This window comes from Rhododendron vialii, chromosome 6a (genome assembly GCF_030253575.1).
Source record: "Rhododendron vialii isolate Sample 1 chromosome 6a, ASM3025357v1".
NCBI lineage: Eukaryota > Viridiplantae > Streptophyta > Magnoliopsida > Ericales > Ericaceae > Rhododendron > Rhododendron vialii.
Window position 1 is genome coordinate 3,585,303 of NC_080562.1, and position 70,686 is coordinate 3,655,988.

A 70,686-nucleotide genomic window follows, 5' to 3' on the forward strand; every position below is an offset into this window, starting at 1 on the left:
ACAAAAAAAAGACCCAAACCCTAATACTAAATGTTACTAACAAATTGAAAACTGCAAAAAAACACCTCAATAAATCTCGGAATATGTCAAAAGACTTGTAGCCTAATGGTATTTCTTGATCCTTCCTACGTAGGAGGTCAGGGTTCGAGAGCCTTATGAACTAACTTACTAATATCCCATAACTTCTGTTGAAGTATACCGCTTGAGAAAAAAATCTCGAAATTTATGCAGTAGGACAGCCAAAAAAAATGAAAATGAAAAATGGATCGGAACACCTGATGAGTGTGAAGGGATGTGTGGGCATGCGGGAAGGGTTAAAAGGAAACAAAAAAGGGCTGAAAAGCAAAGGCAAGTTTGGCCCATACTCTGGATCTCACATTCTCCCATCCAGCTTTTCATCTGATGTGAAGTTTTTTGTGGGCCTCATCCAAATTATTACTATTATGTTTAACTTCCTTTGATGGAATGAATGAATGACAGCTTAACTATGCTCAACTTAATATCATTGTAATTATTATATTAACTAAAACTCTCTCTCTCTCTCTCTCTCTCTCTCTCTCTCTCATTGTAATTATTATATTAACTAAAACTCTCTCTCTCTCTCTCTCTCTCTCTCTCTCTCTCTCTCTCTCTCTTAATATCATTGTAATTCTCTCTCTCTCTCTCTCTCTCTCTCTCTCTCTCTCTCTCTCTCCCTTAATATCATTGTAATTATACTAACTAAAAAACTCTCTCTCTCTCTCTCTCTCTCTGGTATTGAATTACTAATAAAAGCACAAACAAACAAAAGCATAGGAAAGGGATAGAGGGATCTGGCCCCTCAGCTTTTTTCATGTTCGATCTTTTAAAAGAGTTGGTTAGCCTTAATTCTCACTCCACCAAGAACCGTAATAGCATCTACTAATTATTTCACTTTTCTACTCAATTACCGACGTGCATATGATATATTAATATATTCACATATTGTTTTTCGAAAAAATCCCCACTGATCTTTTCTACTATATATCATGGAGAACTGATCAGGATGGCAATTTGCAAGTAGGATTTTGAAACCTCACCAAATAAAATGTCCATTGGTTGGGTGTGCCCTTTTGGATTTTGCTTTGGGCTTTAGGTGTTCTTTTGTTGATTTCTTGCCAACTTGGTTATCTTTTTCCTTAGGGTCCATGTTGGTTTATGATTACTGGAGCAGTTGTTTCCTCTCATGGATTTTCCCTCTTTCAGCTTGAAGCTGTCTTGGTTCCTTTTAATCTTTGTAATTTGTTTTCAAAGATTAATAAATTTTTCGGCTTTCAAAAATAAAATAAAATGCCCATTACCCAACCGATCAACTGGGATCAGAGACTACTTCAATTATCAATGTATATAAGTTGAGAGAAACTTATTCACGGAGCTCTGTGAATAAAGTTAGAAATGGAACCCGTACGATCTCCCATGTCCGTTTCAACATCAACGGTCCAGATTTTAAACAAACTTTTTTCAGGAAAATTCTTCCCTAGAAAAGTTTTTTTTCCAGAAAAATTTGGACTGTCCATAACACTTTTGGATGCATGCGATTCACCTTTGTAAAACCTTATTCACGGAGCTCCGTGAATAAGTTTTTCTCCTATAAATTTCAAAGACTGCCAAGTGGTTTTTTGTGCAATATGCTAAGCTATTTGAGCATGTTGCACAAGGAATATAGGCAACACATGTCAAAAGAAACATGCACACATATATGTAAATGAATAGTTGCATGCATGTATTAAATTTTTGCAATGTGCTAGCTACTTACCAGAAAAAAAAAGAAATCGCCACGATCGGAAAGAGATTATAGCTAGCTAGCTAGGGGAAGCACATGACCAATAGCCCTTACATGATCATGACGTCATGTAGAGGGTTAATGACATCACTGTGGTAAAAATTCAAGGGGTGTCCTCATATAGGCATTGGGTGTCATATATGGTTTGTCCTGGGGTTCAATAACCACATAAGTACATCTGAGAAGAAGCATGCTCATATGGCTTTTTCATTCACTGGTCCCCCATGTGTACGTGTTTATTGATCATCTTCTCTCACCACTCCAGGATTTTTCAATAATTTGGGGTCTGAGCCAATTTACGCACAGCTCGATTAATGATAATTATCTCCCCTATGATTCTTTTTTATGTTTCGAGATAAGACCAGACACACGCTAGTGGTAACTCCATTTATTGGGTTAGTGATAATCTTAGGCTAGTATTTTTCTTGTGAACATTTTTTTTTTTGGGTAGGTTTATTTTCAAGAAAAGCAAAATTGAGATCTTTTTTGTTACTTACCGGACCACAAGGACTTCTTTTTTATCGGTACATCCTACAAGGAGCCAACCGATACTGTACATGGAAATTAAGGCCCACAAGTTGGGGGTATGAGAGAGAGCGTGGGAGTTATCATTTCTGTTCTGTGACTGACCCTTGTTAAAAGCCTTGGGATCGAAGGCAGGGAAATGAATCATGGCGGAGGGGAAGTATAATCATCTCCCTGTAATTGCAGTGAGTGCGAAAAAAGCACACTTCATAAGAGAGAGAGAGAGAGAAAGGAGATGAAAAAAAAAAAACTTTACATGTAGGTCGAGAATTAATGATGATTTTTAATCTTATTTTATGAAGGTGCAGAAGGTATATGACTACCGAAAATATAAGAGCCTGATCTCTTCTATTCCGAAAATCTTGTATTTCTATGGAAAGATATTTTTTGGGCATTGAATTGTGTGATTTTTTTTTTTTTTGTTTTAAATTCAATAGCCAAAAAATCTATCAGCACAAATGCACATAAATTTTCGGCACGAAAGATATTACAGCCTCAAAAGATAGAGTACTCCTATAAAAAAAACATAAAGTTAGAGAGAGAGAGAGAGTGTGTGTGAGGAACTTGGGGATGATTGAAGCTCTTATATTTCTTTCTTTCTTTTGATCAGAAGGCTGCTTTGAGAAGAGACTTTGAAAGAGTAAAGAGCAAACCATGAAAAAAGTACCACTGAAAGGCTAAAAGCAAACAAGGTATGTATGTGGGTGTCACCTGAACAACTGTTTTTCCTTTGGAGAGAGAGAGAGAGAGAGGGGTTTAGTTGGGATTTTCAAGCCCTTTTGCCAAAAAAATAATCTTCCTCTTATTATTAGTGTTATGGAATCTGCAAACCTCCATCACCACCACCAACATCATCAGCTCCAAGTTCAAGATCAGCTTGTTATTGGGTCTTCTCCTTTATCCACTTCCAACCCTTGTTTCTTTGGAGTTGGAATTGGAAACACCACTCATTCTTGGCCTCCAAACACCCTTCTGTAAGCTCCCTCTCTCTCTCTCTCTCTCTCTCTCTCTAGTATATGCTTTACCCACAACTGGACTGACTTTGGTTTCTTACTTGGGATTTAGCAATAACACTTTGTATAGCTCCTTGCGAAAAAAAATCATGATGTTTGTTCTTTCTTTATGGCTAATTCGGAATCTCTTTTCCTCTCCTCCTTTCTCCTTGTTGATTTGATGTACATCAAAAACATCAAAAGTTACAAACAACACTACAATATGCATCATGCATGCTTGTCTCCTTCTTATTGGCTATCTAATTCTATGACCGTGAGTCACTCAAGCTTTTGAAATTTTTTTTTTTTGGTCTTGGATTAAAAATCCTCCCTTTGTCAAAGCAAACCAAACTTAGATACTGAATATTCAGTTCGATAACATGCTACCGACACTACAAGAAATTTTACATCTATCAACAGTTAGAAGCGTCGCTGAAGAACGAAAATGGTAATCAAGCGATTACAATGCGTATATACCTATCCGAGAATAATAATCATCCTCATTCTTTTGGTAAGGGAAGAAAATATAGAAAGTTGTAATCATCTACCGAGGTAGGTTATCTCTGTTAGCCTAGGGTTTTCATTTACACAAGTTTCTTGATTTCTAGCCTGATTCAATTTGCAGGAGCCCTAGTAGTCAATTCAGTTCAAGTACTATTGTGAATGGATCAGTAATACTAAACTCAAGGGATATTTCAAGGCAGCAAAATGACTTCCTTGCCCCTTCACTCAACACCAGTTCCATGATTCAAGACATGGGATTTCAATGGGCTAGTAGTAACACTAATAGTAATACTAATGGAGAGCTCTCCTACCCTTATCATCAAAAGTTCACTGAGATGATGATTAACCACAGCTCACCATCACCATCATCTTCATCACACACACAAGATTTCCAGTTACAGCAACCGCCCGCAATCGGCTACACGAAGAATGAGGAGAGAGAATTGAGGGAGATGAGTGAGAAGCTCTTGCTCAGGAGCTTCTCCTCTGGTTGCCAAATCAAAGGGCTTCACTTCCAAGCTGGAAACTCAAGTAGAGGGAGCTTCAGCCAGATTCTTCCTACCATCAATATCTCGAACTTGAATCGATCTAATTCTAATTCAGGGATCTCGAGTTCCTTGGACATGAACATGCAGCCATTGGAACTCTTCACTAATTCTGATTGTAGGTTTTCAGCTGGATGTCTAAGCCCCGCTTCGAACGATATTCATGGTTTTTACAAAGACAACTTATACTATGGTGTTGATGATCATATGCAACAATCCAGGCCATCTAATAGCACTAGTAAAGTGAGTAACTCTATTCTTCTTCCTCTCCTCCTTGCGCGAACAAATTTGAGCCAAAGTTATTTTTTGATCGGTGAAAAATAAATTTTATTAATCTTTGAAATTGAGCTAAAGTTATTACTGTTGTTAGTAGTAGTACTTGTGACTTGCGTTGGTCGCAGTTTTACGTTCAAACTATTTATAAATTCTAATTTAAGTTACTTTGTAGTATTAACAAAAACAGATTTGACACTATAGTATCATTTTTCACTAGATATAGGTAGGTTATATTTTCGCGATCAATATAATGAAGCTTCTAAGAATTGAAATGACTTCGCGAAGAGACCTCTTTGGTTAAATACATGAATTGGGTCACACATGAATTGAGTACCACTACAACTGTTTATGTGGAGTGAATCTTAGTTGTGCAGCGTTAGGACTTTGTTTCTCTGGTTTCATGCTTTGTGCTTAGGGATTTTTTAATTTTTGTAATTTATTTTTAAAGATTAATAAAATCCTTTTTTTTTTTTTTGCTGTTCAAAAAAAAATTCTATCTTGCTGGAATGAGAAAAAACAAAAGAAAATAAAAGATGTATAACTTTTAATTTTCCTTTTTTTTTCCTCTGAAAAAATACACTAAAAGAGAGGGAAAGAAGACTTTATGAGTTTCCAGCTTTATACATCATAGGCTTTTTCGTCTTTTCCAGAAATTCAGCTTTCTTTTATCGAAAATGCTTTTTTTAGATTTGTAAAATCATTCAGCTGATCTTTACTCTTTTGGATTTTTTATTTTTATTTTTTTGTATTTGAAGATATCAGCCTTTACCAGTGGAGTTTCAGAAGCAAAGAGACCCAGCAGTTTGATGGAGCCAAAAGTGACGACTCATTCAGCCCAAAAGAAATCGAGGTCCGATTCACGTTCTTCCTGCCCTCCCATTAAGGTGAGGTTTTTTTTATGATCAATAGCGGTAAATGAGATTCATAAATCAAATTTTTATCTATAATTCAAATCCGCGATGAAAAACGGTCTTCATATTTCCATTTCCTATGATGGGCAAAGAAACTGTCAAACCACGAATCCAATACGAACCAGTCCAAACTGGTCAGTTTGGTTTGGTTTTCTGTTAGTGTGATTTGGTGTCGGTTTAGAAAATGATATGAAAACCCAAATTAATTGAATGCGTTGGTTTATGGATTTAGTACTCTCATGGTGTTGGTTCCAAACCGATCCAAACCGAAGTTTTTTTTTTTTGGATAAGCAATCCAAACCGAAGTTTATATAGTATTTAACTGATGTTATTTGATTGATATTATTTAGGAACATTAGATAATACTACACTCAACCATGATAATACTTTCATCCTTTATAATTAATAGATATTTTTTCGTGACTTACAGTGAGTTTGAATCTATTTTAGTGACATTTAGTGATCGTAACGAATTCAAACACAAGCTTTATTACTGTATATATTTTCATGCAAAAAATCATTGGTTGTTCAAAATAAATTATCTCCGCTTGAAGTTAAACAGTGGTTAGAAACCACGATCGAACCGTATTCCAAAGGTTGGATTGGTTCGGTTCTATGTGATCTGCGGTTTGGTTTGGTTCTCAAAATCTTCAAAATAAATTTCATAAAGGTAAAATCTTCAACTCATAGGAGTTGGTTTGGTTAGTGATTAACCACAAAATCATACCAATCTGGTCCGTGCTCAGTGCTCACCCATAACTTTTCCAATCTTTTAGAAAGCGTTTGTGATAACTAAGATTCTAATAAAATAACTTGCAGAGCTTGTAGTTGTAGATTCTACTATAGATTTTAGATTATAGCATCAGATTTCAAATTGTTTAGAATTTAGTTGTTGCTGAAAACTACCGCTTGCTCTCCAAAACTAAAATTTCAAAATCTTGTTCAAGAATTTCTCTAAATATGTACTTATATATGTATGGTTTATGGATTTAACCAGGTAAGAAAAGAGAAACTAGGAGATAGAATTGCAGCTCTTCAGCAGTTGGTAGCTCCTTTTGGCAAGGTAGCATCCTCAGTTCCTCATACTTGAATTGTAATTGGAGAACTTAACTACATATATAGATCTGGAAAGCTCACATTATAAACCAAAATAACAGTGCTATGGGGACAGTTTGTGAACGGAATCAGGTCCTTGTAGTGCACAATCTTGGTCGTCTATCTTAACAATCAAGAGTCCGTTACCGAGATGAAAAATCTAAATTATTAATAACCGATCGAGATAGACGACTCAAATCATGTACTATACCCCTGCATCCCGGTTCCTTTCAGGAAAGGCTACAATACACACCCCTTATTTAGGTGTGTATCATATGCACCCCCAAAATGTTATGATTCATAGAGAAAATGTTACAAATCATATTGCTAAAAAGTTACAATTTTAGTATAAAAGTTACAAATCCTAAATGTTACGAATTGTATTGCTAAAAAGTTACAATTTTTTAGTATAAAAGTTATGAGATGTACCAAATGTTATGAATTATAATAAAAATATTACGAATCGTACTGCTGAAAAGTTATGAGTTCTAGAACAAAAATTACGAAACATACTAAAATGTTATGAATGAATCATATAATATGTGCATATAATAAACACTTTTAAGTTGTGTGTATTACAGATTTTCCCTTTGATGTCGGACTTTATATGACCTAATCACGGGTTATGCAAGTCCACATGAAATTATACATAATCCAATGTGGTTTACAAATGTAGTCACCATTAATAAAAGACTTTTATTTGCAGAGAGAAAAGTGTGGGATGAACTAGAAAGGGCAAAATAGTCTTTTTGTTCATTCTGTTGACGGCGTTAGGGCTTAAAAAAACAACTTTAATGAGGGGGTCTCGCCGCAGCAAAAATTCATGGAGGGGGTGAATGTGAAAAACGGGTAAACGTGAAGGGGTGTCTAGGTAAATAACTCTTTAGTATATATGGGTATTATGGTAATTTTAGTATACAAGGATAATTTGGTCATTAAAATGTATAAGGGTAATATGGTCATTTTAGTGTATATGGGTATTTTAGTCATTTTAAATTTTAATATATATGTAATTGGCCGAATTAATGGGCCGGTCGGATTTGATTTCAAATAAATGGGTTGAGTTGGGTATGGGTAATTGGGCTTATAACTAATTAGGTCTAAATGGGTCAATAACCCATTAAAGACCCAACCCAATAATAACTTACCCAATTTAGCCTAAACCCGCCCATTTGACACACCTCTAATAAAAGCTAATCTGATGTCTTATAATTGGGACCAAGAAAGATGCTCAAAACCGAATCGTGCGGTCTAGATTTGCTTGAGTGAGTTGATCGAGCTCATACATTCAACAAATCATAACCATAATTTTAAATTTTGAGAAAATACTGGAATCCATTTGTAGAATCCTATAAATGTGGCTCTGACTTTGAATGGGACTCTACTAGTGGACAATGAGATTTGTCTTTTTGGATTAGTCGATGTGCGCTGAAGTTGATTTATGCACTTGATTATAAAAAAAAAAAATTGTCAAAAGGTGAGTATGATAACAAAGTATGATAACAAAGTCAGAAAAATCAAAGGGTTATAGTGATCCTACATATTTTTGGTCAGGTGTTAGAAAATCGATATTATCCTAACTACAAGAACTCATCACCAAGGTATAAATAAAGCCTTCTTTATACGAGCCGAAAAAGAATTATTCAGTATCATTAGAACACCATTCGAAAAATTACTATTCAGTATCACTGGGGCATCACGATCTCGTGGAGCTGAATCATAAGCTCATTGTACTGCATCTCCGTACTGTGTTTTTTTTTTTTTTTTGGATCGGCCTGCATCTATGTACTTGTTGAGTTAATTGAAAAAAAATATTCCAATTAACTATTACATGCAACATTTTGAAAGTTGTGCTTGCTCAAAAGTTTCGAGATTGAAGCATTAAATAATAAGTACTAAGTATTTGAAAATATTCTCAATATTAAAATAATGGGTCTATTTTTGCATGTGGGTTGGGAGAATATTGCAGACAGACACTGCATCGGTACTAATGGAGGCTATTGGGTATATCAAATTCCTTCAGAACCAGGTCGAGGTACTTTCACTTCCCAATAAACATTCTTCTTGGTTCTTAATATATATGTCCTATTCAAATTTTTTTTTTTTTTTTTACCAACCGAATGTTCAGAACAACTTACACGAATTCTGAAACTTCGACTAATTACGGAGTCTTGAAGTATGATATCCTATTCATTACCATATTTTTAAAAGGTCATTGCCACATTTTATCCTCACGCCTTGGCCACCTAGGCTACCACTTAACTGTGTCTTATTTTGTCTTACATCTAATTAACTGTGTCTTACATGTAATACTTGTTGGAATTTGATTTTTTTGTTTTTTCAGACACTGAGCGTGCCTTACATGAAGCCTTCACGCAACAGAAGCAGTAGAACCATCCGGGGGGTAAGATAGTCATTACTCTTTCTGTACGTATATGCAGTACTTCACAAACGTTGTTGCAAAAAGTCTCACATAGTTATTGAACAAACTCATCAATTAAACAATGGAAAAGGGAAAGAGGAAAACAACTTTATTTGTATTTTTCCTCTTTTCCTCCTCTCTTGGAGAATGTTTTCTTGAATGGATTATGGAATTAAAAACTACATACAAAAACAAGAACCCCGCCAATCGGATTCTCGAGTGAGAAGATTTGGCTTCAATTATGCCTTGTTCAAGCTACGCTTGAGTGTAACAAGACTAACCGCGCGAAAAGTACTGTTGTAGTGCAACAGTTAGCTTCATCTGCTGTTCCTATGGCCTCTAAGCCTAGCTGGCCGTAGGTCGTCTAAACCGAAAAATGTCCTGTGAGGTCTTATAAGTTCACTCTGCACATCGACTGATGCCAGCACTAAGAAAATCCTTTCCATAGGACATGCAAGTGAAGTTCCTAAGAACCATAAGCTAAATTATCTAGCTTTTATACTCTCATGTCAGGGTTCATCGGAAGACGGCAATGAAGAGTCGAAACCCGATCTCAGAAGCCGAGGGCTGTGTCTTGTGCCCTTGACATGCCTTTCATACGTCACCGATGGTGGCGGAGGTGTTTGGCCACCCCCGAACTTTGGCTGAGGTCCGGCTCTTGATGAATTGGTTCGCGCATGTCGAACAAAGAGACATGTATGTCATTGAAATCGGGCCACGATCGATGCAGTGCCGAAATCTATTTAGACCTCTAGCTACTGGCTAGTGAACCTGAGAATTCATCACCAGCCAGTCACTTGCTAGCTAGCTTCAAATGGAGCAAATTTGGTCATCCTGTAAAAGCAAAAATATCCCAGGATATTGGACCAAGTTTGATCCATTAATTCATGATTTGTCCCTGATTTGATCTCTCTGTTTAAAGACTCCCCTTTCAATTTATGATTTACATTGTTCTATTTATAGTTATAATATACTTTAGACAATTAATTAATATGCTGATTCTGTAGCTCCTGTAGTTTAATTGGATATATAGCCTTTCAGATGTATTTTTATTTCATGCCCCAGGCAAGGAGTGCAATTTAATTTTGTTCACCCTCATCCCCGAGATGGAATCATCAGTTTTGATTATCCATGGGTGAACAAAACGAGGGTGAAAAGATAACTCCCCCAAGTGAGTGATTAATAAAATTTAAAACACGAGGGAATTATTTTTCATCTTCAAATGTAAATCCTCTATAGTTTTTCGGCCTTCAAAAACAGTTCGTTGTGGAATGAAATACTACGAATTGATTTGCTATTAGTACTGTGTGTCAAGTGCTAAAAGTGTGAAAAATTGCAAAACCGGAAGCGGATTTTTTTTTTCCTCGAGAGAAATTAGTAATGTTAGAATAGTTAGATTAGCATCTTAGAGGAGTTGAACTCTTGAATTTCTTACTCCTAGCACCTAAATGCACCTTCTGATGCCTTTGGGCCAAAAACCTCTGGGCAATTGTATCCGAATGGTGAAAATATTGGGAAATAATATGAATTATATTCATATTATGGAGATTTAGTGACAAGTCTACTATAAGGAACTTGTAGAGTCTCTAGTCCATTTCAATAATTTGTAAAGTCCCTAATCCACTTGCTTAATAAGCCCCACCTCCACCACCTCCGCCACCCACCACCCCCGCCACATCACCACTGAAAAGTTTGCCGGGTGCCTAAACCACTAAAACCCTATGAAACTAAGTGCACCCTAAAATCTTATGAAAGTGTCTAAAATCCTAAACCCAATGAAAGTGCCTAAAATACTAAACCCAATGAAAGTGCCGAAACCACTAAAATTTTATGAAACTAAGTGCACCTTAGAATCATATGAAAGTGCTTAAATTTTCCGGCAAACTTTTCGGAACCGGCGAACTTCCTGGCAAACTTTCCTACGCCGGCGAACTTTCCGACACCAGTCAACTTCCCGGGGATGATGTGGCGGGAGGGTATAAGTATTAAATTAAAATGGAGTGGACTGGGCCTACTATAAAATGTTAAAAATGGACTAGAGACTTTATTAACTTGTGAGGTGGACTAGAGACTCTTCAAGTTCCTTATAGTGGACCTAAGTATGTTCAAAATTACTATTCACTCCTCTTGTAATATAATCAATATTATTTAATTTATAATATCTTTTATATACAATATGGATCTTGTTTAATAGATTTCATTTAGTTCTATTGAACAAAAAATTTACAATTATAAAAAATGGATAATTTTTTGAAAGGTATTAATAGTGATTTTGGACATTCTTTGCAGGACGGAGTGAGTATGAGATTTTATGGTGGAGATTTTATTTCTTATGGGCGTAATTTAGTGTTTAGAAATTATCAAAACACGTTCTGAACCGTCATTTCCTTTTGGAATTCGTTCAAGCATAGCCCATGAAATTATTCGATTAGGCCCAAACTGCTTCCCGTGTATATTGTGCTTCTATAACTTTGAGATGGGCCATCTCGCCCAATCTTGGTTTTCATATCCATCTCGGAGTGAGTTCTTGAACCAAATGGGGAAACATCACTTGGAAATTGGGATTCATAGACATCGTTGGATAAATTATTATTTTTAAACGGTAAAAAAAATCTCATTATCATAAAGATAAAAGAATGAAATCTTTACCATAGGAAAAACAAAAACATTGCCCTGTTTGATAACAGTGATAGATGAATAAGATTCGTAAAGAGATGGGATTAGATTGGGATTAGTATTGAGAAGGGATTGTTAATGAGAAGGGATTGATAATGAGTATGTTTGTTTAGGATGAGATTAGATGATAGGATTGGATTGATAGAATAAATTGGTAATGAGAAGAGATTAGTAATGAGAAGGGGTTGGGATTGGATTACGAATACCAAATCCCACAGGATATTGCTAATACCCCTTATGGGCCGGATTGTTCATCCCATAGGACTACCAATCCGGACCAATTTTAGAAACCAAACAAAGAATTACTAATACCATTACCTCAGTAATCCAATCCCAACCTTCAATCCGTTTATCAAATGGGGCCTCATGAGAGCTTCGAAGAGTGTAATACTCTCCTAGTGTTGTTACTCGCACCACTTAACTTACCCTTCAGCCTTACGATTTTTTATAATAAAATAGTTGACGAGAAGCCAACTAGACACCCAATGCTTGAACCCAACGTCGTAAGATTGATTAGCTAAGATAGTAGTTTCTATTATTAGAATCAATAAGAATTTCTCTCAGTCTAGTGTTTCTGAATTAATAAGAGTTTCTCTCTGTCTTGCGTTTCTGAATCAATAAGAGTTTCTATTTGTCTGATTGTGTTTCTTTTGATTGTTCTTTCCGCCTCTTTCCCCTCCCCTTCGGCTTTTCTCCGCTCATATGTGGCGACAAGAAAAAGGCTATGGTACCAGCTCTAGAGCTCTTCCTCTCCGTGGCGCCGCCGCCATGGGGGGTTTTCTAATCCCAATTGACAGGAATAGAACCCCTAAGAGCATTAGTAGCCACTGCATGGGCAAGCCCATTAGCTTCTCTCTTGATCCAAGCAAAATTGTTCTCAGAAACCAGCTGGAAGTAAGCCTGGAATTGCCCCAAACCACTGTCATGACTTCCCACAGAGGGACTAACTTAGACACCCTTTGCAAACCCAACACCTTGCCCATTCCAATGAAAATACTGCTTTATTATAGTATTTATATCAATGAAATACCGCTTCCCAAAAAAAAATTAAAAAAATCAAAAAATTACTAAAATACTACATTTGTAAATCCAATGAAAATACTGCTTTATTATAGTATTTACACCTTGCCCATTCCAATGAAAATACTACATTTGTAAATCCTCACATTCAATTTGTACATACACATACACATGTATTTGTGAGTATGCATTACACCAAAAAAATGAAAAAATTACTGAAATAATCACCAAATCAACTAGTCCTGCCCGTCGAATGTTGGCTTGCTAGCTCGTCAATTGGGCTAGCCCGTGGGCTGGGCTTAGACTTCAACTTAAAATACACAGTCCAACCCGCAAAAAGAAAAAAAAAAGCCTGTCCGGTGCAGTTCGTGGGCGGGCTTGGATAGTGACTTGACGGGCTGGGCCAGCTCGTCTCGACCCAATAACAGCCACATTAGTGTGTAATGAAGGAATATGAGACACCACGTGATAGTGTACTAGAAGAATAGAGATCTATGTAAAGTTTAAGTATTAAGAATGAATGAGGTTCCTTAAGAAAACAACCATGGTTGATGGTTGGTCGAATCAAAGCAAACTTAATTTTAATGCAGCTATGTGTGGAAATATTATACAAGTTGAAATTTTTTTGGGGAGGGCTTCTAAGTTAATAGCAGTCATTGATGACAACTTAGGGGTGAAATCTACACACCTGTATTTTATCACCTTATCCCCATCAACCAAAATTTTCCATTTCTTATGTTAAATTTATGATATATCTCGTGGGTTGTCATATTTCATCTTCTCGCGTATCTGCCTTTTATTAGGGTCAACAATTTCCAATGAACAGTGCCGCGTCACGATTATTAACCTAGAAAAATTTCAATGGCAAGGATCGAGTAATTTATCGGTTGAAAATATCGTATTGAAATGGATGGAGAAAATAACATTTACGGAAGGATTTATGTATTCAAAGTGACCTAACCAATAACCAATCGATCAAAAGAAATTCGAGCATAGTTGAAACCCAAGGATATTATAGAGCTTCTGAACACTAGAGCTGTAGAGTAGGGCGCCATGTTTTGGTGCCCCGGGAGCATTGAACAATCATTCATGCTGATAGACGGGATCGGATCTGGTCAAATTTTCCTCGACCAATTTCTTTTAGTTTTTTGCATCCGGTCTGTCTAAAAGTGTTTTGAACGATCCAAAATTGTTCGGAAGTGTTTTGGATATTTTGTAATAAAAAAATTATCCGAACAAATCTGAACTGTTCAAAACATTTTAAAACAGTCTTTGTTCAAAAACTTGACGAAACTGGCAGGGGGAAACTTGGCAGGATCCAACCCCTCAGGCCCTCACCTCGTAGGCGGCGCCTTATCCACTAGAACTGCTTGTCACTTAACACGTGTCACTCATCAGATACGTTTGGCATCATCGCACGGCAGCTATGCGGCTGAGTCTTGTCATGCCGAAGCAACAGATGAACAGACCAAGCGGTTCGGACTTGCCTATCTATCTACTGTCAAAAAGTCGCAACTGCCCTCCATGACAAAATTCACAATTCTCTTTAATTCAGTTTCATAAATTTCCGATCTCGACGATTAGTACTCTATCATTAGATGATTGTTGGAAGTGACAGAAAAGGAAAACAACGTGATATGAGAGCGTTAAAGAGGAACCCATAAAACATCTTCATTGGTTGGATAAAATTCTTTATTTTTTTTTTTGATCCGGATAAAATTCTTTATCATTACAAAATTTTAAAGCTATTGCTTTATGAATTAGGTAAAAGTCTAGTTGAATTTTGTCGAAACTATTTTCAGTGTCAAAATTGGCATCATATTTGGCTTGGAAAAACCTATTAAATCAATATCAACACTCGTGACACCAATTTTTTATACATCTTTATTCGTCGATCGAATGAGTAGCTATACAGAAATTAGCTGAAAGTGATAGAGTAACATAGCCAAACAATGATAAATAAATTGATACTATAACAAACTAAGTTTTAATGGCGGCATTGCCAAACGAATGGAGTACAACATAGAGGAGATGCTCACAGTAGAGGTTAGGGCTGCAAACGAGCCGAGCCGAGCCGAGTTTTAGAGTGTTCGAGCTCGGCTCGACAAAAATTTAGTTGGCTTGAGCTCGGCTCGAGCTCGTGACGAGCTGCATGACTCGAGCTCGAGCTCGGCTCGATATGTATTTACGGAGCTTGAGCTCGGCTCGTTCGGCTCGTTTATGAAACAAATATATATAAATAAATATAAATATGTAAAAATAAATATATATAATATAATCGAGCTCGCGAGCCAATTCGAGCCGAGTTTCGACTAGCTCGAGCTCGGCTCGTTTATGAAACGAGCCCAGGACTCGAGCTCGAGCTCGTTCGTTTTTGTCTTGAACCGAGCTGAACCGAGCCATTATCAAGCCGAGCTCCGAGCCGCTCGCGAGCGGCTCGGATCGTTTGCAACCCTAGTAGAGGTGCAAACAAGTGAATCTATGTAGTGTTTGAGGTTGTCTCTTTTACTAAACGAGCTGAAAACTCAAGCTCGAGCTTTGTTCATTTGTAAATGAGTCGAGTCCTAAACGAGTTGAGTCCGATTTCTTTACTCAAACAAGCCTTTATAAACGAGCTGAGCGTTAGAGTGTTGAGATTGACTCGTTTGCTTAATGAGTCTACAGCTCGGGCTCAAGCTCGATTATAACCGAGTTGAACTAAGCCCTTAACAAGCTGCTCGCGAGCAGCTCGGTTTGTTTGTAGACCTAGCTCACAACACACACCTGATACCTTGGCCTTATAACATTCATCCCAATGACTGGAATCCAAACAATCAAAATCCTGAAAACAATGAAACTATAATTTAAAAAAGGTTGACAAAGAAAAGAAAAGCAAGCAATCCCTTGTTGATCTGGTGGTTAAAACTTGAAATTATAACTTTTTTAAGATCTTAGACTTGATACATTCAAGTATTATCAACTCTTATGCGGCCGGCTAGTTTGTACAAGACTTTTGCTCTAGCGTCAATTGGCCGTCTTTGGTAGTGGATTGTGAGACTAGTCCCTTGATATTAGTCGTGGTGCACCTAAACTTTGACGGTACACCTAAGTTAGAAAAAAGATTCAAGGCAAATTACAAACAGAACTACTCCTATTACACCGGGGGCATGCTTGTCTTTTTCGGGTGAAAAGATTAACGATAAAATTTTGGCTCTCTGTGACTGTCAATTCTTTCTGCGTACACTCCTCAATACGAAAAAATTATTTAATACTCGGGAATCATCGCGTGGTGCCGCCACACTTTATTTCCATATTTTTGTGGGACTTATAAGTGTATAGACCTAACAAAATAGGTACTATCAACTCGTTGAGGTCTGAACTACGTAGAGTTTTGTTTTATGTTTAGTTGAGACTTCGCAAGAGAGTGATGTGAGTGGTTTTCATGATAAATTGAGTTACGCGTAAATTGACCCAAACACTTGATTATTAAAAAATAAACTTTATAAAAATGTTTGGTAGATAAGACGGCTGAAACACATTACGATTAAGTTGATATACGTATAAACTAACCCAAATTTTATAAAAATATGTAGTAGACAAGAGCGTCGGGAGTTGAGACACTGTGTAACAATGCCACCGGACCGCTGAATGAATAATTATACTCCCATCCGTCCTTCAATATCTTCTCTTCCCCTCTTTTCCAACGAGAATATCTCTTATCTTCTTCTTCTCACCGGTCACCACCATTTCTCTTCTTCCTTTATCCCTTATTATTATAAAAATCTTGTCGGTTCTTCTCGATCTGCTGCTATTCCTTTCTTCGCTCCAGTTCTATCTAGGGCTTGCTTGGCGTTGACCTACGGATTATCCTCTGAAATTCATCGTTTAATTCACTTTTCCAGCTGTTGAATAAGTGATCGTTGATTCGAGTTTAGAGCAGCGATCGGTGGCTGAAAGCTATCGATCCTTCGTTTTTTGGTGAAGTTTCAGAGCCTTTCACAGGTGTGCTGATGTCACTCTATCTATCTATTTTATGATGAATTTCGTCATTTACCTTTGGATTGAAGGGTTTGGTGAGAAAAAGAAAAGAATTTTAAGAAGAATCTCACTTCTTGTTTGGATAAATAAGTGAGAGATGATAAGGAATAGGTGTAATAAAGTCGAGGTATATTTTGTTTCTCTAATTGGTGAGATTTGGTGAGTGACCGTAACCCTTTCCTTTCTCATGAATTCACTCGATCCAAATGGGCTGACACAGTAATTGGCTTTTATTGGAGTAAGATGGTCAAAATAAATTGTTGAGAGAGAGAGAGAGAGAGAGAGAGAGAGAGAGAGAGAGAGAGAGAGAGAGTTGTATATTCGGCAACAGGATGTGTTCTTAGAAATTTTGTTTAAGATCAGATGGATTTGATGGTTACATAAAGGATCAGGCACTCCAATTAAATTTTCTGGCAATTAGGTTGGAAGTTAGTGCCTCAATTCCGATCGCTTAATTCATGAGCTTGTAGATACAGATGTACTCCCTCCATCCCCAAAACAATTGTCATGTCTGCAAAACGAAAGCTTAAAACAATGCATTTTTGTCGAGAAGAATTCGAACTTCTTTTAATAATTAAAAGAACTCATTGAGTTTGATTTTTTTTGACAAAAATTGCATTATTTTTCAATTCTCGTTTTCAACAAAAATAAATGTGTTTCTTCTCTATAGTGTTTTGTACATGTAATTTTTTTATTACAGTTTTGTCACCGCTGAGCTAAAATACTGCAGCCGTCCCTGGTAGAGTGAGAACTTTATATTGTATATACTCAACCATCTCTATGTACATAAGTAGCTTATCTGAATGTTTTAAGTGTTAATATGGTATTTTTTTGAGGATGTGGTCTTTGTTTACAGAGAGATCTTGAGGAGCGGTGACATGGGTTCTCTCCAAGGACCAGTTATTTGCCCTGCTGTCCAAGCAAAACAACCTGGAGTGTGCATTTTGCCTGTTAATGGGTCCTTAGTAAAGGCTAAACTTCTTAAAAGTGGATTTTTGGGTTGCCAAGGAATCAAGGGTGCTAGGATTAATGTGAATCATAAACTACGTGGGCAACAATACAAGAAGGTGCGGTGTTGCTACAGCTCATCGTCTGATGATAATGGTAGTATGGCAGAGAACTTTAGTGAGGATGACGAAGATTATGTCAACTCCAGTGTAGTTGAAGCAGGTAAAATATTCGAGGTTGGCCTAATTATTAATGTTCTCGGATTCCATGATTTGAACTTCACTTTTTGGCGCATTTGGTTATGCTGTTAGCAAATGCAGTTGTTGAAGATTCTGTTGGATAGAATCATTGAGATTTTGGTCAAATGTGGTTGTCTTTTCATTCTGCGTCATTGCAGAAAATGGAAGCTTACATTTAAACTTCTTCTGAGAATATCCAGGATGGCACCATTTCACTTCTTGCCACTTGCCAAAACATGAGAAATTTATCACAAAATATCATGTTGCTGTTCCTTTTAGCATCCTTTTGTATGATATTTCGTTATTCAAATGCATAAATAGCAGCCAGTTTTCAGTAGGCAAGCAAAGACATGTTTTTTCCTTCTCATATTTAGGACTTAGTCTAAGTAGCATGGGTTTTCTTTTGTTTTAGCCCTTTTCTTTTGGGGGGTGGGGGAGGTGGTGTTAGGCAATGTAGTAGTTAATATGCATGCTTTTCCATTATGGGTCCTTTATGCCTGTCTCGTTGCTCCTCTAATTTGTGTGGTATCTTATAAATTTGTGAAGTGTGTAGATACCCAGGAGTTCAACACTGTGACAATTGTTTTAAGGGTATGACTTATTTCTCTAGCATTGTTAGTTGGACATTCACTCACTAGGTATGCCACATAGTTGAATTTGCAATAGGACTATGGATAAGATTCTTTGTTTTTATTTTTGTGTGTGAAATGCTCTATGTTGAATTTCTATGTTCGCTAGTACAGTAAAAGTAGTGCTTCAAAAGTATGAACTTCAGCCATGTTTTGGTGTCCCTGGACAAGAAAATTAGGTGGATTGGTCACCTTGAAGAATAACCACACTTGGCATTCCTATCAATAGAATGAATTCCCAATGTTGTAAATTTTACTGCTCTGAGCAGTGTGCTGTTGGGCTGGTCACTTCTTCATTACTTGCACCTGTAGTTCTTGGCGGAATATGTAGTGTACCGTTACTTATGTTTGCATCTCTTTCGTTTTCCCATATAGTTGAGGTGAAGTGTGGCTCAGATGGTTTCATTATTAAGATGAGAGATGGCAAGCATATACGATGTGTCCATAATACCCCACAAGGTGGGCATCTGCTTGATTATGTTCCACATCCTGCCATTGTATTGAAGATGGAAGATGGGACTGGTCTTCTACTCCCTATAATTGTTTGTATGTACATAACTTGTTACTTTCTACAATGAAGATTCATTTTAGGATTGTGCGTTTGCAACTTTGTCACTCTCTGCTTATAGTTTGCTTCTAATTGTAGTGGAGATGCCAAGTGTGTTGCTCATGGCAGCCATACGCAATGTCAACATTGTAAGTGTCAATTGAAAACTCTTCTTCCTCTTCTACTTGATTATGCTACAAGACACCAATTTTCTTTTGCCCCTTTTTAGGCTAGGCCCACTATGTATCAAATTGTGAAGGAGATGATTGAGAAGATGGGCTATGCAGTAAGTTTGTATTTGGTTATATTAGTTCTCATAACTATTGAGTACTTTGATGTTTCTTCCATAATGGCTGCCATTTGTTGTATCCGTTTTCTGCTTGTGCAGGTGAAATTTGTTCGAGTCACAAAGAGAGTACATGAAGCATATTTTGCTCAATTATGCCTCACAAAGGTATATTCCCATTAAACACTTGTAGTTTATTGCATGAATGTTTCAACCATCAATCTTGGTTTAATGGTAATATTTAAGTAGCTGATCAAAACAGAGAAAACATTAGTAGCAAGTGAATTTATTTTTTATTTTTTAATCTCAGTTGGATAATGAAGCCGAGAGTATCAGCTTTGACCTTCGGCCTTCGGATGCCATTAACATTGCAGTGAGATGCAAGGTACTTTTGCTCATGTTGATAAGTTGGAGTCTTTCCCCCTCTTTGTTGCTGTTTATAGTATTATTCGAACTTTAGTGTGCTCGTGTGGTTGTTTATCATCATATAGGCCTCATATATCATGTCGCTCTCACAAGATAGCATGGGATAACAGTGTTGGACAACAATAATGCTATATACGTGCGCACAGCTCATCAATACTGGCTTTATGGTTGATGATGCTAATAACACAACCATTGCTCTAATTGGATCAGAAGGAAGAAGATTTATGTAGAAAAGAAGAGAGGAATAAGATTTTTTAAGACGTGCTAGGTTGGTTCATTAGGATGAATGTCAGTTAATTGGGCTTATTGATGGCATGAAGAAGATTTATGTAGAAAAGAAGAGAGGAATAAGATTTTTTAAGACATGCTAGGTTGGTTCATTAGCATGGATGTCAGTTAATTGGGCTTAGTGATGGAGGTTTAATTGAAATATAAACAATCAAGTCTTTTGTTATCTTTCCCGTCGAATTCAGCAGCTGGTAATTGGTTATTTATACTCTGTATGTTCTGCAACTGATTATCATGGATGTAGTCCAAAAGTCTCGGAATCATAAATGAAATCTATATTTCCTTATGTGGTGTTGAAAGTTTTTGGTGCATGTGAGGTCAAAAAATGCAATTACGGAAAGTTAACCACATACCCCTGAGGTTTTCATCGGCTTACATGTTACCATTCTAACTGTTTACTCTTTAGTAACATGGGAATGCATCCTCACTTATTCTCCTATCGAAACCAGTCTATTTCTTTTTCCTACTTTTCCCCTCGAGTTGACGGAGTAATTCTGTGTCATTTAATTGGTTTGTAAAGTCAGTTTATGCTGTTTGAAGTTCCTTGATATCATTACGAGCTTTGCAGTGAGCAGTGGCTAGTTGGTCTGTGATCTGTTCCGTTTGCAATAATGGTGCCATGCTAACTGCTTGCTATCATTTTCTTTTTCGTAAAAGGCTTGCTCATCATATGGGATTATACGAGACACTTATTGTGATTGTAGAATACCTGATAATAATATGAATCAGACTATCACTATCAGTGAAGAGATCATTTTTTCACTACGAATAAAATCTTTTCTTCAAATTTCGTGTAGGTGCCTATACAAGTCAACAAGAACTTGGCATTTACTGATGGGATGAGGGTCATTGAATCTGCCAAGGTGTCAATGCATGCCTCTTCTTCAGATGGCCTACTTTTCACGGAACTGGACCGGTAAGTTTTAATTCCATGGCCGTTATATTTGTTATTCTTGTATGTAGGACCCATTAAAACTTTATTAAAATATCCAATACCAGTTTATTCTGTTCCAGTTTTTTTTTTTGCTAAACGTTTATTCTGTTCCAGTTAGTCAATCGAAAAGGCAACCCCACCGATTTTGCACTAAATTTATTTACAAGAAGAACATTAGCTATTACATGGGATGCTCTGTGAACAAAGTTCCATACATAGGGAAAACCATGGGCTACCTTGCCTTTGAGAACCATCCTCTGGTTCAAGAGGTCAAATACAGCCTGATGCATTGACCCTTCACGCCATAAAAAAAAACTAGCTTTACTATTGGTCCTTCGGCAAACTAGTTGGTCATGTTTTCCGGAATACCGATGTTCCTATCAGGTATATATCGAGCAACCCTCTTTTGATCTGTGTCTTGGGATCACCAGTTGAAAGTATGGGATTTCATGATCCTTGCTAGATGATATTGTCAATCTACCATAGCCAATATAAACCTTCATTTTTTTAAAGTAATGCATACTGTCATGTTTCAGGCCCAGCAGCCAGCCCTGCATAGAAACCGAGGAGTTTAATCTTCTGCAGAAAATGCTGAATGCTGTTGGTGAGGAACGATACAAAGATGCAGGTATACTTTTTCTTTGACCCATTTGCATGTCCGCATTACAATAGCTATGCCAGGTGGGATTATATCCATCAAGGTATAAGGCCGTTCAGTCCAGTGTGCTTGTTACCTTTCCTTCTCTCCTCAGGTTTTCCTCCCTGATGAATGGAACCAAATTATTCCCAATAGGAAAGTGACCTTTTATCATCCGATCAAGCACATTCTTTGAGCAAAGAAGGGGGGGGGGGGGGTGGTGTGTGTTTTGGGTGGGGGTTGTGAAGAAAGGCCATGATTTAAGGAGTTCAGGCTGAAGAAAGACAAAATCTATGATCAACCCTTCCTTTAACCACCATGCCCTGCTGCCCATTCACTTTTTGTTTGGCTTGTAACTGAAGCAAATAATTGTCATGATATTGAAATTAAAGCTTTTGGAAGCTAGAGTGGGTTTTACACATTAACTCATTGGAAGCAAAAAGTTACTAGATGTTGGCGTCATGCATTGCCTGATTTTCTGATTTCATTAGGCGTCTATCGAGTCTAAGCATTGCCTGATTTGCTGTACTACTATAGGAGTTCTTAGAGTCTAAGCATTTCTGGTTCACTGCAGCTGAATTCAAGGTCAAGCTCTCTCAACTTAGGTCCAAGAAGAATTGGGCATAGCAGGTATGAGGCTTACCATTTTCTGCAGTCAGTTTAAACTTTAAACTGTTTCAAGTTTTTCTGTTTTCATAGAACCATGGTCACTCTTTCTCCGTCTACAAAATGTGAGGTTGCTTTTTTATTTCAGATTATTCTAACAAGGATGGAACTGTACATAGAAAAACCATTGGTTGGAGTCAATGATGTGTGCATGCATCAGAAGTAATTAATCACTCTCTTCCCCTTATATGTATGTATCTGGTTTGTGAATATGGTATATATGGACAAATTAGGCTGTTGTATAAATGCAAATTATGTCAGACTTGCTGATTTTTGAGCATATATTTGGTTCTTCATACCTTGCATATGCGTGAAATGATGCCTTGCTGTCGACTGCGCTATCAAACTGCCTTTCACCGCAATGCTTATGTACTATTGCATGATTAAGTGTATCCAATTAACTGTGTGGTGTTGATGAAATGGGAATGCCAGTGAAATTAATGAACGTAATGCAGAGGCCAAGCTCTTGCAGTAATGGTAAACGCTTTGTGAACATTGGAGAAAAATGTGGATGTCCTTTGCTATTGTAAATCTGGTTCCAGGTATAGGCAATCTTTGATTTTGCACCATTGGGTTAGTGGCTGTGTGTCTTCCCAAAGCCCAGAGCAAGAGGGTTTCATCAGAGAATGACTCATCATGAAAGGAGCATTGTCTACTAGAGTGAGATAATTGAAGGTGTGCAGTGCTTCAGAAGGAGGTAAACCGTGCTGGATATTTAGCAGTTCGGTGCCTCACAAATGGCTGACCCGATTCTTTTGTAGAATGAATGAGATCCTCTCTAGTCACTTAACGGTCCTGTCCGGGTAATTCTTGAAAGTGGTCTCGATTAGGGGTAATTCTTGAAAGTGGTCTCGATTAGAAGTCGTAAATTCGTACTGATGATGGTATGCCTTGGTAGTGTTGAGATGAAGTGGTGGTTTTGGTGGCGGATCAAAAAAGAAAAAGAAAAAGGAGTTGGTGATTACCTAAAGAGATTCCTGATTATTACTGCTCTCCGTTCATTTTTATGTGCCTCACTTCGTAACTCTAACTTATTAAGAAAATATCATTATTATACTTTTTACATTAATTTTTCTTACTTACCGTCTATGGAGACATCATTATTATACTTCTACTTACTAACTTTTCAAAATGAAATCTATTTTTAGGGACAAAATGGAAAATATATTAATTTTTATCCATTAATTTTACAAAATGGACACTTATTAAGGGATTTATTAAGGAACAGTCTAATATGAAATACTGAACATTAAAAAAGAGACGGAGGAAATAGTAAAGTGGCAGAGGTGGCAATCCTCTTGGCACCTAAGTGCATTTTGAAGAAGTTGAATTTTTTACCTTCTTTCTCCCAGTATCGAAGTGCACCTCGAAGTAGTTGAATTTTTGACAAACTTTTTCCTAGCATGCACGCGCACGTGCCGAAATCTTGGCAATTGGTGAAGTAAAGCTAAGTACGCCCAATATTAGTCCATTTGTTTGACACGTGTTCGAATAAGTAGTTGTGTAGTGCCCTTTTCGTAAGTGTTCCGAAGAGTCACAAACACTTCTGTAAGAGAATTATTAATTTTTGGATTGATTTTTCATATACTCCCTCCTTCCCTAGATTTCAGTATTTCATTTTAGACTATCCTTTAATAAATATCTATTTTGTAAAGTAAGTATGTAAAAGTTGATATATTTTTTATTTCGTCCATAAAAGTAGATTCTATTTTGAAAAATTAGTAAGTAAAAATGTATCGATAATGTCTCCATACAGAATGAGTAAAAAAAGTTATAACTTTTAGAGTGTAATGATGATATCAATATAAAAAGTTGGATTTACGAAGTATGACTCTTGAAAACGAACAGAGAGTATTGATTTGTGTTCTTCAAATGAAAGAGTACAAAAAAATACTTTGTTCCTTGAGCTCATCGATTATAGTGTTATTATAATGTGATCTTCGATCATTGTATCTTAAAGGATAGATATCTAACAATTTGTAAGCATTACAGCGAGGGGCAAATCTATGTTCAATGGTATATGTCAATTTTATCAATTTTTTGTATGCAATTTAAAAGTATCTATTCTCGAATATTTCAACATATTCGGTTTCATCGTTTAGCAACACACTTAAACAACAAGAAATAGAATTACATATTTTCTTTAACAATTATTAAAAAGAAAAAAAAAAGCAACTAATTGTCTCTATCTAGTTGTAAAAAATTCGACTTTCATTTATCTAAATCTAACTCCACAATGACATCTCACCATCACTTCCCACATCATCCCAGCTAAAACCACGACCCAAGCAAGAAGGCGAGGGAGAGAGCAACGGCCCTTCCGCCATGTTCGAAATCAGCCCTTCCATATCAAAAACCTCAATCCCAATATCTCTCCTCGAACCATCGGGGGAGACCGCAACCCCGCCGTCGTCCCCCGGCGGCTGAGGCCGGAACGCTTCGGCTGCCTCGCCCGCCGCCTTCCTTATGTGTTCCGCCTCCTTCGAAACCGGCACGGGCAACCGCCACACCGAGTCGGCGAAATTCAGACACGGCGTCGATGACGACGACTCGCCCTTCAGAGCCAGCGCGGCCACGTCGTGGGCCCGAGCCGCCATCTCGGCCGTGGGGTACGTCCCGAGCCACAACCTCGACTTCTTGTTCGGCTCCCGCAGCTCGCACACCCACTTGTCGTTGTTTCTCTTCCTCACGCCTCTGTAAACCGGGTGCCTCGTTTCTTTGAACTTCTTCCTTCCAGCTGGCTTCTTCGGCCGGCTCGAAGCCAATGTTATCATCAGCTCCTCGTCGGATTGGGCGGAGCGTCCGCTGGTTGAACCGTCGACGTATTCTGATATAGTAGGAGATTTCGATCCCGAGTCTGACCCGATTGGATACCCGTCGGAGTGTGGACTAGAATTGTATTGCATCGATGAGGTTCTGCTGCTGCTGCTGCTGCTGCTGCTGCTGCTGTTAGTTTATCAAATCAAGGAAGAAAGGAAGAACGTACGGCTCGGACACAACGGTGAAAGTTGATCTAATGTGACCTGTTGGTGAATTCGAGTCGCGAAAATAACCGTTTTTACTTGCAGGGTGAAGTTACTCGAAAAATCCTCAAAGCTAGCTTGCATGCAGAGGAAGCTGAGGGCTACTGATTTTATATATAGCAGTATTAATATATACTGTATATCTATCTTTATCCGTGGAGCTGTAAATTGTAAGTGTGAACGGAGGGACCACACGGGTTTACGATGTGGACACGAACACGGAATGTCTTAGTAAAGAAGGGTTTGACTACTTTCTTCCTGGCCAGGTGTATGCTTTTTGGTGCACTTGGGTTTTGACACGTGGTAGAAATTGATGACATATAAGTCAGGTCTTTTGATTTTTATGTAGCTACTACCAAGCCTACAATGGAAACGTGGGATTTTTCCATTGAACGTGATTTGTTAAGGATAAGGTTTTTTTTTTTTTAATACTTCCTCCGTCCCAAATTGAGACTCCATTATTTCATTTTGGATTATTCCAAATGATAGTCTTTTTCCTAAAAAATGAAAAGAAAAATTTGGTGATTTTTCAAAAGTGTCCCTTACAAGTGAATATAAGTGTTATAAAATAAGTAAAATATAGGGATAATAGTGAAAATAATAGGCATTATAAGTGTAATCATTACATGTCCTTTTAAATAGTTGGAATTTCCAAAAGGGACTCTCAATTTGGAACAGATGGAGTATTGTTTTTTGTATTTTTGTTTGGAAAATTTTAAAATCAGCCCAATGGGCTGATAATAGTGAGTGTGTAAATGTGTATTAAAGGGTGTATAAAGTACACAAAAATACATATTTTTTTTGTCTTTTAGTGTATTTATTGTCAGCCCAATAACAAGACCGTTTTTGTTTTTGATCCTCTATGTTAAGGATGTGTTGGAAACATAGTAAAGTGCGTGTTGTTGAAATTGATGTTTAAGTGCCCCTCTAATTTCAGACTCGGACCAGGCTCTCGACCCACGACCAAAAACATGACGCTGACGTGGACTGGCCCCACGTCAGCTTAAGCCAAAAAAAAAAAAAACAAATTCCTCAATTTTTTTGAATTGCCCCCAAATTGAAATTAGACTTGGCTCCTTGAGCTTGAGAACAGAGAGCGAAAGAGAGAGAGGACGAGGACTGAGGAGCCCGACCGCCAGCCTCATTTGCACCACCGGGCCCATCACCAGCCTCACTTGCACCACCGGCGACCACCAGCCTCACCTCCATCTCCGATTCGGCGACCACACCAGCGGCGAAAATCGCTTGAGCCCAGCACCGACGCCATTACCTACTACCAAGGTCTCTCTCTCTCTCTCTCTCTCTCTCTCTCTCTCTCTGCGTGGGTTGTCGTTGACACCTACAATTTCAGTCGACTACAGCCTTTCATTTAACTATAACTTGTTCAAACCAAAAAAATTAGGGCTTGTTAAATTGGGGATTTTTTTGTTTCAAACCCTAACTATAAGATTTTTGCTTCCTTATATGCATCTCAACAGTCAGAAGTGAATGGTCCTTGATGGCTCTAGGTGCAAAATTTTGGTTTGGTCATCATCATTGTATTCAGTTGGGTTTTGGCTTTTGAACCATGCTTGTCAAACTGATTGATAACATTCAATATTGTTGATTCCCATGAAATACCACGCGATTAGAATTTTGTTGCTTGAATATTTGAAATTGGTTGTTTTTTATCTGAATATTGCAGGTACTGCTCGGAAAAGAAAATAAAAACTTGTGGAGACAGTGGAGTGCTTTTCTTGCTGGTTAATTTGGTTGCAGAAGGGAAGTTTTCCTTTTGAAATGCTTTCAATTATCACTAATTAATGTTGCCAACTTGTTCCACTTCCCTCGAAACTCAATACATGAGTTTTAAATTCTTCCATCAATTGAAAGTTAGGAAAATCAATCTTTGCAAGTTGGAATTTGGTGCAAGAATAATGTTTTGTAGGTGACATGCAGGTTTCCAATGGTTCCCAAAGATATCCCAATGAGCTATTTAATTGTACCCAAATCTCAAACTTTTGACCAATTACTGCTAGTTTGTTTCATGCTTGGCCTTTTCTGTCACAAAGCAAGTTAGCTTTTTTTCTTGAATATGCTACTGAGTGTTGTGTAGAAATTGCGTCAATGGTTGTTCATGCAGCACTATTATTCTGTCTCCCTCAAAAAAAAAAAAAGGAAAAAAGAAGAAACAAGAGGAAAAGTTTGTACTCGTTGACATTATGCTTTATTATCTATTGAAAGGAAACTTCTTCATTGGGCCCATTTATTATTGCAGGGAAGCATGTAGCAATTCCAAGACATCACAATCTCGAAAGAAACACCTCTTGGTTCTCTCCGCTCTTGCTACTGCTATGGATTCGATGCTCCTATTTTTGCTGCAATCTCTTTCTTTTTCTGCCTGGTGCTGTGGATTATAGGCTCTATGCTTCTAGATTGTCTATGTTGGAAACCGCGTGAAGCTTATGGATTTTTCGTGCTTGTGCTGCCACTTTGGTTCTGTTATGTTAAGCTTATGGATTCTATGCTCTCCCTTGATGCTGCTTTGATTTGGATGCTACTGCTATGGATTGCTGAAGTTCTTACTCGGGATATGCTTGAAGACCTTTAGTGATATATATATATATATATATATATATATATATATATATATATATATCTATCTTCAGATTTTGTATCTATTTCAATTGTAATTATCGCATCCAATAGTTCGTTGGAGAATGATAGTGAGGGTGGTAGGAGGATGATGAAGAAGACAAGGAGGATAATAGTGAGGGTGGTAGCAGTAGTTCTTTTTCTTTTCTTTTGCTTGCAGCTTAAGGGAGAGGATAAATGTAATGCCCTTATAATGGTTTTTGTATCCAGAAGACTATGTGATAAATGTAATGCCCTTATAATGGTTTTTGTATCCAGAAGACTATGTATTACACTTATCGCATCCAAATTTCTTTCTTGTTTCATAACTTTAAACTTGAATGTGCTTGATGATTTTGACTTTGGCTTAAAATTTTATGACTTTGGCTTTGGGAATGGTAATTAGGATGAGAAATGCCCAGTGTGGGCTTGTGCGTAACATGATGTTGGTCTTGTTGTACTGAATAAGACGCGAGACGTCGGGTTAGGTCCAAAAATAGAGGAGGTGCTGCCCAAATTATTCCAGGACCTACCTAGCTTGTGTCCACAAGTTATAACATTGCTTCCACAAGGTTGCTCCTTGATGCTGCATATAGCAATTGATCTTAACAAGAACTAAAGTGGTCTTAACTTAACAAGTTCTTTTTGTTAATTTAGCAATTGTTGCAAACAAAACTAAAGTCTTTGCTTTTGGACACGGAGCCGTGTCCGACACGGAAACGGACATGACACAAGAACATTCCAGAAACTCAATTTCCATCACTCTAGAAACTCAAAATTGAAACTCAATTTCTGCACTCCATAAACACAATTTCGAGCACCTAATCATGAAGTGTTACCAACATTGAAACTCAAAACTAAAATGATAGAAAATTTAATTTTCAGAAACTAAAAACTGAAATGCATACACAATTAGTACCAACATTGAACGTGGCACCTTTTTCATTAAACAAAATATGGAAGAACCAAAGCTGTAATCTTTTAATTTCAATCATGTGTTCCCTTCACTACAACTAGCAACAACATAATCAAAATAAGAGTAGCATATAGAAGAAGCAACCAATGACTGATTTAACATATTTCTTGATCACATCACCATCCAACAATCTTACTCTCTTAACCCCTGCAACAACTACATACTACATACTCCCACCCTAAGCTGTAACACCAAAAAAAAGAGACACCCAGGATACTCATCAAAATAAAGACACACCAAGATACACAAATAAATTTTCTATTGTCCACCATTATCTCTTGCATTCATCATTTCTGTAGCACTTTGTTGTGCTCCTCTCCAACCCTGTCCTTGACTTTCCAAATAACTTGATTGTCCTCCTCCCCAAACTTGAGTACCCATAATATTTGATTGTCCTCCTTTCCATTCTCATTAGTACCGATCTCATCATACACTTTTTTTTGAAGAATCACTCGATACCTCCTCTTCTTCTTCATTGTGTCCACTCCATTCCTCCTCCTCCTCATTAGTATCTATCTCATCTTGATTCGACGATCGAGGAGGCATTGCTGACGGAATAGACTCTAGCGACAGCAAAGACGATGGTGATGGCAACAGAAACATCACCTACATGTTAAAAAATAAAAAATTATGACATGAGCTTATCTTTGCAAAGCATAATATCATTGCATGTCCAATATCAAGTGTAGAAGCCACTATCCCAGAACCTTGAAAACAGCAGAAATCAAGAATATAAATTGGTGCGAGCACGCACTCGGTGCTACATTAAGCTCTAATACCATGAAAACGTATCTCTTTGTTTTAATCAAGAAGTGTCAATCTAGTGGAGTATATGCATATGAATAATCAATTCATGTTAGCATAGCTTCAAATAAATATCAATCAGGAAATGAGTATAACTAATGCCTAGTATCATTTTTTTTTAAACGGAAAAAAAATTATTAATGACAAACTCGATAATGAGACATCGAGGAAGGGGAGGGGGAGAAAGAGAATGGGAAAACTTCTAACGAGAAGTTGAGAAGAAACAAAAGAAAACTGAAATTACAGACTGATACCCAGTTCGAAAACTACCATGAAGATCAATACATAGAAACTTTCGAAACAACTACAAAAACTAGCACTGCCATTCCTCAAAAAAGCTTTCACACCGCATCAACAACATGCCCATCGTTTCAATAAATGTGCAGCAGCATTGGACACTGAATGGAATCAATACATGGTATCATTTATACACTTGCCTTAATTAGTTAGTTCATAAGAGGATATAAGCTTAATTAGTTCAAATGTAAAAATAAAAAACTGAAACCATCAAATACTCACTGATCAAAGGAGCCCTAATAATCGTAAAATGTGAAACTAAAAATACATAGATAGGGTTCAACCCAAAAAATCCCTTATTTCACACAAGCCCTAATTCATTTCTTGTTTGAACCAGCTAGAATGAACTGAATCGACAACCCACATATATATATAGACGAGAGAGAGAGAGAGACCTTGGTGGTGGATTCGACCTCGGTGGTCGTCGGTGGTGCGTCCATTTTTGCGACGGGTTGGTTGCCGGAGGTGGATGCGGTGGTGGTGGTGGTGGTCACCGGAGGTGAAGGTGAAGATGGTGGTTGCTTGTGGTGGAGGTGTCGCTGGTGTTTGGCCTCCTCCTCCTCTCTCTCTCTCTCTCTCTCTCTCTCTCTCTCTCTCTGTGTTAGCGTGGGTATGATTTGGCGCGAGGTGCAGGATTTCGTTTGGAGCCGATTCAAAAAATTGAGGAATTTGTTTTTTTTTTTTTTTTTGGCTTAAGCTGATGTGGGGCCAGTCCACGTCAGCGTCCTGTTTTTGGTCATGGGTCGAGAGCCTGCTCCGTAGCATTACTCTCTCAGACCGTTGCAAAGTACATCTGTGGGTATTAATTTTGCAAGAAGACCCATTGAGCTACGTAAAGTTTGCTGGTCAGCGTGCCCCCCAATTTATAGGCGTAGACCGGGTCAAATGAGCGCATAACTTTTAGAAGTAGGGCACGTCATGACACCAAAACTTATGGAATTCGCGGCACGGACACAACACTGGACGGAAACGGGCTCGGAAGTATCGTTTCTATTTGTGTACAAATTTAATCGATACATTTAATTTATTTGAATAAATATGAGATTTGTTCTTTCTTTACTCAATTGTTCCACTCTGAGAGTTTTTGCCCGCTAGATTCTTTTATTTTCTTTAACATCACAATGTATGAGTCAACATGCACAATTGAATTTCGATAAAAACAGAGAGTGAACTTATGATCATATAATAGATTAAAAATAATTGTCCAATTTTTTTTTTAAATTTATAAGGCTCAGGCATGGGCACGACATGCTACGGGCACGAGATAGGCACGACACGGATACTGCACGAATGGGGACATGCTCATGGGTCTAGCCTATTGCAACATGGCACGGCATGACATGACGTATGCTAGGCTGGCACGACACTTGCAACTCATTCGACACCTCTACCCCGATTCAGCTCGTTAAATCTCTTTTCTCCGTTAATAATTTAGAACTATTCTGTTACCTGGACTTTGAAATGGAATTCAGTTGAATCCCTACTAAAGTCATAGGCCACCAAAACCAAGTGTTGGCCTTAGTGCTTTTAGTCGAACAGGGCTAGACTAGAGTCATTCCAAAGCCAGTCCATTGCCTCAAAGTTGGATTTGGCTACCCACAAAGCACAAGAAATTTACTACACTAAAACGTGAATTCCCAAAAACAAGAAGCCAATGATATAGCACGATATTGCTTCAACAACAAATAAATTTAACCTCAAAGCAAACTTGAAAGAGCAGAAAATTCAAAAACCTAACCGTGTTAAGACTCCTCTCCAGGTCTCCCCTGCAGTGCATTCTCTCTGGCTTGATATTTCCCTTAACTTGATAATTCTGTTGTTTTCGGCTGGTCCTTGTTATGGAGGAAATTGATAACATTCTGAAGTGCGATATCGGCGTTATCATATTTCATTAGTTGTCCTGCAATCTCAGCTGGCGTAGCTTCTACCTTGTCTAAAAATTCTTTGATCGTGTCGAATAGTTGGTGTTCTTGGATTTTCAGGTAATTCAACGCGAGTGTCTTGAATCCATGGAAGGTGCAGTAAGACATGTGAATGTGAAGGTCCATGCGACCCGGTCGCAACAACGCTGGATCAAGACGGTCCTTGTGGTTGGTTGTGAACACTATTATCCGCTCATCTCCACAGCTTGACCATAACCCGTCAATGAAGTTGAGTAGCCCGGACAGAGTAATCTGTGGTGGAAGTCATCAAATACAGATCAATCACAACGCCGTAAAAAATGCTGGACACATTTGGAGTTTCTATGGGTGGAGAGATTTACCAAGAAAGAGAAAAATGCTACTTTTGTAATCACAGTTGAGACCATTTGATTTGTAACCAACAAATTGAAAAAATGGACCTCATCAGTCATTTCTTTATACGGTAACATAAACAAACGTATGACATGTGATAGCAACTAAAGGCTACTTACCAAAAAAAAAAAAAAACTAAAGGCTTGCCCAGAGAGATCACAAGATTGAATCTTATGAAGGCCAAAAGTTCCAAATTTCGAGGCAATTGGAGGTTTGTTCAATTGTCAGGTGTTCGGGTTAGGTTGCACGCATTTCAACTAATTTTGAAGTCCTGAAATAACGACCGGACAAATCCTCAACTTGCTCCATCAATCATTTCTTTCTATGGGAACATAAACAAATGTATGACATGAGATAGCAACTAAAGGCTTGCCCCGAGAGATCTCTAAGACTGAACCTCACAAAGGTTAAAAGTTCCAAACTTCGAGACAACTTGAGGTCTGTCTAGTCATCGGGTATTCGGCCAGTTTGCATGCACTTCAACTAATTCCGTTGCCTAATTAACGACCGGGCAAATCCTCAACATGCCCCAAATTTTGCTTTCTCATACCCACTTGGTCAAATTCCTAAGGGTTAATGAATGTTCATTCTTTCTTTTTTTAATCGGAAAAAATAATTTCATTACTCCAAAACCGGCTAAATGAAATCAATACAATATCGTAGGAAAAGAAATGCATTGAGCAAACTAAAAAACAGAGACAAACCTTGTCATCCTCAACAATCTTCCCTTCTGTCTCCACCTCCCGATTCTGCAACCCAACGTTACAATCGATATCCTCCACCACAACAATCGACCTGTTCCCCGTCCCAATCAACAACCTCCTCAAATCCGAATTACACTGCACCTCCCTCAAATCCAAATCATAAACATCAAACCTCAAGTAATTCGCCATGGCCGCAACCAAGCTCGATTTCCCCGTCCCCGGCGGCCCGTAAAACAAGTACCCTCTCTTCCACGCCTTTCCAACCCTCTTATAATACTCCTTCCTTTCAACAAACCTGTCCAGATCCTCAATCAGCTCCGCCTTCGTCCCCGCCTCCATCGCCATCGTCTCGAACGTCGAAGGATGGTTTAGAGGAACAGAGCTCCAGTAATCCGTCCCGTTGTAGTCCACCGTGTGCAGCCTCACCGTCTTCCTTTCCTCCTTGATTTCCTTCGCCTTCCGCAGTACGTACGGCAAGTAAGAAGCTAGCACGATTTCCTTGTGCTTCTTGTGGAAACTCAACTCGAAGTGCTTCAGCTCTGTTTTGTTTGGTTTGCTATCAAAGCGTTCGACGAGAGTGCTGTGGGAGACCCAGTTGAGCTTGACGAGGGCGGCGTCGTTCTGGAAGGTGTCGGGGATGTCCTGGTTTTTGTCGACGGAGAGGGAGAGGTGGGGGTCTTTTTCGAGCTTATTGACTTTGATGCGGTGGATGGAAGGGGATAGCTTGGTGGAGAGGTACGTGTCGACGGCGTCGTAGAGGTGGTTGGGGGACAGGCCGTCGGATTGGTCGACGACGAGGGTGAGGCGGGAAGAGAGGCGGGCAGAGAGTTTATTGAAGTAGGCGCGGAGGGGGGCGGGGATGAGGTCGTTGTGGATGGTGCGGAGGAGGATGGCAGTGGCAGCGAAGGAGGTTGCCACGGAGAGGACGGTGGCGGAGGAGGGGAGGGAGTCGCACGAAAACGGCATATCTCTGGGTGTGTATTTAATGGTGCAATTAGGGGGTTTGTTTGGTTTTGAGAGGAAGGTTTTTGAAGATAATGATTGGAGAGAGATACGCGAAAAAAATTTATTAGAAACTCAGGTGCGTGCGCCGCAAGAGGAGTTGGGTTTTAAGACCCAAAACGCCGCTGGTGTTTTGGGGTTTAAGATAGTGAAGGGTGCTTTTTTGGTTTGCTTGGGGAGGGGGAAAGGAAAGTGATCGGCTTTATGTTTTATTATTGGGAACTATCACTAGAGTCTTCTCGTTCGGTCCGTAGATTTCGCGATCTAAATCAAATCCTGCTTTGATTAAAAAAAGAATAAATATATAAAAATAAAGGGAAAGATGATGGATATCCTCTTGCGTATGAGAAATGACAATGAACTTCATGTGTTTTCTGTATGGTATGCTGAAGGAGTTTGGTAATGACAGATCTATCCTCTCGCGTATAAGAAATGACATTGAATTTCATGTGATTTCTATGAGTTTTTATCAATAATCTAAAATAGCAATTTTATGTTCGAACATGTTATTCAATAAGCAAAAAGTGACTTGTATCTAAAATTAAATTCACACTTTCTAATAATAAAAAGTTAAAAATTATCAACTCCCACTTTATGTTGAATTAAAATGACTTTATTTTACCCAAAAAAAATTGGTTAGAAATGCATTTATTAATAGCCTTTATTTTTTACTCGACGCAATCGTTTGGTTGGAAATGCCAAATTCATTACTCTTTGGCCCAAAAGGAATTGAGAGTTTTTACTACTTACTTTATTTTAAAAACGATGAAAATTTTTTATTTTAAAAACGACGAATTTTTCAATATAAGCTAGTTTGCCTGATTCCATCCCGTATTCGGTTGAACAATTATTGATGAGAGTGTAGGTGAAATGAACATTGAAATCACATGAGATTTAGAGTTATTTCTTATGCGTGAAGGGGTGCCTGTTACCCAAGCAAAACGACAAGGGGCGTCGATGAATACCTAGAAGCATTTGCAAATAGGGAAAGCAGTGCCTGACATGTTTGTCTCCCAAGCCCAATCTGAACCCAGTTCTGGCCCAGGCACTCTCAAGCCCATACGTGCACAAGGAAAAACGCAAGATGGTTGTGTGTGTTTGAACCAAAAAATGAAGAGAAAGGCCCCGATGCCAAGTTCGAATTGAGAATAAATTTTTTACACTGTCGGTGTAAATATTTATTTTCTTCAAATCAATTGCATTGCGTCACGTCGCCATATTTTATTAATTGAGACTACTATTTTAACACGTGTTGCAATGCAATTGATTTTGAGGAAACAAATATTTACACCGGCGGTGTAAAGAATTTATTCTCGTTCGAATTATGGTTCCGCCACTGACATTCTTTGTTGAAGAAAGAGGTCATAGATTCCACCAGGGGTGTGATCAAATCTGCCATTTGGAGATGACCCGATGCCACAACCACGTTTCTTTTTCACATGTTATCACATATATAGTAGTATTTAGTATCAACGACATCATATAGACTTGCTCAAGTTAAGTTACATCGGTTAAGGGCGTGTCAAATCACAATGAATCAACCCATAAAGTATTGTCTCGAGTGCGGAAATTAATCGAATGCAATGATCCAGAAGAATTGAATAATCTCTCCTCAAGTCGGGGCACTCATTAAGAGGGCGACACAAACCGTTGATGTCCTATGGGTGCTAAACTCATGTCGTGTTAGGAATATGTGTGAAGATTGAGTCTCACATCGGATAAATAGAAAAAAAGTTAGACCTTCATATATAATTGGATGACTCACCACTTTCAAAGTTTAGCCTTCTAAATAGATATGAATTGTTCAATGTATATTAGATTCATGTGATGATGTGATCAGTGATCCCGTGGACACTTCCCAAATGAATTGGGCCATGGCGCACATGGAGAAAGCATTCAGACTCCCCCTAGCACCATTGATGAACAATCACATCCATTGAACCCTTTTCTGGCTTTTCAGTATGCCACTGATCCCGTGGACACTCCCCAAATGGATTGGGCATGGCGCACATGGAGAAAACATTCAGACTCCCCCTAGCACCATTGATGAACAATCACATCCATTGAACCCTTTTCTGGCTTTTCAGTATGCCTGTTGCTTGGTTTTTCAAAATAAGAAACCACAGCTGTAAAGTTTTTAGAAAATTAGCTAGGCTCACTATTGGACTCTCTATCGCCGGTAAATCTGTCCACACATATAATCGGTGCACAGATTGTACACAGATTTTATTATGGGACCCACCATGGGTTTCATACAAACAATCCGAGTCGTTCATTAAATGTAAAATATTTTTTCAAGGGTTTCCGTAAAAAATCAGTTCAATCCAATACCTATAGGTGCCTAATCTAATCATCTAATTTTTCATTACCCGAAAATCTGAATGAAAATTTAGATGATTGGATCGGGCACCTATAGGTATTAGAATAAGCTTATTTTTTACGGGGACCCATGAAAAAATATTTTACATCTAATGAACGGCTCGGATTATTTGTGTGGGACCCGTGATGGACCCCATAACAAAATCTGTACACAAATGTATGTGTGGTTAGCAGGGTTCCTCTATCGCGGTCACTATATATATTGTACCACTCTGATATAGAATCTGTGATAGCGGATCAAAAAAAATATATATATATATATATAGAATCTGTGATATAGAAATTCGCAGATTGCAATATAAATGAGGAAATGATTTTGCCATTCTATTTTTTGTTAACGTCACTCTCCTATAAGTATATTTTTGGTACAGTACGAAAAAAAGAGTGATAAAATCAGCGGCCAAATAGGGAAAGGGTTAGGTTCACAGTTTTTACGATATGGTTTGGGAATATATAAATGGGCAATACGGAAAAGGTAAAATGTGGAGGGCGAAAGTGAAAAACACTTTTGTGATAAGGCTTCAAAAACAGGTCACGCCAAAGGCTCTTCTCTCTTTATATATTAGAATTGATTGTTGCTCATGAGATATCTAAGAGCATCTCCAGTGGTTTTAAAAATTATTTGTTATATGATGTAAAGTGTATAAATTGGGTCCATATTTTTGTTTGTTAAGGGTATAAATTTAGAGATTGAATGTGTATTATAGGTGTATGCTAGAGGGATCCGGGGGCTTGTGGTGACCCAAGGGGTGTAGTGACCCAAAACGGCGTAGTTTCGGGGTTGCAAAGGGTTTAAAAAAAGGATCGAAAGACATCTTTGTGGAAAGCCAAGCAAAAAAATTAAGTGTTCCAATTTTTAATCCGTTTGAACCGGTGCGAAGATTTTATTTCTATGATCATTTAATCCTAAGGGGTCATAATTAATTTTTGGCTCTAGAACTCTCGTTGGTTAGCCCTAAAGATATTTAGTTCTACTACTTTCTTAGGACTAATTAACGAGAGCTCTAGAGTTAAAAATTAATTATGATAATTTAAGATAAAATGATCATAAAAATAAGATCTTTGCATTGGTTTAAACGGATAGAAAATTGAAACACTTAATTTTTCAACCATATTTTTAATATATAAACTGCCTGAAGATGGTTCAAAAATTAAGTGCTTTAATTTTCAATCCGTTTGAACCGGTGCAAAGATCTTATTTCTATGATCATTTTATCTTAAAGGGTCATAATTAATTTTTGACTCTAGAGCTCTCGTTAATTAGTCCTAAAAAAATAGTAGAACTAAATATCTCTTAGAGCTAACTAACGAGAGCCATAGAGCCAAAAATTAATTATGATGCTTTAAGAAAAAATGATCATAGTAATAAGATCTTTGCACCGGTTCAAATGGATTGAAAATTGGAGTGCTTAATTTTTTAACCATATTTTTTAATATATAAACGGCCTAAAGATGGTTGAAAAATTAAGTACTCCAATTTTCTATTCGTTTAAACCGGTGCAAAGATCTTATTTCTATGATCATTTTATCATAAATGATCATAATTAATTTTTGACTCTAGAGCTCTCGTTAATTAGTCCTAATAAAGTAGTGGAACTAAATATTTTTAGAGCTAACCAACGAGAGCTCTAGAGCCAAAAATTAATTATGATCCTCTAGGATAAAATGATCAGAAAAATAAAACCTTCGTACCGATTCAAACGGATTAAAAATTATAACACTTAATTTTTTTCTTGACTTTCCACAAAGAGGTCTTTCGGTCCTTTTAAAACTTTTTTTAAACCATTTACAACCCCAAAACTAGGCCGTTTTGGGTCACTGCACCCCTGGTGACTTGGATCACCACAGCCTCCGGATCCATGGTAGAGTGGGTTAAAAGAGATAAAATATAATATATGTATGAAATGGGTCCACTCCTCTTTTCTCTCTCCTCTCCTTTCCTTTTGTCTCTCCTCTCTCTCACTCTCTCTTGTTTGCTGTCTTGCGACAGTAAGAAGACAGTTAGCACAATGCCGAGAGAGCCTCTTCTCGCACCCCCTGACACACCCCCTCCCCCGGCCCCACCATCTTTCCTCCCTTTGCCCCTCCTCCCCTCTTTTTTCGATTTTTTTTCTTCGGGATTAGTTTTTTTTTTGTTTTTTAAAAGTAAATAATTACTGTTTTTTTTTTTACTTTTACTAATTTTTTTATACTTTTAAAATACTTTAATTACCGGTTTAGTTTTTTTCAACTTTTACTAGTTTTTTTCTTTTCAAAGACTTTAATTACTGTTTTTGTTTTTTTTTTAACTTTTAACTTTTACTATTTTTTTTGTTTTACTTTTACTAGTTTTTTGTTTTACTGAATGTGTGGTTGTAATTGAAGATAAAAAAAAAATTTAAATGAGTGGTTATAGTTGAAGATAAAAAGAAATCTGAACAAGTGGTTAGAAATAAAATAGATAAAAGATATAAATAAAAACAAAATTAATGAATTCAATAAAATAAAAGAATTATAAAATTTTAATAAGAGTAAAAAAATAAGAGTAAAATTTTAATAACATAAAAAAATTTATTCACGTATATAATATTAAATAATTTGAAAATACATATAAAGAGTAAAAAAACAAGTGTTCCGATGTTTAATTCATTTGAACCGGTGCGAAAATCTTATTTTTCTTATCATTTCATCCTAAATGGTCGTAATAAATTTTTGACTCTAAGGCATTTCAATGAGCACCCTAAGAGAGACCTGTAACTAAATAAGGAACCTTAGGATACTTGTTGAACGGTCTTAGAGCTAAAAATTCATTATGACTATTGAAGATAAAATGATAAAAAAAATAAGATCTTTGCACCGATTCAACCGGATTAAAAATTGGAACACTTAAATAATATTAAATAAATAAAAATGAAAAAAGATATAAAAGTTATTAAGTAAATAAATGAGAAATAAAAAATAGGTTGATTACTTACGTATATAATATTAAATAATTTAAAAATACATATAAAGAGTAAAAAAATAAGTGTTCTGATTTTTAATTCGTTTGAACCGGTGCAAGGATCTTATTTTTCTTATCATTTCATCATAAATGGTTGTAATAAATTTTTGGCTCTAAGGCTTTTCAATGAGCACCCTAAGAGAGACCTGAAAGTAAATAAAGAACCTTAGGATACTTGTTGAACGGTCTTAGAGCTAAAAATCCATTATGACTATTGAAGATAAAATGATAAAAAAAATAAGATCTTTGCACCGATTCAACTAGATTGAAAATTGAAACACTTAAATAATATTAAATAAATAAAAATGAAAAAAGATATAAAAGTTATTAAGTAAATAAATAAGAAATAAAATAAGAAAATGCCGTGGGTTGAATTATTGGCGGGTATAATATTAAATAATACATATAAAGAGTAAAAAAATAAGTGTTTCGATTTTTAATTCGTTTGAACCGGTGCGAAGATCTTATTTTTCTTATCATTTCATCCTAAATGGTCGTAATGAATTTTTGGCTCTAAAGCCTTTCAATGAGCACCATAAGAGAGACCTGAAACTAAATAATAAGTCTTAGGGTACTTGTTGAAAGGCCTTCGAGCAAAAAATTCATTATGATCACTGAAGACAAAATGATAAAAAAAATAAGATCTTTGCATCGATTCAATCGGATTGAAAATTGAAACACTTAAATAATATTAAATAAATAAAAATGAAAAAAGATATAAAAGTTATTAAGTAAATAAAAAAAGAAAAGAAAATGCCGTGGGTTGAGTGAATTGCCTGGGGGTATTTTGGTTTGAGGGGTGGGGTCGGGCAGGGGGTGGTGTCAGGGGGCGCGCAAAGAGAATTACCAATGCGGACTGTAGCCAACATGTGATTGCACCAAGAGCTCAAAAAAAAAAAAAAAAGATTTGTTAATTTTTTTTGTGCGAAATTCACCCACTAGAGATGCCCTAACGTACATCAGACATAGGGTACTTAAAAAAAAAACAAACAATACAAATAAGAAGATTCAATTTCAATGCATGAGGTTGTAGCATTTGTCACCGTAGGTCCACGGGGGCACGGCCCCCACTGATTTTTTTTTTTTTCCGTTTTAGTTTTCTTTTCAATTGGTAATTTAAGTTTTATTTTAATCAAACAATATTGTTTTTATACAATTGAGTTATCTAATTAACACATTACGTGCATATTAAGAAAATTTGTCAATAACTTAAAGCAGGGTGAACATTATATATATATATATATATATATATATATATATATATATATATATATATATATATATATATATATTAGTGCATTTCCATGTCTGAAGGCACGATTCAAACATTCAGCACTCGCAAATTAAAACTGAACAACAAATTTAATTAACTAAGACGCATAGGACAAACTCAAACGCCTAAATCTTGATGAAATCAAAAAACACCATCCAAAACACCGATGAAAAAAATGATATACATTAATGAAAATGCGTGTCTCGAGGAGACATCTAAAAAGAGAACATGAAATATGTCAAGACTAAAAATCTTTAAGCATATTGATCCTTTTGAGCTTCTAGGCTTCTTGATCACAATCCTAAAAATGAATTATATATCAATAGAAGCCCAGTTAGTACGCTAAGTCATTTGTTTAAGGGATGATATATAATAAGAGAGGAAAATTAAATTATAATACTCTACAATACCTTGTATGATAAAGCAAACTATAACAGAACTTCAGGGTAAACAATATTGGTAGTGGAATCTGTTTCTTCTTCGGGGAGACGGACATGCCCGTGCCTGAAGGCACGGCTCGAACATTCAGCACACGCAAATAAATATTGAACAAATTCAATCAACTAAAACGCATAGAACAAACTCAAACGCTTAAAATTTGATCAAATCAAAAAATACCATCCAAAACACCACATAATGATATTTATCTCAACAAATTACCTGGTCGTCACTTAGTTTTTGTAGACGTGAAGTACACTCACATATGATACAATGTTTACATTTTTTCCACTTACAAAATTTGAGGAGATTAGGAACGGTGTACAATTTTTGAATATCATTTTTTTCTTTATCTTTCTCGTGAGCACTCTCATGCCGACAAACGCTTCCTTCATCTATATATATAAACAAAAGAAAGTTGGTATTATTAGTAGAGTAAAAGCGCAGTTTAAAAGTCTTACCATTTGGTGGTTCAATTTGCATGTTTTGCTCCTCAATTGGGTCAATTTGCATGTTAATTTCATTTGCATTATTCATCCTGCAAATGGAACACCAACAAAACGAAGATGGGTAACTAAAAGTTAGTAAAAAAAAAGATTGGCATAGCTGTGTTCCTCCATCTATGTTATTTTAAAAAAAAAGATTCAAACATTTTTCACATACAATCTGTAAAAAAAAAAAAAAACATAGATAAAGTGGCATGTATGTTCTAAGGGGCATTTTTTACTAAATGTCCCATTTGAGGGTTAACGGGGCAGAAAAAATTTTATGCCCCAAAAAGTCGTAGGTAATGGAGCACTTTTAGTATACACCGTTTTGGTGAGTGAAAAAAATAGTTAGTTTTTGGTTATTATTTTTTTGGGGTGAGTGAAAAAAAATACTTTTAATAAAATGTATTGAAATAGAAAACAAAACAAAACAAAAAGGGGAACAAATAGAAGTGAAGAACATAGCAGAGCCATACCTATGAAGAGAGAACTGGAAAATACGAAAGACGGGGAGAGAGAACTAGATTGACTGGGTTAGTAATGCCTTTTCCCTCTGTAAAACAACTCTGAAAAACAAATAAAAGCTTTTTTTGTTAGAGGTTATGCTCGGGTAGAGGTTATTAGTTGATGTACTTAATTTGGAAATGTTTGGAAATGATTTTGGAAAAGTAAGAACACGTTATTGCATAAGGAAATGATTTGAAACGATTTTCCTTATGTTGCTTTCCTTATGTCACTACCAAAAAATAAGTGCAGTGTAGAAACATTTTGGGAAATTTAGTGTAAAAATTCATTACTGAAAACAATAGTATTCAATCAAGTTTTCAAAAATCAACGCCAATCTAGCGCCTTAGCCAATCAAGCTTTCAAAAATTATTACCAAAAATCGGCTTTAAAAATCATTACCCAAAAAAATCGGCAGTCAAAGGGAAGCAAGATTCAAATCTGTTTCCTTATGTTGCTTTCTTTATGTCACTACCAAAAAATAAGTGTAGTGTAAAAAAGTTTTGGGCAATTTAGTGTAGAAATTCATTACTGAAAGTAATAGTATTCAATCAAGCTTTCAAAAATCAATGCCAATCTATCCCATTACCCAAGAGAGCTTTCAAAAATTATTACCAAAAATTGGCATTAAAAAATCATTACCCAAAAAAATCAGCAATCAAAGGGTAGCAAGATTCAAATCTGTCATTATAATCAAGCCAATCAAGCTTAAAAAATTATTCCCAAAAATTAAAATTGGATAATAAAAGAAAGAAAGGGTTTTGGTTAAAAGGATAACTTCAAAGGCATTTTAAAAGGATTTCCAATCCAAAAATTCTAACAGCAGAGACAATTTGCAGAGAACCACGCAGAGAAAAACGCGTTTGGCCCCATTTCGGATCCCGAAAAAATCTAGAAGCTCAGTTCGCCCTTACGAATCCAAAAGTAATACTTACCGATATCCGCTGGAGCTGATTTTTTACAGGGCTCCATAAAATAATATTCAAAAATTTATGGATATTTTTTTAGATTTTTTCGAGACCCGAAATGGGGCCAAACGCGTTTTTCTCTGCGTGGTTCTCTGCAAATCGTCTCTGCGGATAGCAGAGCGGATAGCAGGGCTCTTTCCAATCCAATAGTGGAAATATGTACCATCCAACGGTTCAAAATGTAAACCACCCTCCCATCAGTGGCGTAGCTAGGAATATACATCAGTGGGGGCATTATAAAAACAAAATCTCCGACGATAGCCAACTCCCGACAACATCCCACTGACCCATGACTTGATGGTCGTTAGTGATGCGGCGTGATTTTCGTGTTGATTGTTACATCATGTTACAAATGAGAGTTTTCAAGTTTTGTAGTGCTATTTTGTTCACCCATGCACTTAAATACTAGGTGAACATGTGCGTATTACTTTTCAATAAATTCACCGAATCTTTACTTTGATATGATTGCAGACATTGATTTTGTGGAGCTTATTTGTGCAACAATTCAAACAAGTCATTCGTATTTTAACAAGTATTTAATCTAATAACATGTGTCTTGCTTTAAATATTTGGTAAACTCAAATTACCAATTTAAAAAAAAAAAAAAAAAAAGAGGTGCAGTGGGGGCAGGTGCCCCCAGTGGAAATAGGGTGGCTCCGCCACTGCCTCCCATATTAGCTCTAAATTAATTACGTGATTAGTCGTATTTGTTTTCTTGCATGTCCAAATTAATGATTTTATTGGGCTGTTGCATTTTATATTTTAAGAGTTCAATACATGCAAGTTTCTTCCCAAAAAATCAAACAAATAATTAGAGTTCTGATTAAATCCATCAAGACCAATGCAAATGTTAAGAAACACTAAAAGATAAGTAAAACAATCGTTAATCATCAGTACCATACTCTCATGAATTGAAACCCAAAATGAACCAAAAGTCATTTTTTTTTTTAAAAAAAAAAGAAGAAGAAGAAAAGTTGAAGGAATTAGCAATACAATATGAAATAACTTAATTTGTGCTTACCACTAAAGTCGTAGATGTGCCATGGTGCCACCTTCAGGATCAAAACTCCATGGAACAGAAGTTGATCAAAACCATTGATGACCAAATGTAGCCTATTCAAAATCATTACACACCCACCAAGTCAATTGTCTTTTTTGTGCGTGTCATCCGTGCGCAGGGGCCATGCTAATCTTCTCTGTATCGTTCCAATTTTATCGGATGTCCCCGAAGGGACCACCATGTCAATTGTCAAAAATCAAAATATAAGAAGAACAAAACAGAAAGAAAATTTCAAATAAGTGGGATGTGAATGATTAGGAAAGTGAACCAATATATGAGAGAACCAAACATTGAAATGTTAGACAACAATTATTCTACATTGAAATCTAATGGCTTTGAAGAAAAAGAACTCGAACACTTACAGGGAGTTTGCTGAAAAATTGATACCGAGAAATGCAATCGAGAAAATTAAAGAACACTTAGTTTTTTAATGTCCATAAATGTGATGTTTTTTAAACATGAAATTTGAAAATTGTAATTGGGATCTAAATTAACGTAAAAGGATTTTGTTTTTTCATTTTGGCTATTACGTAAAAGGAAATTAGAAAGGTCAACTTACTCATTACTACCATAAATGTTTTATTAGGTTTCATTCATTTCACAAAATACAAATCATGCCTTAATTAAAATGATCCCTTCAAAAATCATGCCTTAATATTAGATTACCATGATTGATAAGGATATTTCAATTCAAATGAGCTCCTTTTGTGGTCTTGAAGTTTCCGATATTTACCAAAATGCCATGTTATTGAAGGAAGGATGAAGACAAATCTGGACCATCGGATTTGTTTGTATGAATAGATAAATTTTGGACAGCGATAAATCTGAACCGTTGAGATAGAATATTCTGTAAGATACCCGTCCTGTTTTATAATATATATATATATATTAGAATCCATACTCGGTCTCATTTCAATAGTCAAAGCTATTTTTTAATATATTAAATTTTAAATCATTTATTAAAACTATACTATCTCAATTAGACATTCCTAAGTGCTTAATTAAACTATCTGACTTTTTGTTGCAAGACAATGTTTTTCAATAAAATATTTATAAAAAATGAGAATGGACTACTGTACATTTTTTATCTGAAATGTTCTACAAGATTTTAAAAAACTCTATTACATGCTAGACTTGTGTGGAGAGTTCTGAAATATTCTAGAGATATGAAAATATATTTTTTATGAGGATTCTAAAAGGAGAATGTGGACTGTTAGATGAAAATAATCCTAACCGTTCATTGAGGAGGTTGATAACTATATAAAAAGAAAGTGTGTGCATTTATATAAACTATTGTATAAGTATTCGCCCAGCTATTATTAATTGGGAGAATTTGCACCTACTTCAAATTTCCAAAAATAAACCAAAGTCGATAAGCTCGTTGTTAATACAAAATATAGATATTTATAATTCATCCGTCCATTCATGCTCTAAATCTAGATACAACCCAAAATCACGTGAAACCCAAACAACCGGAAACCATAATCGAAAGAGAAGGATAACTAGATACGTACCAAAAAAGATCATCCCAGGGTCACAAGTAGATTTTCAATCTACCAGAGCCCCGGAGAACTCTCAAAGAATTAATCCCGTACAAATCTATATGAACCCAAGAGTGTACATATGAGTGATTAATCTTGTAAATTAAAACATAATAAGATTTTAGAAAATTGAAATTACAATAAAAGAGTGTAAAAATCATTACCGAAAATTAAATCGACAGTCCTACCTTATATGAACCCATAGTAATTTTTACTAGTGTTACATTTTGTTCTTTTGTAGGTAGAACTTATCCCCAAATAAACCGCCGCAAAAAATGATTAACCTTATCCCCCATTCAAACAATGATTTCAAACCCCGATTCCATCTTCTACGCCTGTATTGCAAACCAAACCACGATCTTGGCCGAATTCAACACGCACAACGCCGATCTCGCAACCCTTGCCTCGAAAAGGCCCCACCTTTACACATCTCCTTCTTCCACACAATCAGAAACAAAACCTACACTTTTCGTATATTTCTCAATCTCCGATGAAGCCCTAGAAAACCCAGAAGTCCTTCTCTTCCTCAAAAGCGCCAAGGAAGCGTTTGATTAGATAATTGGTTGAGAATTTGAGTTCCCATTGCTTTCAAGGGGAATTCAATCCGATTTTCCACGAATTGTTGGCACCTCACGCGGCAGACCTGGAAGGCCCAAATTCGAGAAGGGAGGTGTTGTACCGTGGGCGTAGTGGGAGTTTGGATTCGCCGAGAAGTAAGAGGATTGGATCGGTGCCGTTGCTTGGGGGAGGGACTGAGGGGGGATTCGGCTATAAGCTTGAAGTCACCCCCTGAGATGATCTTTTTTGGTACACATCTAGTTATCCTTCTCTTTCGATTATGGTTTCCGGTTGTTTAGGTTTCAAGTGATTTTGGAATATTGTATCTAGATTTTAGAGTACTCTGAGTTCTAATTTCAGAAAAGAAAGCAAAAAGGAGAGAGATGATAAAAAGGTCTTATGTGTATGATTTGTTCCATAGGCAACTTTCATTATTGTTTCTCCAGCAAGAGAAGTTAATGCTTTTGGGTGTGTTTGGCCTTCACATACTACACTTACTTTAGGAGCTAAGGATCAACATAAATCGGATAGTGTGGATGACTTTTGTGGAATGAGTGATTGCAATTTGTCTTGGGTGCAACTACCTCTGTCTTAATTTTTTGTTTTTAGCTTGATGTGCCTAATGACAAGTTGGTTTTCAGCTAACCTCCTGGATTGCGATTGATGTATGTTATTCGATCGCACCTGTGACTTGATAGTTGCTTCTTTGAAGTTGTGTTGACTTATGGGATCGGGTTTTGAACGTCCTTGTAATAAGTTAATACACATTTTTATCTCTATGATAATGAATAATGAAATTTTCTTTGCCAATAAGAAGAGAGTTAAATATGCGCTTGATTCCCCACACCCCACCTGATGCAATCCAAGATTCGGCACCTAATATTCGCATATGTATGTATACAAGCCATCGTTGTTAAAAGAATGTATATTTGCCATTCATATCTGAGTCCAGAAGGATAATCGTAAATTTATTGCAGAACAATATCATAACTTCATACCCATTCAGAATAAAAGTCCACAGATTGAACTAACATTTACGCAGTTCTGAATCTAAACGACATTATTGTTACGATGCACCAAGCCTAATTAAACATCTGAACATTTTCATCTCAGTAAGTCGTTATGGCAATGATTGAAATTGACTTAGAAAAGAAAAAAAAAAAAAAAACCGGCCTCAACGTGTACATTTCGGCACTTAGGAGGAGCATTTGCCAACATACATCAAACGCAACTTACAATATGTTACAGTGAGGGTAACGAATGTCCTCGCTAATCACGTACCAAACATCGCATTTCTGACACGTTCTCGGAAGGCAAGGAGGAGCTTCTTTCTTATCATCTTTCTTCTCTTCCTTTGCAGGGCCTATACTCTTAATCTCAGCACATTTACTGAATTTCCTAACCTTGTTAATAATGCAAACGGGATCGGCTTCACCGATTACTGTCACCAAGTTGTTGGAGGGGTCGAGGGCTATGGAGTTAATCCCTTCAATTGTTGAAATTAATTTCATCACCTTGAGCCTGCACCTGGAACAGAATAGATCCACTTTCACCACTGTTTTCTGCAACAGAAAAACAAGAAAGCAGAATAAATTCTTAGTACTTTTTTCCCAGTGTAGATATATAGAGCAAAAAAAGTACTCCTACTGCAAAGAGTCAGTGAAGAAATTGAGAGAAGCCTAGGAATTCAAAGGAGCTGACAGAACCTTAGACATGGGATTTGGCTAACTGAATTTACTGACTGACTGCAGGGGAGACGGTATATGGGGAAAGACTGCAGGGCAATGTCATGCATATGATGCACATGTGTGCTATTTATAAATGAGCTAGCATGCCATCCATTTGCAAGATTGACAGCCGGATACGTGTAGTGCGGGGGTGCACTACAACATCCCCGGATCCAGTCCGGTCTGTATGATATGTGCACACCTATGAGACGAATGGCTCGCGAGGGGCATGTTCGTGCTCTTTGTAGACCCACCGCTTAAGAGAGAGTGGTGTGTCTAGAGATGCAGAATGATATGGTTGATCCAAAGATGTTAATTATGATAACCAGAAGAGATGCGTACACCTTTCAAATTCTGATTCGGAGACCGCACTTTCAAAGGTGCACATTCGAGTTCATCGTACACCCATGCTGATGAGACAAGCGTGTGTCTAGAGTTGTGTTCCAAAAAATGTGCACGCGTTCGTATTAGTTTGTGAATCGATTCTCCTGTTATACATTGCTTGCTTATAACAACGCATTTTCCCAATCTTAATAACGAATCAATGGGTTGTTTTAAACATTCTCCTCCCGTTTATAAATTGAACCACGTCGTGAGAAGAGAGGTTTGTTAACCCTTTTACCATTTTTCTGAAGGTATATTGCGGCAAAATTAGTTGGAAGATTAAATGGGGTGACAGAGTGTTGGTGTGAAGATGTTAATGCTTGTCAGAAGGTACGTACTTCGTTCCGATTACCTTCGTGTGCCTTTACTCTCTCTCTCTCTCTCAAGCATCTACTACTAAAATCCTTTTTAGGAGTAACACTGGGCTTTTGGACTACAACCTGAAAAAATACTTGGAAGATGGAGCAGGAGCAGCCATGTTTTAACAGAAGTGGGTGCGAGTAAGCCCACTGCAAATCTTGGCAGTTTTGAACACGTTTGCCAAAAAAAATCAACTTCAGTAGACATAAATAGACACCGTGGAAACATGTACTCCATCCGTCCCACAGAGTTGGTCTCATATAAGACTAAGGGCAATTTCCAAACTTAAAAATTATATATTTATTAAAATAATTTTCCAATTTTTTTTTGCACCGTTCAAAAGATCTATCAAACAAGATCCATATTGCACAAAAATTATTTCGGTATGTATCTTATTTTTATGTTTGAAAATTGCACATAATTTCGTAGGGAACTAATTTTACGGGACGGAGAAAGTACTTCATTTGATAAAACAACACTGTAAAGTTTTACTACTTTTTATTTACTGATCCAATTTCTTTATGTACTTGTTGATATTTGATCCAGATAATTCTCCACGGAAATCTTCTTCTTTTTGGTACTACTACGACACGAAGGTTTGAATTGTCATTTTGATTTTGGAACTGGGCCACAAATGAGGGTGTGGAAGAGTATGGAGAGACACCGGTACGGAGGGAGTAATTATTTAGAAGTGTTGGGGCGCCACTATGTACTGTCTCAACACCTTTATTCATCATATTTTCATAAAGTTCATACACATAGTATTGGAACTCATATAAATGTACTTTGAATTAGGATGCTGGGACATCAGTACTGTGAATTAGGATGATGCTGGGACATCACGTGACGATGTCGCAAGGCCAAATAATTTTTCATACGCAGAAAAGCTGATCCTGGGCTCATGTGCTGCTGTGTTGTCTTACTGCTTCCAGTTAGTGGTCATTTCCTCTTATTCCACATTTGTTTCCAGTTTTCTACAAATGTGTCTGAATATGTTGCTTGGGCGAGAACTTATGCACACAACCACCATATTTTTCCATGCCACCGCTACGGGGCATAATTCCTAGTTCAAATTCAGCATAGAACAAGCATGCGGTATATGCCTCATTCCATAAAGAACACTATGTTACAGTTTATTATTACGATTAAAAAAAGCGAGAGAAGTTACAACTTGGAAATCACTTCATGCCCGAAGGATACAAGCCGAATTACAACAGATCAATGACCTAACAAGTATAGTTCGTAATTGAGTTTGCTAAGACCTTAGCAGAAATTTACACACTAGCTTTGCAATGGATTCCAAATCGGAAATCGATTTCCCCAGCAAAAGGGTTGATCAATCTTCTTGCTGATTATTAATTACCCACCACTTCCACTAAGGTTACTCGAAAATTCAGCTGTATGAGTAAATAGGGCATGTGGGTTCAAGAGGGCTAGGAGTAGTTGAAAGTCACTTTCCTTGTCGCAGAGGAAAAGTCCGATATGTCTCTTTCTCCTTGTGACTCCTATTAAGCTCCCATAACTGCAGCAACAAAGATAAATCTGTGATTGGTTAAATCGTATTTCATGTGCACCTCAGAAAAAATAAAAAAAGAAGACTATCAAAAGTCGTTGAAAGAAAAAGAGAACAGGCATATGGGAAAATAAATTTAGGGGGAATTGAAGGACAGTGGGGGTTGGGGCAATTTATTCCCAACCCATGGACTACAGCAATTCCCTCGAAAATTTAGGGAATTTGTTTGGTCGGCCAGTTATGTTGGCCTTGGTAGCTGAAAACAATCAATTTGTGGTGGTTTTTAACTGAAAAAAGTGTAAACAATGGTGGTTTGACAGGAGCAGCAGGCTGTAGAGGTAAAGATAAAAATCGGCATGCACGTAAAGGTCGCCATTATGCCTAATCATTCTATAAATGTCGAGGCACTGTTCTCTGTGGTTTTAGCAACAGCCGAATACACAAGATTCACCACCTTGTGATAGTAACAAAGCATTGACAAGTTCCAATTCTGTTTGTGCCCAATGCACTAATAACATCAAACAAGAATTTCATTAATGTTAAAGCATCCAACTCAAAACCAAATGACTATGAGTGGAGAGGCCGCCCATGATCATATACTAGTTTTGGAGGTCATAATTAACCAACGTGGGACACGCTCTAACAATTACAAGATGAAGATAGAAAATATTGAGCTTATTTCAGTCTTAAGCCCCTAATACCACATAGTTGAAATCCTTCCCCAGGGCAACTCATATATTTCAAGACTCTAGAGGAGTAACTTGCAAAGTGTCGTAGCAACTCACATCAAGCTGTAACCGATATGCATGGGGAAAAAAAGAGAGAGACAGTAACTACAATACCAGTATCAAAATCCTAAGGCCTCAAGAAACGATAGGAAGAATGGAGTCACAAACTAATTTAAGTCCTATGAACTAGTATGGAGTTGAAATTTGAAATACAGGCATGAAGTAAGTAATAGGGAGTATATGCCATGCAGCTCATGCGAAATTAGAGAGGATTTAAATGTAAATAACCAATATCAGGGCTAATTTTCCAAAGTTTCAGTGCAAAACTCAGCCAGACTTCTAATTTTCATGCTCTCATTTATTCAAGGACGGACAAATGTAGGGGACAGAGGGCTGGGGAAAAAAAAAGGGATATGCAAAAGAAAGGAGAAGATCGACTACATATCCGATATATACAGTAATACAACTAAAGATGGAAATACAGAAAAGAGTTCTTAAACGTAGATATGTTACCAGTAGGATCTCTCGCATGAGAAGCATCTTCCACGGTGTTGGAGTGATCTGAATATGCAGTTATATAAGCTCCAATGGACACAGAGTTATCCAATTGATGCTCTCCATTTGTAATGTCAGTGTTGCAGCTGACTATCTGCTGGTCTAATTCATAATAGCGTTCCATCTTATTCAAAGGTTTCATATCTAGGTCAATAAAAGATGCCTGGCAAATAACTTCTGTAAGCTATACATATGGCAGGAAAAGACACTTTTCTCTGGAAAAAATACTACTAATGCATTAGAAACTTAATATTTGAAATTTAGCTACTGTCTGATGTACCACAGCAGTACTAAATAAGAGCACCAGGAGATAAAATCACCACCTACCATATGGAAATGTAATAAACCCTACTGATACATCAAGATACCCATAGATTCATAACACATGCAAATATGAGATCAGTCAGGGCTCCTTAGTTTCACCACCTTATTTGCATTTGATTCAAGTTGTGTCTTATTCCCTCATTCTAAATCACCACCAACAAGAATTAAAGCTAATAATCTAATGGTAGCCAAAAAAGTTTAGGATATTTTGCATTAAATAAGCAAATAAGCTAGCGAATCAAACAGGCCCTCGGTTTAGTACACAGAATCCTAAACATTTAGCTTTGTGTTTTGTGCCATATTAAAAAAGTTTCCCATGATTAACTGCAACGTTCAAAATTTTGCCAATCTTTTTTCATTAAAGATTCCACTCATAAGGTGTCATCCATTTTTAAAGTGAAAAATCGCAATGGCTAATGCTTGGTTACTATTTAACACTTTCAGATGCTCTCTTTGAAAACAAAAACACCTTCTGTTTTCAAATGTTTGAGCGGCGACAATTTCAGGAACTAATAAAAATCTTTTTGGTAATTTTACAAACGAACAAGTTTTTTTCGACAAATTCCTTGAAAACAGGTACAGTTCGTCAACAAGTACCGTGCTTTAATTAACTTGAAAACAGAAAGCAAAAAACAATAAACAATAAACAAAAATGATAATGTACCAAACTACCATTCGATCCTATGTAAGAACCCATGCTTTCAGGGTTTCTAAAAACCATATGATGCACAAACATCCCTAACTTTAGTTGACACCACTCAGTCACACATGCTGCATTTTTTAAATGCTGAGTTCTTAAATGATGTCTGGCGATGCTGCATACCTTGTAATCGAATGTCTGGTTGGTTGACTTTAGAAATACACTACTATATGAAGATTCTACGTCCTCCTCTTCCCATGGCCGAAAACAAATCATCATGCTCAAATCTTTTGCAGTTGCAGCTATCAAATAGTCTCTCACAATCTTCAAGCTTTCATCCAAAGACAATGAATGCAGATACTTGTATCTGTCCGACACTTTGTCTTCACCCAGATCTCCACACACGGTACAAGGCTGAGAAATAAAGTTGTAATAGGCATGAATTGCACCTTCTATGTCAAAGACATCAAGTTTCTGAATTTTGAGAAGCCGATCTAGTAATCCTGATCTGAAAACAGTTTCGGCAACAAGGTGTAGGAAATTCGACGTGCGTAGGCCATCATCTGTCCGAATCACAGACCTGAGTACATCTTCAAACGCTTCTCCACTCATATGACTAATGCTATCCCCCCCACCACCCAAGCCTCCATATATTAGGGAACCGTTCAAGAAAACACGGAAATTGTTCTGAGGAGTAACAAAGAGAGCCTTGATTGCTTTACGTACTCTGTCCTTGGATCCAGAGAACATATCAAGTGGATCATATTCACTTATTTCTGATACCTGCAGAACAAAATGACCCTGTTGAGACAATAACCTAAAACAAATATCGAATAAGTGACTGCATCAGATTCTAGAAGAAAGCAAGCTGGAATTATATGGACTACCATGGATTTCGCACTTGAATAAGAAGAGCTTTCACATTATCAGCTTACACTCAATGAGAAAAAGTGGGAAAACAAAATGTACCTCTCTTTCATGAAATTTCAATGACTGGTGCATTCTGAAGCGGCTTATTCTCTTTTTAATGACATTTCCCTCAGATATGTATTTTGAAAATGGAAGAAACCCACATTTTGGCTGCTTTGAGGAGAAACAAGTTAGATAGTCTCATAGTCATGTCAACAAAACATTAACAATGGTAACAAACCCCCTGAAGAGGAGAAATGAAACCAGGATGTTGATTGAGGAAAGCACCTTTATCTCAACAGATATGGAAACTTGATCTTTAAGGCTACCTGGGGGAAAACAAGTATATCATCATAATCAGCTTGCTTTGTTCATATATAGGAGTGTTTCAAAAATCAATGTGAAGCTACTTATCCAAAAACATAAGAATAACAATAAACTGAAGTCATATGCATGCATATTTACACCAGCCATGTCTTTCTAAAGCCAATCATCATATGATAAATAATTAACTACTTAAGCTAAGCAAAAAATGCACCAAAAAGGTCAATCCATTTCCGGTAAACAATATATTCTCTGGTTGTCGTCCCGTCTTTTCTATGTTCTTTTTTTTTTTGATCGGCCTCTTTTATACCTTCTTCGCCAGTTCCTAGCAATGTCTTTAAACAAAAGTATACTTGCTCAAACTTTCTACTCCTTAATAGCTGTCTATTTCAACCATTGCAACAATGGGAGCCAGTTATTACACAAAATGACCGGCGGCTACATTTATGCAAAAATATGTTAGTCATGGTCAAAGTTCAGTTCAATAATACTTATCTAATTAACTGGACATTAAACAAGGAAAGCACCTCGCTAATTGGGGATGCTACTCTTATGCACAGTATAACAACTTGTTTTAACAGGACGCCTCATTAATTGGACGTTAAGATCCCGGTAAAACAATGTTTGTCAGTTATCTATAAATAACTGAATACCCCCTTTGTTCTAGTACAACTTTATCCATGCATAGTGCAAGCAGAAGAAATTATTTGAAAACACTCAGAGTTAGTAGTTACCACGGGGAAAAACTGAATGATCCGACATAAGAAGTGCAGCATGACAAAGAGTGTTGACCTGGGCAGCATCAACTCGCCAAGAAGGGCGTTGACAAAGGACATTCTTTTCAACTGACTCCAGAAAATCCCTTGATACATGAACACGTATCTGCAAAGTATGGAGGAGACTACAATCAGACTGATAACAACGCCGAAAATCTCTTGACAATTAAATGGATGGAATCAGCATAAAAAAATTAAACGCGCTCTTCGTATAACACATTCCTATAGACGAGAAAAGAACTATCCCTCTTCAAGTAACTGTCGGTTTCCCATATTTCTATTGCATAAACAACAAGAATTAAGCCTTTCCAGTTTTCCCTTGAATGGACTGTAAACAGGGCCATACCCCAAAGGACAGAATGAGCATATAATGGCAAGATGCAGGTGTACAATGATGCAGCACATGGCATTTAGGCCACAAAGATGACTGATGACAGTTCCAAGAATACTTGTTAAGTAAAAGTTCCAATAGATAAGAAGAAAATTAAGAATTGAAGCTCCAACGCAATAAAGTAGAAGTTCCCAAAAAAGAAATTAAGTCAATTCCCCAATTTTAATGCCTTCACGACCAAACGTTGGCAAAATTAGTTTCATACTCAAAGGACAAGGTAGGGTGTGACAAACTCTCACAAAACAAATAATGGAACGGCAACATACCCCAGCGTCAACATGTCCAGGACCTAATAGCGGGGTGATTACATGCTGCACATACAGTTGCTCTGCAATTTCCCTTGTTGGAGCTGAAACAAGGTCTTCAGTTTCTTTCCACAGACGGCACTCATCCGAGGTTAGAGATGAATGACCATCCTTAGTTTCAGAAACATATCTTGGAGATCCTTTCCTAGGAGATTTTTGTATCCGTAGTACCTTCCCAACCTGTAGAAAATAGTGGAAAATGCTTAGAGTGACGAATATATTAGTAAAGTCTAATTTTCTTAAATGGAATCATGTCACTACAATAAACTTGTAGTTTCACTACCGTGGAGCCCGTGTACTATACTTTCTGAGGGGAAATAGTATGAGCTTTCAACTTCATTGAATTTACGAATAGATTTCTTCTGCAAGAAAAATGCGCATTGAAAGACACACACACTCACTCACACTGTAGATTCACTAAAGCACTTCATGCTGATTTATTAAAGAAGTAAACTAACAAGCAGATCTAGTTACATGTTTCACTGCAGCAACATTTGGTCACCAGTAAAGTAAGCATAAAAAAGTAAAAAACCAATAGCTGAAAACCCTTAATCATGTTAATTGATAAAAGCCCAAAAACCCAGCTGGCTTTTCTCAACAATAAAACATTTAAGCCTCGGCTCCTTTGGATGGTGGATGGTGCCAATCAAAAGTTTCATTTACGTTCCGTTCTTCTACATTTCTCACTGAAATACTCAATCCGACTGAGTGATTTGGCTAGAAACCATAACCCTTTCTTTTCTTTTCCCATGAAATCCCTCAATCCAAAGGGGCTGCAGCAACTACAACTCGTAATACTTGTAAACATCAAGCATTGCATTCACAGGGGAAATAGAATCACAAATGAACATACAAAAGCAGGAGAGGAACCGTTGTAAGCAAGAACAAGATTTGCAGCTCCTTCTCCTCTGTAAATCCAATCGCTCGCGTCTTTTTGCTCGAAAACCACCTCCATCAATTGCAAAGCTATGAGAGCAAAAATACATAACTTTATTACCCATATCGATATTACTCCACATACAAATACTACTACTAAGTTCTTTACCAAAAAATAAAAATAAATAACTACTAAGTTTGAGTTTTGATACCTCAATTTGGCAAGAGATTGAGATTTGTGAATGTAAAACTCCTCGTGGGAGCCTAATAACTCGTCGAAAATCGTAACCGAGCGAGAGAGGGAGAGATTCGGAGAGAGTGTGACCTGGGTTTGACTCTCTCGGCACACGCTATGATTATACGGAGTATATTCATTACGTTTCTGCAACTACACGCTATGGACTTTATCTAGACCTTGGGTAACAGGTCGTGTCGGGTCGTGTTCGTGTCGTGTCAGTCGGGTTCGTGTCACAAATCACCCAATCCTAACCCAACTCATTTAGAATTCGTGTTTCTCGAGTCGTGTCATTTTCGTGTTTCGTGTCAGAAATGCTCAACCCTAACCCGTTAACTTCGTGTCCGGTTCGTGTCGTGTTATCGTGTCTGTTGCCTAACTCTATATAGAATTGCAGATATACCATATATTATATATATATGTTCGTGAAAATGGATGACACAGATTCGTAACCGTGTTGGTCGTGTCAATTTCGTGTGTCGCGTGTTCAACCCGAACCCGACCCATTTAGAATTCGTGTTCTCGAGTCGTGTCATTTTCGTGTTTCGTGTCAAAAATGTTCAACCCTAACCCGCTAACTTCGTGTTCGGTTCGTGTCGTGTTATCGTGTCTCGTGTCTTTTGCCCGGCTCTAACTTTATCCCAAGGAAAAGGCGGATTCTCTCTAGTCTGTGTTTGGACTTGGTGAGAGACGTCAGGCTAATCTCAACCATCAAATATACATAGGGTAAAAATCAGATACACCCCTTCATCTATCACATTTTATCACTTACACCCCCTCATCTATAAAATCCATCACTTAGACCCCTTCATCTATCAAAAAACAAAGAAGAGCTAAACTCTGTTAACGGTAAGAGTGAAATGACCTTTTTGCCCTCCATTAAGTTAGGGCACCAATCACCTTTTCACCCTCCATTAAGTTAGGGCACCAAAACCTAAATATTTCTCTCTCTCTCTCTCTCTCTCTCTCTCTCTCTCTCTCTCTCTCTCTCTAGCTATAATCTGTAGAACCTTCTTCTCCTCTTTTTTAATCCCACTCTCAATTTCCAACTCAAACTCTCAACCACCATCCTAATTAACTCCAATTAGGGTTTCTCTTTCATGACACCATGTACCTCTCCGAAAAGCCTAATCGATTTTTACACCATGTACCACCGTTGGCCACCACAATCACTACAAAACACTACTATCACCAGCCACTGCCACCTACTAACACCACCACCATCCCTGACTTCACAACTACCACCACCGTCGGACCCTCAACAATGACAAACCATAGCTCTTCCAATTTCAGAAATCCTCAATTTTGAATTTCAAGCCTTTAACCCCAAAATTCTAGTTCAAACTAAATAGATTCCAAAAACCTTAACTCAGTCTTGTGCAGGCCCGTCCCCACTGTTACCATACACGACCTCTACTACCATCCAGAAATCTTAGAGGAGAGAGAGGGATAGGATTTTGGAAATCCTTCCCTGAACCAACACAGAGTAATGATGCGTTGGTTTTTGCGATTTTCACAAGAGGGTGGTCGCCGGAGGTGGTGGTGGTGGTTGCCTCTTATCTTCCTCCTCCTTCTCTCTCTCTCTCTCTCTCTCCAGACTATTAAGCAATCGGTGGCTAGGCGGGGCTTGATTTGGAGGAGGGGTTGATTTGGGTTGTGCAAGATAGGAGAGAAAGGGGAAAGAGAGGAGAAAGGGAGGGGGAGGGAGATCAGTACTGGGTTTCCCAAGGTTGGGGACATGGGGTAGGAGTTTTCGGTGGATATACAAAGATGAGGGTATTTTGGACTTGTTTTTTTATGTTGCCTCTCATTCCATCCAAATTTTGGACGGAAATTTTGAGTAAGGGGTTTAAGTGATAACGTTTAATAAATGAAGGGGTGCGAGTGATGAATTTTATAGATAAGGGGGTGTAAGTGAGAAAAAGTGATAGATAAGGGGGTGTAAGTGACTTTTACCCAAAATATTTTTAATGTGCGACTCACACCCTACAGTGTGGCATCCGGTGTGAGTGTTTCATCGAATTTGAACTATTGTTTGCGAAAACGGATGGTTGGATGCTGAATTAAAGGGTGCACCACGGGTCTGCAGGATCACGGTCACGGGTCCTAGATTTTATTGCAACACTCTTTGTAGAAGATAATCTTTCTTCCTCGCAAAAAGTTTTTCAAAATCTAAACTATTAATTACTAAAATAAATGGACAATAGGACGATATGAGATTGCAGAGAAGCCGGATCCTATCCAAAAATAAAAAACATAATTGCAGTTATCCCAAAAAGCTTTTGCCACCTTCAAGTGTGAAATCCATTTTGGTTTTGAACTGAAATGTAGAATTATCTGTAGAAAGATAGTACCTTTTAGTCCCGAATTGCTTGACTTTTTTGAGTAATGGTGCGTTTTGTATGCCAAATATTTTTTTTTTTTTGAAATCTGTATGCAAAAAATAATGTATTACCACGAAATTCTTGTAAATTTTTCTTACACCAATTCGAACATCTCATTGAAAGAAAAAGATGGAGTAAAAAATTTTCCAAAAAACAAATTTGAGAAGCATACTTAATTTTTTGCGTGCATTGCATAATGCACGATTACCCGAAAAGGTCGATCAATTTTGGACGGAAGGAGCAGCATAGTACAATACCCGACCAAAAAAATCGGGCAGGCGGACGGTTATTCCCCCTCCTTCGGTTCGGATTCGGAGCCCAAAAATTCAATACCCGACCCGTCCGACCCGTGCACACCCATATTCTTGACAATATCACATAGTATTTGGTGCCAATAGGCCGCCATCAAAGCGAGTTGCATATGAGGAGCTTGAGGCACCGAGAATGGCTCGTCCAAGCTTGGTAAATTAATTATTAAACGAGGAACTCGAGCTAGATATTTAATCTCGTTAAACTCGAGCAAGCGGAATCTCGGTTCAATAAGGCTTGCGAGCTTGACATTGCACTTGTTTAAACAAATATATTTACATAATATTATTGAACGTGTTTAATATATAGGGAATATATGATTCGTAAAGCGGTATGCATGTTCAAAGTGCTGATTATAATATTGTTCAAGTCCAATAAAGTTATAAGGGACAAAAATAAATGAATAATAGCCCTATAAAATAAAAGAACTAAGTGTAGTCAAAGACCTATTTACAATTTATTTATTTATTTTTTGGTACATTATTTGCGATTTATTTAGCTCGTTATGATTGTGAACTAGTTCCGGTTCGACTCAAGCTGAGGCCAACTCAACTCGGGATCGACTTGTTAAATTTTTCATCAAGCTTGAGAGCTTGAACTCAAATGCAATTTTTGAAAACATGGCTAAGCATACTAAAGCTCGACTCACTACCAAGGTCAGCTCATAAGTTTTGGAGGTCGGAAGTGAACCTCTTAAATGAGACCTTCCTATATTTTCTATACAAAATTTGGTCTACAAAGAGTTTCATAAAAAATCCATCATTTGAAAATTAATCTTTTCAATTTCATTGCATTGTCAATTGACTCAATTCCATTCTTTCGAACCAAACATACCCTAATGGGTTATAGCCTATGGGAGTTGATAATTAGTGTATTCTACCATTGGGCCTATTTTGTGGTTCCTAAATTTCAATTGGGCTTATTTTGTGTAAATGAGACTTAGAGCAGTGTTTTTTTTTTTTTTGGGCTATATATACATACATATATACAGGGGTTCTAAATTTTTTTGGGCCCTCATTTTAAGCCTTTTTTAGGGCCCCAAGTGCATGCTTCTCTAGTCTATCCTCCAAACTGGCCCTGCTCACTAATCGCAGCCCTACGTTCTAGTCTTCGTAGTTGAAAAGGACATAGTCTATACAAGAACCTTCCAATATGATAGAAAAGGATCATAAATTATAGTGAAAAGGAGCAACTATATGGTGCCAGTCGGTACAAGAGTTTGCCTCTGCTTCAATCGGTCTCTCCGCTAGTAGCCCGATGGGATTGGATATTTGATTTCTAAGAATTAATCGAGGTGTGCGTGGCCTTAACACCTTGAGTTATCAAGAAAATCAGAGCATATATGGAGGACTAAAATATGGGGATTATTTAGAGGTCTTGAGATGATTCAACAAGGAATGGAGTCTATGAAAGCGGAGTCAGACTCAACTGCTGCAATTGAGTTGATTAATGGAGATCCACATAAACATTCTCCACATGGAGTTCTAATCAAAGAGAGCAAAGCTCTTATAAAGCCCACGAGATGCACCCTATGGCACACGTTCAGGGAAGACAACCAAGTACTAGACAGATGAACCAATATGAGAATCAATCAAGAGGAGACAACGGTGTCTCATATCATTCCGCCGGACGATCTAATCCCACTCCTGAAGGTGGAATTGCAAAGAGTGACTTTTGAGAGAGTTAAATTGTTGTTTTTTCATTTCTGGTGTACCAAAAAAAAAAAAAAGAATACACACATAGATCAATTATTTTATCGTATACCTAGCCTTGCGATGTTTTTTGATTATTATTGAACTTATAAGTGCATGTACTAGTAATGTCGAGGAATGACAAAGTAACACTTGGGATCTTCGTGATGACTATTTTATTTGTGAAGTTAAGTTTCAAAGATATTTGTACGTTTAATTTAACTTTAATTGATTTCTGGTAGATGTGGTGAATTATTTATGAACTTTAACAATTTGAACTAGGCATGATATGAATTTACATTGAGATTAAATTCTTTTCATTGACGGTGAAAATAAATGGTTTTTCACTGCCGCTGTTGTGGGCCTCATTGTACATTAATTAATTTATTGGAATAATCTCAACCGTTTATCTTGTAAGGCCCACATAAAAGTATACTTACGCAAAATATTAGATTGATTGAACATCGATAGGTGTATCAAAATTTGAATTTTGGTTTATAAATCGAACACGAAAATTTGGAAAATGGTGGGTTTTCCACCACCGTCTTGGGCCTTACCATGCCTTTATTAGAATAATCTCAATCGTTTATCTTGTAAGGCCCACATAATAGCTTACTTACGCAAAATATTAGCTTGATTAGCTATCGATAGGTGTATCAAAATTTAATTTATAAACCAAAATTCAAATTTTGATATACACCTATCGATGTTCAATCAAGCTAATTTTTTGAATGGATGTTCTATATATTCCATATACCCTAAGAGATGAACGATTCAGATCATCAAAGAACGCACAGTGGGAACCACAATTATGATGGTGAAAAACTCATGGTTTCCACCGCCAGCAAAATAATCTCATTTACATTAGGATGTGCACTTGGATTTGCATCGCGCATGACACGAGTTTTATGCTAGTTTTTCACTTATATTACTTCAAGGCAAATGCTAATCTCCGCGGCGTTGAGGATTAGTGGGTCCAATGAATCAACTTTTCTGAAAATGTTTTCTGACTAGTTCAGGTAAAAAGATACTTACCGAACTTGACAATTTTAATTTTTATCAAAAAAAAAACCTTGACAATTTTAATCCTCACTTTTTCAACTAATAACAAATCCAATATTTAAGGCACCAATTTTATATGTGGCGGGCAATTTTCCCTCCAATCTGTTCTTTTGCTTTTAGGATACGTACAATCGTTCTCTTCTAGGATAGAGAAAAGTCCACTTTCACTCAATGTGGTTATTGCCATGTGCAGATACCCCTCTTATTGTTTAAAACTAACCACATAACCTACCTGTGGTTTTGAAAATGTGCGGATAGATCCCCTGTCGTCATGTTTTCCATCCATATTAACAGACACAACACTAAAAGACCGTTATACCCCCATCACGTCCCTTGATTATTATTCTTTTTTAAATCTAACTACACCATCCCATATACCAACAATTGAATCCAAACCGTTGATATTGTAAATTTTGACGAGTACTACGTTTATGCCAAAATTCAAGTCAATCAAAAAATGAAAGCTTATGGTCAAATCGATTTTGTTATGAAATTAAAATTTCAATTTTGAATTTACTAAAAATTAGATCTCTGGGTTATTGATACCTGATCGAGATGATTTTTTACAGAGATACTTTATTATTTATTTAATACATTATGAACGACTTAGATTACATTCTAAAGGTGTGTGAAATACACTTCCGTTAATATGGATGGAAAACATGACGGTAGGGGATCTATTCGCACAGTTTCAAAATCACAGGTAGGTTATGTGGTCAGTTTTGAACCATAAGGGGGGTATCCGCACATAGTGATAACCACATGGGGTGAAAGTGGACTTTCCTCTCTAGGATACGTAATGTACTATATTTGGTACTAAGTAAGGGTTAATTTGGCTTTAAAAGTCAAATTGTAACTTCTTTTTTTATTCAAAAAAAATTTGCATTTGTTATTTTGGCTTCAAAATTTTGTGATTTATTGATTCGTCTCGACAAAAGACATCGGAAAAGTACAAGTATAAAATTTTGATCGAAACTCATAATTTTTTGAATAAAGACAAAAATAAGTAAAAAAAACATATAAAATTTTGATTGAACTCATAATTTTTTGAAAAAAAATAAAAACAATTAAAAACACATTTTTTTTACTTTTTTTTGTCTTTATTCAAAAAATTATGAGTGTCGATCAAAATTTTATTTTTCCGATTTCGCTCGTCTAAACGAATCAATACGTAACAAAAGTTTGACACAAAACAAACAAATGCAAAAAAATATTTAAATAAAGACAAAAATATAAGTTTTTAACTTTTCAATCCAAACCCACCTTAAGATGGACATCGCTTTGTATGTATATTTTCATCTTTTAATTTTTTTTAGTGTTTCTTTTGGAGAGGAAGTATTGACTGAGCAAGAAATGTTTATATTCTTTTTGACTTTATCTTTTGGGCTCAAGCTAAATGAACATTGTTTAGTGTTTCTTTTGTATGTGTAAAATATAATATTTTTATTTGGGTTTCGGATTCAAAATTTCTCAGGTGTTATCAACCCCTATGGGGTTAGTCCATATAGAATTTTACTTTGACTTTAATTGGGACTCCCACAAATGACGATGAGATTGGTTCCCAAAAATTAGTCGAAATGTACATGAGCTAGCTCGAACACTTGAGTTAAAAAAATAGAGTGGCAACATCAATGAGCCTATCTTAATGTGCACTGAGAAATTGTGGTGCTCTTCTGCCAAACAAAAAAAAAAACTGGCGTCCTTTTTTAGCGAGTACTTCTATGAGTACTGACGGTTTCCCTACGGAAATTGTACTGACGGCCGTGGCAGGCCGTCTCCGACTACCGGACGGTCCATCCGAGCTATCCAAAAATTCTAAAAAAAAAATCGAGGGCCCCAACACGGGAATCAACAGCCCCTTGATTTTTTTTTATAGAATTTTTAGATGGCTCGGATTGGCCGTCTGGTGGCCGGAGACGGCCCAGCGCGGCCGTCGGTATAGTTTCCCTACAGAAACCGTCGGTACCTATATCATTTTCGTTTTTTAGCTAGAGGAAGCAAAGCAATTACAAATGGTACTAGGGTAAAATTGTCTTTTGCAATTAAAGTAACAAAAATGCTGCTAGTACAGCAGCTTCGGCACAGAAAGAGCATACAACGCGCATTTGGGTCCGTCTTGGGCCCAACAAAGATAATCAGAGCCGCTCATTTTGTTCAATATATTTTGTTTAAGGTCCTTGTAAAAAATCAGTTCCATCCGATATCGATAAAGGCATTTACGAAGCGTCCAAAATCACTTAAGAAATGTCCTTATCGATTTTGGATACTTCGTAAATCCCCTTATCGATGTCGAATGAAGCTGATTTTTTACAGGGACCTTAAGCAAAATATATTGAACAACATGAGCGGTTTCGATTATCTTTGTTAGACCCGAGACGGGCTCAAACGCGTGCTATACACGCTGTCTGTGCAGAAACTGCTGTTCTTGTAGCAAAGTCCTTAAAGTAAGAATTGTAGATTAGTTTTTGAAGAAAATTACATAGAAAGGACAATTAAGTGGAGGAAATTAATATTTAAATATTGTATTTTGAAATTCTTAAAGTGTGCCTATTAGGCACATGTTAGCCGAGCCGTTACTTCAAAATACTTTTTTCAAGACTTTGAAAGTATCACTACTAGATCTTCTGGCCGTGGCTAGTGGCTAATTGTAGCACGGAGTGTCGTCCAAAAAATGGCTAATAATTCAATAAGCATGTAAAACATGTTTAATACAATGCTTGTCCAACTTGAATGAGAAGACTGATGAGTCAAAACTCAGAAGTACCACAGTATTCAGACCATACTCATTTTGGGATTTTGGATTGGATTCTTTCTCTACGCATGGTTTTTAATAAATTTTCTTTCAATTATTACTCTCAATTTTTTTATCTCTCTTTATTCATTATCCAAAATTTCAAAATCAAAATTCCAAAACGAACTTTGATTTGGTGCGACGATTCTATGGATGAATTCAAAGGGGGTGTGCGTGAAACTATTGTCCTTCCACACCAATCAAAACGAGGGAAAAGTGGAAATATGGGAGTAAAGAGAGGTTGTCTAGGAGTGAAGAAATTGGTGGTGCAAAATTTGTCCCTTCTAGCCAAGTGGTGGTGGAGGTTCAATAAAGAGTTTAATTCGTTGTGGGTGAGGGTGATCAGAGGGAAGTACAATTTGGAGCAGGGTTGCTGGTTTCCTAGTATGCCAATCTCTAGTAGGGCCTCAAATTTTTGGCGGGATATATGTGCAATTTGTTGGGTGGAGGAGTATTGATCACACACTTATAATGTATGAAACTCACAAGAGAATTGCACAAACACACTCACATATATTGAACTCATTCAATCTGAAAAATAACATACAAAGAGGAGGAATTTCTCTCTCTGTAACTCTCTTATTCTCTTACTCCACTCACACATATTACATAATCAGAATACATTCTTTTATAGGCAAATTAAACAGACAAGTAGATAACTTTGCAAAGATCACAAATGAAATACAGAAGCTTAAATTCAATGCCCACGTTTTTGTTCTTGCTCTTCTTGCAGGCTTATTTGACCAACTTACCTTAGGCAATCATAGCCTCCAAAACAATAGTTCTTCTTGCAGGCTTATTTGACCAACTTACCTTAGGCAAAGCCTCCAAAACAATAGTTTCACACGTTCCAAATCAAGCTTACTGTTTATTTCAACATCCCCCCTTAAGCTTGATTCTCAGAGATTCTTCATTCCAAGCATTGTCTTCATTTTGACGAAAGCTTCATGTTTGAGGGGCTTCGTAAAGATATCTGCTGCTTGATCATATGTCTTGCAAGAAACTAACTCCACTTCCTTTGCTTTTACATGCTCTCTGATGAAGTGGTAGCGGGTATCGATGTGCTTGCTTCTTTCATGATGAGTCGGGTTCTTTGCAAGCGCAACTGCAGAGCGGTTGTCAACATAGATCTCTGTGGGCAATTTTTGCAGAAAGCCCAAGTGCTTCAGCACATTCCTTAACCATATAGCATGACAGACAGCTGAGTTAGCGGCAACATACTCAGCTTCACAAGATGACAATGTCACAATCGCTTGCTTCTTGGATGTCCAAGTGAAGGCAGTATCTCCAATGAAGAAAACGAACCCTGTTGTGCTCTTCCTTTCATCCAAGTCTCTTCCCCAATCGCTATCTGAATAGCCGGAAAGATTCAGGTCACCGCCTGACTGATAGAATAGTCCGTCATTATGAGTTCCTTTGATGTAGCGGAGAATCCGCTTTGCTGCGAACAAGTGTAACTGATCTGGCGTCTCCATGTATCGACTGACTAGCCCAACACCATAGAGTATGTCTGGCCTAGTACAGGTTAGATATCGCAGACTTCCAACCAAGCTTTTGAAATAGGTTGGATCAACATTCCCAGTATCACTTTTCTTCAGTTCCAGTCCACTGTCGACTGGAGTCGTCACAGGATTGCATGTCTCCATCCCGTACTTCTTCAGTATCTCCATGGCATACCTGCTTTGGGAGATAAAAATTCCTTCGTCACTTTGCGTCACTTCAATGCCTAGGAAGTGAGCCATAAGTCCGATGTCCGTCATTTCGAACTCTTGAAACATCGTCTTCTTGAATGCTTCAAACATGGCTGGATTGTTGCCTGTAAAAATCAAGTCATCAACATAGAGGCATGCATACAACTGGCTTCCATCAGTCTCCTTCTTCATATAGAGTGCATGTTCGTAAGGGCACTTCTCGAATCCATTCTCTTGGAAGTACTTATCAATTCTGGTATTCCATGCACGAGGCGCTTGCTTCAGCCCGTATAGCGCCTTCGTCAATTTGTACACTTTGTCTTCATGACCTTTCTTCACATATCCAAATGGCTGCTCAATATAGATTTCTTCTTCTAGAAATCCATTCAGGAATGCTGTCTTGACATCCAACTGGTAGATCTTCCATCTTTTCTGAGCAGCTAATGAGATTATTAGCCTGATTGTCTCCATCCTGGCAACAGGGGCGAATACTTCGCCATAGTCGATGCCTTCTCTTTGCTTGTATCCTTTTGCTACAAGCCTTGCCTTGTATCTCTGAACCTCTCCTTGAGCGTTCTTCTTAGCTTTGTAGATCCACTTTACTCCAATTGCCTTGTGACCTTTTGGGAGGCAGGTTAGCTCCCAAGTCTTGTTCTTCTCTATGGACTGAATCTCTTCATCCATAGCCTTCCTCCATTTTCCTTCTTGGGTAGCTTCCTCGAAACTAACTGGATCACAACTGATTTGCAGACAGAACATGGTAAAATCTGCATCCATCTGATCTGTATTCTGATACAGATCATTCAAGTTCCGAATTCCTCTGGGCCTCATGTCTGAAATTTCTCGTTCAACTGGTGAGGATGGTTCACCTTGTTGTGGTGAAGAGAAACCACGGGAAGATGCTGGTTGATCTTCTGGTCTACCAGGTACATCTCTGGTTTGTACCTGTTCTTCATCTTCAAGTGTTAGCTCCATATTCTTGGTAGCTTCTATTTGACCCCAGCTCCAAGATTCATTTTCCTCGAAAATGACATCTCTGCTGAAAATCACTTTTTGAGTGATGGGATTATACAACCTGTATCCCATCGTTCTGTCACCATATCCAACAAGGATACACTTAACTCCTTTGTCTTCGAGTTTGGTTCTGTTAGCCTCCGGAACTTTAGCATAGGCAATACAACCAAACACTCTGAGATGACCCACACCTGGCTTGTGAGTGGACCATGCTTCTTGTGGTGTCTTCGACTGCACATTCTTCGTAGGACACCTGTTCAGTAGATAAACTGCACACTGAACTGCTTCGGCCCAAAATCTCTTGGGCATGTCTTTATCTTTCAACATGCTTCTAGCCATGTTGAGAATGGTGCGATTCTTCCTTTCAGCTACACCGTTTAGTTGAGGAGTATAGGCAGGTGTGCACTGGTGTCTGATTCCTTGTTGCCTAAGGAATCCCTCAAATTGATCTCCAGTGTACTCTCCTCCTTGGTCTGACCGCAATGTCTTAATGTGGTAGCCGCTTCCTTTCTCAACAAGAGCTTTGAACTCTTTGAACTGTTCAAATACTTCTGACTTCAATTTCAGAAAGTATACCCACGTCTTTCTGCTATAGTCGTCGATAAACGTGAGGAAGTATCTGTTCTGACCATTTGAGATTGGCTTTAATGGACCACAAACATCTGTGTGTACTAGCTCGAGAGGCATAGATGCTTTCCAATCAACTTGCTTTCCAAAGTTATTGCGGTGTTGTTTGCCAAGAATGCAGCTTTCGCATACCTCATTTGGATGTTGAATATGAGGTAAGCCCTTAACCATCTTCCTATTCGCCAACAGCTTCAAGCTTTCAAAGTTGAGGTGCCCATATCTGAGATGCCATATCCAATCTTTGTCATTGATAATGGCATTGAGGCACTTTGGCGTGTCATGAAGAACAGTTAGCGGAAACATCCTGTTCTTCGCCATCATTACTCGAGTTATCAGCTTCCCTCGAGCATCCGCAACCGTCAGCTGCATATCCTTCAGGCTAATTTGATAGCCTTTCTCAAGGAATTGTCCAAGACTAAGAATATTAGTCTTCATGTCTGGAACATAGTAGACGTTAGAGATGAATGCATGATCTCCATTCTTCCTTTTGATTATAATATCACCTCTCCCTCGAACTGGTACTTTAGAGAGGTCACCAAAAGAAATATCTCCCTGAACCTTTTCATCAAGTTCAGTAAAAAGCTGCCTTGAGCCAGTCATATGATTACTGGCTCCAGAATCAAGAAACCATGTACCTTGATCCTGCTCGATTGGGCTGTGTGCCATGAGACTCATTGAATCTCCTCCTGATGGCTCCTTGTCTGCATAGTTGGCTATTTCGCCAACTTGATCTGATGCTGATCTTCCCCGGCACTCATTGCTATAGTGGCCATACTTTTCGCAATTGTAACACTGAACGTTACTTTTGTCAACGTTCGAACGATTGTTGTAACTGCCTCTTCTGCCTTGTCCTCCTCCTCGTGGATTATGACCTTGTTGTCCTCGTCCACCTCCTCTTGGAGCATAATTTTGTTGTCCTCGACCACATCCTCTTGGAGCATGATTTTGATTCCCTCCTCTGGAGAATCCTCTGCCACCTCTGCCTCTGGAATTTGAATTTCTAGAGCCTCTTCCATGGGAACCATAGCCTCGTCCCCTCTGAGATGTCCCCCCTTGCTCGTACCTTCCTTCATTGAGGGATAACTTCATTTGTAGAGCTTGTTCCGGGGCTCTATCATCGTCTCTGTGCAACTTCTGTTCGTGGGCTTGCAGCGAACCCACGAGCTCTTCAATAGACATGGTTGAAACGTCTTTAAGTTCTTCTAATGTAACAACGATGAAGTCGAATTTGCGATCCAAAGATCGCAAGATCTTTTCTATAACTCTCGTGTCGGTGAGAGTTTCGCCATTTCTCCTCATTTGATTTGAAACCACCATAATTCGAGCATAATACTCAGAAATAGATTCTGAGGATTTCATTCGCAAAGACTCGAATTCACCTCGTAGTGTTTGAAGGCGAATCCTCTTTACTTTGTCAGCACCTCTGTAGGTCTTCTGCAGCTTCTCCCAAATTTCTTTGGAAGTTTTGGCGGAAGCGATGATCTCGAATGTGGCTTCGTCAAGTCCTTGATAGATGATGGACTTGGCTTTGCAATCCTTCTTTCGCTCGGCACGAAGTGTGGTCTTCTGTTCCTCCTTTAAAGCTGTTTCAGCTTCTTTTGAGGCGGGTTCATCGTAACCTTCTTCTACCATCTCCATAACATCTTGAGCACCCAGCAGTGCTCTCATTTGGATGGACTAATTATCATAATTGTCCTTGGTGAGCTTTGGAATAACAGCTTGGGATGTTCCATTAGCCATCGAAACTAGAAATGATGGAATCTAGTTTACTGGGGTCAAAATGAAATCTTTGCAACTTTTGAACTTTGACTAGATAACTTCAAAAGTACAGGAGTTAGACTGCAATTGAACCTTCGGTGGACCAGCTTTTATGGAAAGTAGCTTGGTAGGAGGAATTGGATCAGACAACTTGTCTGGTGGTGAAATTAAATGTAATCTTTTGTTTTTTTAAAAAAAAACAAAGACACCTGCTCCTTTCTTCTTTGATTTTGACGATGGAACCAAAGAAGAAAAAATTGCTTCTTCAATCTGGAACTACAGAGACACACTGTCCGTCTGGCTTCGGGTGTGACCACTCCGGTTTCGTCTCAATGATTCGGCTTGGTTCACCAGACTTGTGGAAGATGAATAGCTGCGCTTTCACCTCCAGTCGGACGGCTTCGATCTTGCCGGGACTGAACTCGTCGGCGTGAGACGATTCAGTTTATGGAATCGAAAAACTGAGTGTCGATCACTTCTGTTTTTCTGGTGGAAAAGACAGATGGTACTTTTTTTCGGCGCACTCAAAAATCTGGGCAGCACCAAAAAAAAACTGATTTTGAGTCTGTTTGAAAAAAATAGCAGGGCGAAGGTATGTTTTGTGAGAGAGATTTTTTTTTTTCCGGGATTAGCCTAAGAGCTCTGATACCACTTTGTTGGGTGGAGGAGTATTGATCACACACTTATAATGTATGAAACTCACAAGAGAATTGCACAAACACACTCACATATATTGAACTCATTCAATCTGAAAAATAACATACAAAGAGGAGGAATTTCTCTCTCTGTAACTCTCTTATTCTCTTACTCCACTCACACATATTACATAATCAGAATACATTCTTTTATAGGCAAATTAAACAGACAAGTAGATAACTTTGCAAAGATCACAAATGAAATACAGAAGCTTAAATTCAATGCCCACGTTTTTGTTCTTGCTTTTCTTGCAGGCTTATTTGACCAACTTACCTTAGGCAATCATAGCCTCCAAAACAATAGTTCTTCTTGCAGGCTTATTTGACCAAC

The 70,686-nt window shown here is 37.5% G+C and overlaps 6 protein-coding genes, 1 non-coding gene and 1 pseudogene across 10 annotated transcripts; 3 read left to right on the top strand and 5 right to left on the bottom strand.

Moving 5' to 3' along the window:
• The first annotated feature begins 2,850 nt into the window (after positions 1-2,850).
• Positions 2,851-10,062, top strand: LOC131330988 (transcription factor bHLH110). Of its 2 annotated transcripts, none has more exons than XM_058364784.1 (7): positions 2,851-3,300; positions 3,944-4,610; positions 5,399-5,527; positions 6,552-6,617; positions 8,619-8,684; positions 8,994-9,053; positions 9,585-10,062. In XM_058364784.1, exons 1-7 carry the CDS (start codon positions 3,143-3,145, stop codon positions 9,717-9,719), a joined length of 1,281 nt encoding a protein of 426 aa, XP_058220767.1. In that variant the 5' UTR covers positions 2,851-3,142; the 3' UTR covers positions 9,720-10,062. The 2 variants fall into 2 exon arrangements, with proteins under 2 accessions (XP_058220767.1, XP_058220768.1); XM_058364785.1 differs by lacking the exon at positions 2,851-3,300 and adding an exon at positions 3,645-3,766.
• Positions 10,063-16,419: 6,357 nt separating this feature from the next.
• LOC131330990 (bifunctional nuclease 1-like) lies at positions 16,420-22,680 on the top strand. 2 transcript variants are annotated; one of them, XR_009201290.1, is made up of 11 exons: positions 16,420-16,748; positions 17,641-17,954; positions 18,976-19,146; positions 19,247-19,296; positions 19,377-19,433; positions 19,536-19,601; positions 19,744-19,818; positions 20,945-21,063; positions 21,618-21,709; positions 22,256-22,348; positions 22,473-22,680. XR_009201290.1 is itself a non-coding variant. In XM_058364787.1 (11 exons), exons 2-10 carry the CDS (start codon positions 17,663-17,665, stop codon positions 22,343-22,345), a joined length of 975 nt encoding a protein of 324 aa, XP_058220770.1. In that variant the 5' UTR covers positions 16,421-16,748; positions 17,641-17,662; the 3' UTR covers positions 22,346-22,348; positions 22,473-22,680. The 2 variants fall into 2 exon arrangements, 1 of the variants encoding a protein (XP_058220770.1); XM_058364787.1 differs by having other exon boundaries at positions 16,421-16,748; positions 22,293-22,348.
• A 1,778-nt stretch (positions 22,681-24,458) lies between these two features.
• LOC131330992 (dehydration-responsive element-binding protein 1E-like) lies at positions 24,459-25,527 on the bottom strand. Its single transcript, XM_058364788.1, has one exon. It carries the CDS (start codon positions 25,288-25,290, stop codon positions 24,610-24,612), a length of 681 nt encoding a protein of 226 aa, XP_058220771.1. The 5' UTR covers positions 25,291-25,527; the 3' UTR covers positions 24,459-24,609.
• Positions 25,528-31,074: 5,547 nt separating this feature from the next.
• LOC131330989 (AAA-ATPase At3g50940-like) lies at positions 31,075-34,132 on the bottom strand. The gene is made up of 2 exons (XM_058364786.1): positions 33,096-34,132; positions 31,075-32,271 (listed from the first exon to the last, which is right to left on the bottom strand). The coding sequence occupies exons 1-2, from the start codon at positions 34,059-34,061 to the stop codon at positions 31,897-31,899; spliced, it is 1,341 nt and encodes a 446-aa protein (XP_058220769.1). The 5' UTR covers positions 34,062-34,132; the 3' UTR covers positions 31,075-31,896.
• Positions 34,133-44,260: 10,128 nt separating this feature from the next.
• Positions 44,261-44,362, bottom strand: LOC131331681 (U6 spliceosomal RNA). Its single transcript, XR_009201482.1, has one exon. It is a non-coding gene; the product is annotated as a U6 spliceosomal RNA (small nuclear RNA).
• A 1,669-nt stretch (positions 44,363-46,031) lies between these two features.
• LOC131328273 (phytolongin Phyl2.2-like) lies at positions 46,032-46,521 on the top strand (annotated as a pseudogene).
• A 708-nt stretch (positions 46,522-47,229) lies between these two features.
• Positions 47,230-48,086, bottom strand: LOC131330994 (heavy metal-associated isoprenylated plant protein 43-like). The gene is made up of 2 exons (XM_058364792.1): positions 47,993-48,086; positions 47,230-47,848 (listed from the first exon to the last, which is right to left on the bottom strand). Exons 1-2 carry the CDS (start codon positions 47,999-48,001, stop codon positions 47,519-47,521), a joined length of 339 nt encoding a protein of 112 aa, XP_058220775.1. The 5' UTR covers positions 48,002-48,086; the 3' UTR covers positions 47,230-47,518.
• Positions 48,087-49,869: 1,783 nt separating this feature from the next.
• Positions 49,870-56,498, bottom strand: LOC131330993 (inositol-pentakisphosphate 2-kinase-like). 2 transcript variants are annotated; one of them, XM_058364789.1, is made up of 10 exons: positions 56,411-56,497; positions 56,311-56,354; positions 56,076-56,188; positions 55,184-55,402; positions 54,485-54,632; positions 53,715-53,755; positions 53,487-53,597; positions 52,701-53,300; positions 51,512-51,716; positions 49,870-50,299 (listed from the first exon to the last, which is right to left on the bottom strand). In XM_058364789.1, the coding sequence occupies exons 3-10, from the start codon at positions 56,175-56,177 to the stop codon at positions 50,208-50,210; spliced, it is 1,518 nt and encodes a 505-aa protein (XP_058220772.1). In that variant the 5' UTR covers positions 56,178-56,188; positions 56,311-56,354; positions 56,411-56,497; the 3' UTR covers positions 49,870-50,207. The 2 variants fall into 2 exon arrangements, with proteins under 2 accessions (XP_058220772.1, XP_058220774.1); XM_058364791.1 differs by having other exon boundaries at positions 49,870-50,279; positions 56,311-56,498.
• Positions 56,499-70,686: the final 14,188 nt, after the last annotated feature.

Excerpts from the sequence above, each read along its gene's own strand:
- LOC131330988 (XM_058364784.1), top strand. The coding sequence starts at position 3,143 with ATGGAATCTGCAAACCTCCATCACCACCACCAACATCATCAGCTCCAA. Across the intron at positions 3,301-3,943 it reads TGGCCTCCAAACACCCTTCT|GAGCCCTAGTAGTCAATTCA; the intron begins GTAAGCTCCCTC and ends TTCAATTTGCAG. Across the intron at positions 4,611-5,398 it reads CATCTAATAGCACTAGTAAA|ATATCAGCCTTTACCAGTGG; the intron begins GTGAGTAACTCT and ends TTGTATTTGAAG.
- LOC131330990 (XM_058364787.1), top strand. The coding sequence starts at position 17,663 with ATGGGTTCTCTCCAAGGACCAGTTATTTGCCCTGCTGTCCAAGCAAAA. Across the intron at positions 19,297-19,376 it reads CCATACGCAATGTCAACATT|GCTAGGCCCACTATGTATCA; the intron begins GTAAGTGTCAAT and ends GCCCCTTTTTAG. Across the intron at positions 21,710-22,292 it reads GGAACGATACAAAGATGCAG|CTGAATTCAAGGTCAAGCTC; the intron begins GTATACTTTTTC and ends GGTTCACTGCAG.
- LOC131330992 (XM_058364788.1), bottom strand. The coding sequence starts at position 25,290 with ATGCAATACAATTCTAGTCCACACTCCGACGGGTATCCAATCGGGTCA.
- LOC131330989 (XM_058364786.1), bottom strand. The coding sequence starts at position 34,061 with ATGCCGTTTTCGTGCGACTCCCTCCCCTCCTCCGCCACCGTCCTCTCC. Across the intron at positions 32,272-33,095 it reads AGATTGTTGAGGATGACAAG|ATTACTCTGTCCGGGCTACT; the intron begins GTTTGTCTCTGT and ends CTTCCACCACAG.
- LOC131330993 (XM_058364789.1), bottom strand. The coding sequence starts at position 56,177 with ATGGAGGTGGTTTTCGAGCAAAAAGACGCGAGCGATTGGATTTACAGA. Across the intron at positions 54,633-55,183 it reads CTGGACATGTTGACGCTGGG|ATACGTGTTCATGTATCAAG; the intron begins GTATGTTGCCGT and ends CATACTTTGCAG. Across the intron at positions 50,300-51,511 it reads TCATGCGAGAGATCCTACTG|ATTTATCTTTGTTGCTGCAG; the intron begins GTAACATATCTA and ends AACCAATCACAG.